Genomic DNA, 72,089 nt, shown 5'->3' on the forward strand with positions numbered 1-72,089 from the left:
AAAATCCTAAACAAAGATGCATAACTACAATGGAGGAAAGGCGACCTGTGTTAACTCCGCACCAAGGGGAAAAAGGGTCATGAGTTTTCCTCATCAATCTACAAACTTTGAAGGTTGCAATGATGTGATACTATCCTAAGGGAAAGCAAAAGAGGTTCAGTCAAAGGAAACTCATGAAGTTCCGATACGACGAAAACCCACCGCTTACAATTATTTCCGACAAGTTTGACATATCCAAGGAGAATTCGAGATTACCCTCACTTCTACAAGTTCAGTAACTAAGGAGTAAAACAAGGTCGATGGATCTACAAAGGAGGTTGTCCCTAGGATCAACAGGTGTTTACCATGCTCAGAATTTCAACCCCTACGATCGCTAAGTGTTTCTCAAGATAAAAAATTGTACCTTCGAATTAGCAATTCTAATGGGATGATCATGCAGGTTTTGGAGTCAATTCATTTTGCTCACCACTACGACTTTCCAGTCGCACACTTCTATTTTCAAATTTAGGAGTATTAACAAACGTGAGGGAGAATGAAGAATACAAATAACTAAGTCCAGCTAAATATATGCTTTCAAGGTAAGACCGAGCCGAGGATGTACAGGCATTGTTTCAATTCCCAAACAGTGGAGATATAAGGATGTTAATCCCTCGTCACCCCCTCGATCCAGGAGTTGGAGTTTTGTTTCTACTTTTCAAATAAACCTTGATTTTAACCAGGGGCAGGGTAGATTTCGATTAATTCAATGGTGTATTTTGGTTGTCAAGAGAATCAGTCAATCCGAGCAAGGATTCAAGCAAAGGTTCAAAGCATATCTTCCTCGCATTCATCTAAGAATGAGGAAGCAACAGAGATAACATTCACAGTATCTTCTTCCTCATTACATCACTCAAGATCGAGGAAGTATCAAAGGCGAAGCTTACAAATCAAAGACGACATGGCAGTTACAATATTCAAAATCCAAGGATAAAAAAGAGCATGAAAAAAAAAAGGAGAAAAGCGCCCGCTAAGTCAAAATGGAAAATTCCATGAAAGAAAACAAAAATGACTTATGCAAAAATTAGGGCATCCCGATGGACCAAACTCAATGGAGTTGGTTCATGCAAAAATAAGGGATAAAAACAAAGGCGAAATACAACGGATAATCTTGTGACTACTGAATCATCAAAGCTTCTCATAAACGCTTGGATCTTTACAACATTTTTCATCAATGCTTAGATCTCTGCTAAGGCTTCTGCTCAACGTCAAAACTGAAGCGATTCTCTTGCAAACAAAGCACATCCATTGGGTTAGGCGAATTCTAGGTTTGGAGAACATCAAGGAGAAAGGGGTGGGATAAATAGAATTTTGAGCCTTATATCCATTGTTTCTTAAAACATGAACCAGGCCAAGTTACAACATTCAAAAGTCCTAATTGAGGCAAGGTTAACCACGAAAGCATATTAAGCAGGATTCTGTTATACTGACTCCTGAAGTTTGTTAAAACTATTTCTAACTGCTACGCTTTTTCAAGCATTCATTGCTAATCATCCAGTCCTAATTCATAACGGACTTCAATTTCAAAACTTGCATACGCATTCCATTGGAATTACTTCTCAAAGGGTACAACGTCATCTACGACCAAACACTAAGCACTCAAGGAGATCTCGAATTTGGTTTAACCAAAGGCGGTCATTTCTAATAAAGATTCTGGAATGGGGGGAACCATATCTAGGGGGTTCTCCTAAACAGGGGCAAAATTTCAAGGGTCACAGGGGCATGCAATCAAACATACTATTCACTAGGGGCATTCATCCTAAGGTTCAATCGACTTGGGGCACACCTCGAAGCAATCACAATCAGGGGCATGTCAAACATAGGAAGAATTCAAATTCAAAAGGATAGAACACTATGGATAGCCCTCCACATCCTGGAGATCAAGGGCATACCCTTCAATCTAAACGTCGAAGCATACGACAAGGTTATTTCTCGGGGCACTTCTTTCATGGCTTGGAGATCATAGGCATCTTTTCCACTAAACATTGGGGCATGGGATATCAAATCCATAAGGCGCAAAACAAAAGGAAAAGGCATCTTCATGCTTTACAACCTCGAATCAATCTTTCTCCTAACTACAAAGTTCAAGAAATAGGTATTGGGAAATCGCGCTAGCATCCAACAACCTTACAACATTAGCAAGCTATACACGCTTTGGTTGTTAACAACCTATCATTGAAGCATCATGCAAATACATATAAGTCATGCATTGCATACATTGGTTGATACATTACACCACACCTTTTCAGGTAGCCTTCTGTAAGACAGTTGCATTCTAAATAGTCTTTTCTAAGACATTTATTAGTCTTTCCAAAAACCTTTGCAGGTAGTCTTCTTTAAGACGATCATCGTCATTTCTAAGAACCTTTTCAGGTAGTCTTCTTCAAGACATTCCTTTTCTAAGTACCTTTTGAGGTAGTCTTCTTCAAGACATTCCTTTTCTAAGTACCTTTTGAGGTAGTCTTCTTCAAGACATTCTTTTTCTAAGAACCTTTTCAGGTAGTCTTCTTCAAGACATTCCTTTTCTAAGTACCTTTTGAGGTAGTCTTCTTCAAGACATTCTTTTTCTAAGAACCTTTTCAGGTAGTCTTCTTCAAGACATTCCTTTTCTAAGTACCTTTTGAGGTAGTCTTCTTCAAGACATTCTTTTTCTAAGAACCTTTTCAGGTAGTCTTCTTCAAGACATTCCTTTTCTAAGTACCTTTTGAGGTAGTCTTCTTCAAGACATTCTTTTTCTAAGTACCTTTTCAGGCAGTCTTCTTCAAGACATTCCTTTTTCTAAGTTCCTTTTCAGGTGGTCTTCTTCAAGACATTCTTATTCTAAGTACCTTTTCAGGTAGTCTTTTTCAAAACAATTTGGCATCCTTTTCAGGAACCTCTTCAGGTGGTCTTCTTTAAGACATTCTATGAACCTTTCTGGGTGGTCTTTTCTAAGACACTAATCATTCCTTGCTAAGAACCTTTTTAGGTAGTCCTTGTTAAAGACATCTTTCAGCCTTTTCAGGTAGCCGTCTTTAAAGATATCCCTCATTCCTTGCTAAGAACCTTTTTAGGTAGTCCTTTTTAGACATCTTCCAGCCTTTCCAGGTGGTCTTCTTTAAGACAAATTTCTATCCTAAGAACCTTTTCAGGTAGTCTTCTTTAAGACAAATATTCATATCTATTCCAGAAACCTTTTCAGGTAGTCTTATAGAAGACATTATTTCGTTCCACTCGCTACATCAATCAACATATACATAAGCATAAGCATTATCCATATACATTACAAAGCCAGCATAAGCATAGTCGTGGTGTAGGTGCAAATATGGTTTAAACAGGTGCAATAAGGAGATAAAATCTTGGGATTGACGTCAGCATTAACATACATACGCATTGACATATCCACATCATCTAGTGCATTCACATACTACAAAAGTCTTCCGACCCTCGAGTCGTGAGTTTCCAACCCTCGTGTTGTGATTGAGGTGTTTTCCGACCCTCGAGTCGTGAATGTCCGACCCTCGAGTCGTGAGTTTCTAAACAGCCCGGTTTCCAACCCTCGAGTCGTGAACATTTTGACATGCTATTTTCTCCGACCCTCGAGTCGAGAGTCTCCAAACAGATGAATCTTTTTATGCAGGTGAGCTTGTCAGAGCTATGACAAGTAATCCTATTGGTGCAGGTGAGCTTGCTAGAACTATAGCAAATGATTCCTCTTATGTAGGTATGCTTGTCAGAACCATGGCAGGTAATTCCTTCGGTGCAGGTAAGTTTGCTATAACTATAGCAAATAATTCCTAATGGTGCAGGTAAACTTGTCCGAACCAGGGCAAGTGAATCCAAATGGTGCAGGTGAGCTTGTCAGAACTATGACAGGTAATCCTAATGGTGCAGGTGAAATTTGTCCGAACCAGGGAAAATGATCCAAATGGTGCGGGTGAGTTTGCTACAAGCACGGCAAATGATCCTAAATGGGGCAGGTGAGTTTGCTACAAGCACGGCAAATGATCCAAATGGTGCGGGTGAGTTTGCTACAAGCACGGCAAATGATCCTAAATGGGGCGGGTGAGTTGCTATAAGCATAGCAAATTATCCTAAATGGTGCAGGTGAAGTTGCTATAAGCATAGCAAATGATCCAAATGGTGCAGGAGCCTTTCCAGGCAGTCTTCTTTAAGACATATTCCATCCTTTTCAGGAGCCTTTCCGGGCAGTCTTCTTTAAGACGTCTTCCATCCTTTCTAGGAGCTTTTCCAAGCAAACGGGGTTTTGCAAGGGATTTTACAACAAAGATTTTCAAAAGGTTTCTCAATTGGGCTTATCACGTTAGTCCTTCGGCAGTGATATCCGCCAAAACATCATCAATAACAATCAAAGGTGCTATCTTTCTTTTCAGAGCAATTAACATAACTAACAATCATGCATCATTCAACTAACATGCCTCATTCATACATAATGCATATACATACACCGCTCTCATTTATTTTGAGAAGTTCACTGCATCATACATCGCATGCATCATAACATTGCATAAAATTCAGGTTGCCTTTTTAGGCCGTGCTACAATCAAAATCACCTGGTTCCTTCCAAAAGGTGTTTGCTCCACACTCTAAAAAATGGTATTCACATCGGGTGGCATCTTCAAGCCCATCTCCCACAGCACTTCCGCCTAACAAATGCAAATTTCAGGGCACTTCAGTGTTCAATCATCTTCTACCTTTAGATCACGATAGGCAGACGTGCCTATCTGACTCTTCAGGTTTAAGAAGATTGAACAGGGGCAGCTGTTGTACCCCAAAATTTGCCCGATCAAATCTACGTCTGTTAAATCATCAAGGGTTAGAATTGAGAGCCATGGGGTTTGACATTCCTATTGTCAAACCCGCCCTCTTATAAAATATCCTAAGTTAAAATGTGGGTAAGGTTAGAAGGTATTTAGTCCCAATCATCTGGCCCATCTATTCCATTTTTTTTGAGGTTTTTTAGTCCATTCTCACAAATTATTCACGTGGTTTATTATTTATATTAATAATTGGTTTAATCATTTTATTATTATAACTAGCTATTATTTTTTATTAGTAGTGGTTTTAATAATACTATAATTATTTTTCAACTATTATTGTTATTATAAATATAATATACAATTAATTAATTAATTAGTAATTTATTTGGGCTAAAATGATCAGTTAGATGATAGGCCCATTAGGGTATAGAAAACCTAATTTGTAAATATAAGAGAGAATTCATTGACAAAGTAGGGGGGAGGATTGGCCGAAAAAAAAAAGGGGAGAAATAGAGCGTAAAACAAAGAAACGTGAAACTGGGAGGGGGTAGAGAACAAGGATCTGTTTGGATTCATACAAACCCAGGCATCACAATTGGTTCTTTGGAGTTTCCTGGACGAGACTCAATCTTCATCATCAATCAGAACGGACTGAAACATCTCCTTGTGTTCATGTTTATGTCGAATTTTCTTTGAGTCTGAATACGTTCATAAATGAATCCAAAGTCGTATTTGAGTATATAATTGTGTTTATAACATTGTTTGCAAGCTATCTGGGCCATTCAATTGAACTTTTACTGCAGATTTCAAGAATCACCATTGTTAGGTCTTGAAGCTCCATGTTTGGGGTCTTTTGATACAAGCAAAATTGGCCAACGAAAATACTACCTATGAACTCGGTGTGAGGAGAGGAGTTTTATCCATGGCCGCGAAATCGATTTTCATTATGTGTATGAAATTTCATGTTTGTTCTTTTTGTAGTGACGGTCTGTGCATTTGAGGAAAAAAAAAACGCAGAATAAGAAGAAGAACACGACGCTCTGAGTTGGTCTTTTTTTGTTTTTAAAAATTCACGTCGATTTAAGGTTTATCTAATTTAAGCTTCGATTCAATATCAATAAGTGAAGCTTGGCGTGTTGGCAAAGACAAATGGCTGGTGACCAAAGACATGCTGGGTCGATTCCCAGCTCCAACATTCATTTTTTTATGAATTCACAATTTCTTGATCCCATGCGCCTCATGGATACAAGGTCACCATACGCCCTCCATGCTCAGCCACAGGATCATACCGGATCCAGATCTAACGCGCATAAAGATGCAGGCCCATGGTGGACATTCTCAGGCGCATAACACAAGATAAAAAGCCAGGTTTCTTATATTAATTTTCTATTATTTAATTATTTTGATTAATATTAATTATAATAGTTAGTTTAATTAATTTATTTATAAAATTAGGATTAGAATAATAAAACTAGGATTAGGCTTTAGGATTATAATATTTTCCCGATTATTTTGATTACTCGATCATTCGATTTAATTAATTTAATCAATATTAATTGGTAAACCAAAAAACATTAGACACTGACCAAGGCATTAGGGTTCGCCCAATCCCATTGGCCATTTGGCTGAAGTTTTTAGGATTTAATTTGTTACTCGTTCCGACTAAACCTATTGGTCGCAATGATTAACAATTGATTAATTTAATTAATCAAATCCTAATAAAAACATCAATTCTAACTTCCCCTTTAACGGATAACTGGCAGATGAATATCTATTTCATCCCGCCTTCGAATTAGTTGACTCTCTATGTCGTACCGATCAAATATCTGAATAAAGCAATAAAATAATAAAACATTCTTTATTTAAATTCTCTCCTCGACCCGACTAAATCTATTAGTCGCATTAGACGAGAGATAAAAATATACATAAATTAAAATACATTCAATTTGCTGCCCGCGACGATCAATCTGTCGATCTGAGTAACCAGCAATGCCCATTAATCTGTTAGCTATACTGATCAGATCTATTGATCACCGCATCTAACAGTGCCATATTAAAGCAGGGTTGTACGCCCAAAACCACATCTAAAACACTAAACCACGACACTACGGATTTTCATCCCTTCAACACAGCGGTGTTCATAACTGCGATAAGGTAATTCAAACTACCTTCGAACTTCGCATTTCAAAACAACTTCAAACAACCTCATACTAATTCTAAGGCGTACAACCCTGTGCCCGAACTACGTTGACTCTGATTCTCCCTAAGGAGATACGTAGGCACTTGGATAACCAAGGCGAGCCCCCCTCCCTAAAATCTCAATTTTTCCCCTATTCACTTTCTTAGCTATTAAACCTCAATATTTTAGCCATAAAACTGTTACCCTAGATTCAAAGCCAATAGGAAAGGGTTGAGGGTGCCTAATACCTTCCCTCAGCCTGATTATAATAACTTACCCCGATCTCTTAACTGCGTAGGGTTTCCTATTCGCCCTTCAGAATAGGTGGCGACTCTAAAAGCTTAATTTTTAGGGCAGGTTGCTACACGTTCCACCAAAGCTAATCAATCCAATCCCTTCTCAAGACACCAAAGAGTAAGTACTAACCATTAGAGGCGATTTAAAACGCTCAGAACAAACATACATGCTCATCATTGTTTTCCATCTTTGAAAGTTTGCATTTTTACTACTATTGTGTTATAATCTAAATCGATGTTTCTAATGTGTTCCTGAGGTGTTTTAGTACAGGTCCAACGTGCCTTACGAAAGCTCTAAGCCCTAAAGCATGATACGCCATTATTAGGGATTCATATTCATGAAGCTTCAGACTTGGAGTTCCAGGCCGTATTAGACTAAAATAATCATTCCATGAAACTCACAATGTTTGGTTTAGTGGACTAGGGTCCCCTTTGTTCCCAGCCATGGCCATTTTTAAAGGTTTTAGATTCACGAAATTCAGCTACGAGTTGTTTTGCAGGAATCTTAGCAATTTCGAAGCTACATTCGTAGCTATTTTTGCAGCTTCTTTCATACAGGGCACAAGGAAGAAGATGGCATGCGTGTCACAGTGCCATTCGCCAGTCAAAATTTCTATTTTCTCTTTCCATCGGTGATTGGTTGGTCCACGCGTATGGAACCAGTTTGAATTATTTTCTTGACTTTTCAGCATTAACTATTAGTTTCATATATTATATTTGTGAGGTAATTGATTAACAACTAACGTGAAGCAGCAGGCGTGGTGAGAAAGCGTTGTATGCACCATTGAGATCCTGGGTTCGATTCCTCCCAGGGTGATTATTGTTAACAAATTATTCACTTGCAGATTCAGTGTGCACGCTTTCATAGATCAGCCACGCACCTTCGTTTATTGGCCTTCGGATTGGTTTCAGGGACAGATCTAACGGACCCAAGCGCGTCTGTATGATAGAATCCTCATGGATTCACCGCGGGAGATCCATGCCCAGTTTCACTCTTATTTTCTTCACTTTTTTTTATTATTTATTGAAATTAACCCATCTAATACTTAATTAACCCAAAAATTTATACTAAACTCTAATTAACAAATAATTATTAGAATTAGGTTTTGATTAAATATTTTTTTATCACTCATCATTTAATTTAATTAGGTTGTATATAACTTTTTAGTTTAATTATTTAGGCTTATTATTAATCTTGTAAATAATTTAGGTTAATTAATTAGGCTTATTATTAATCTTGTAAATAATTTAGTTTAACTAATTAGGCTTATTATTAATCTTGTAAATAATTTAGTTTAACTTGACCATCAAATGTTTATCCCTCGCGCTCTTCTCTTTCTCATCTCGAAACCAATGTATGACGCATGTTTGCTCGTTTATTCACTTATTTAAAATTTTAGAAAATGTGTATAGGTCGCAAGTTTTATTGTAATAGCTTAGATTTAATTTATGTGTTTAATTCTTCGCAATTTAAATTATATATATATATATATATATATATATATATATATATATATATATATATTGTGTTAGATGTATGCTTAAACTAGGGCGTGTATGGTAAGACCGAATCAAACGTTAGCTCATTAAAAAATACAAGATTAAAATACTCGAATCTAAATCAATTGCACACACTCACCCATAGGGTACGCCCCTCTTGGTTGCCTTCGAATATATGGTCGTGTCCCTCGAATATAGAGGTACCCATTAGCAAAATTCCTGACGATTAAAAAATCATCACAAAGATCATAAGTCCCTCGATGACCCTCGATGTTGCCTACGAATATATGATCTGGTCCCTCGATTGGTTGCCTACAAAATGATGATTGTCCCTTCGAATTCGCTAAAGGTACCTCTACTTGTTGCCTTCAACGACCTCCGATGACCCTTCGATTGTCCCGCCCATCCAATCAATAGGACTACCTACCCTGAATGGTAAGGATAGCCCTATCTCTCTCAGGAGAGCAAAAAGTATAGAAAAAGACCAAACTTATGGTAGTGTTCTTAATTTGATTGCTCAATTAAAAAGGTTTTTCGCACCTCTTTTTTCTAAAACTAAGGCTACGCTTTTAAGCTAAAGTCCTTAAACTTCTTTTCAAAACGAACAAACAAACATGAGCTAAGAAAATTAAGAGCCCATAGATAACTACGGATGAAAAGGATGCTAACACCTTCCCTTTTCATAATCTATCCCCCGAGCCTCTTTTTTCTTAAAAGGTCTTTTTCTTTTCTTTTTTCCCTTCCAAGATATTGGATAAAATAAAAGTCGGTAGCGACTCTTGCTCACCGCAACATTGTTTGCTTGCGAAAATAAAAGTCAGTTCTCCCACCGAGTTACAGGACTGGCGACTCTGCTGGGGAGTCTATAAGAGGGGTTCACCTTAGGGCTTAGTTCATTATAAATGTTTTCAAATTGTTTGTTTGTGTGCTTTATTTTTAAGGGTTTGTTTTGGGGTTATTTGTGGGAAAGATTCTAACCCGAATCTCGAGATGCCTTAGGTATGTGGCAATAGACCAAGGAGACTGTACGGCTCGTCCCGATATGGTTGATCTGGTGGCCACTGTTAGTGCGATACTTTGGTTTGTTCTGATGGCCCTTAAACTTAATCAAGGAGACATTAGGCTACCATGTAGTGTCATCAAGCACTAATATGCCCTTAGAACCCTAGTGGAACTTGACTTTAGCCTATTAGGAAGTAGCGAGATGGCCGAATTTGGATTCCTGACCGAAGTTGGTTGATACTCGAAGCTACCCTCATTGAGATCAATCTTCCAAGATGTTTTCGGTTAGCCATCCGAGCGCTAACTGAGATAATGCTTTCGAGAACGATCGGTGATATGAGACTCCCTAGAACCCGATTACTATTCTAGGACAGATTGAACCAACTAAACCTCAAGGGGGAGGGTACTCACCTATGGACTACATGCAAGCCTTTGAACCTAGGGTTTTTGGTGTGACTTGTTTGTGTTTGTTACTTACATGACATCATGACATCATAACATCATAACATAATGCCATAAGCATTTTACTAACCATTTCGAGGACCGAGGAATTTATCTTTGTTCTTTGTTGTAGGTCATGGCTCCCGTTACCAGGAATTTCATCAAAATCAACTTTTTAGGAGTACCTTCCGAGCTTAAGGAGTTAGTCTCCGAAATTCCCGGAGGTTCTCAATTCACCGAGAGATATGGTTATTTACCCAGACTGGTCACCTAAGGTTTTGAAGAAGATATGATGAGAGTTCTGTTCCAGTTCTTTGATCCTACGCATCACTGCTTCACTTTTCCCGACTATCAGTTGGTGCCCACCCTAGAAGAATTCTCTGAACTACTTGGTATACCCATTAGGAACCAGATGCCTTTCACAGGTTTGAAAGAAGTTCCGAAGTCTGAATTCATTGCAAGCGCCCTTTCTGTTGCAGAATCACAAGTGAAAACTCTTCCAGCAACTGCACAGGTATGCATCATTTCATCGGTAACTGAATGCTTCCTTATGCAGAGTTTTCTCTCATAATGCCAGGCAAAATAAGTTATTAACATAATAGTATATGTAGGTTGCTGCACAACAAGGTGCATATCTAGCTAGTTGCTTTAACCGCAATGATGAATGTAAAGAGCATCCAGAAGGACCTCGACGATTTACAGAATCTGGACATCATCGGTTTCTTCCCTTCCGGTAAACCATGTGTTTCATAATGCTTATATTGTTTTATGTATTTCTGAATTCATGTTGACATCTTGTTATTATGAAAAGGTATAAGCATTTTGGGCAATTTGCTCCACTTGGCGGGGAGCAGGCAGCAGCAGAACTTCCTGGAGACTGGGTTTCCATTGGTCACAACACTCAGTGGCTTTGGTATTCTGTATATGCAAGGTATTGCTGTTTATGATACAAAACAAACTTTGTTTTACTTTTTGTTAACCATATATTATTTATAGATACAAAACATTTGCTGCGTTATTCAACTTGCAACAAGCAAGTGAGCTGGCGCACACGGTATTTGGTCGTGTCTGATTGGACTAGAAGATTCGTATTCGGGAGGGACTCAAGTCGAGTTTAATTTGACCAACAAACAGAATAAACGTGTGAATTATTGTGTCTTGTTGTTTCTCTGTTAATTCTTGCACCTAATACTTCATGTATAGTGATCTCAATTCTTGATTTGAAACAGTTTGAGAAAGAATTACCACCAACGTTATTTGGACATGATATTGAGTTGATATGTTTTTGTTAATTTAAAAATCATTTTTTTTACCATAGTACAACTCAAATGATAAATCCATATGCAAATTCCAATTGAATATTTTCCACTGCATCAGATTTAATGTGAGATTCTAACTACTAAATTATTTGGAAAATAAAGTGATAATCAATTGCTTATAATAAATGAACACAATAATATAATCATAATCCAATGCAAATAAAACAGATAGAAATAACAGTGACTATAACTAGTAGATATTAAAATTACATTCACTTGAAAATTAAATTAAAGTTGGAGAGTTGAATCATGGGTAATACAAGTTAATTGGAGTATGGAACCATCCAAATAGGTGGTGGATCCGTCTTATTTACATTAGGAGTTAAGAGTTTGATGCTTGAATCTTGAAGGTTGAAAACACCCCAATCATGTCCACCATATGAATAATCTAAAGTCATCTTATCCCATCTATCATCACTAAAGTAAATTAAATTTTCTTTGTTATCACATTTCGAAGAATCCACTAACTTTGACTCATTAGCACCCACAAACACAACTTGACCTTCTAAAGAATTCATCTTTTCCCACTTTCTCTTCACCAAGTTAAGTTTGTAAACATTAAAATGTTTTGTTCTATAAGGACAAATTTCAACTTGATCTGATAAACAACTTCCTTCATAAACTACTTCACCATTAGCATTAACGAAGTTGCCAATGAATCTTTCTAACAACAAGAAATCTCTTTTAGACATCACCAAATAAAGTTTAGTTGAAAATTTATCAATTGAAAATTTTACCTCTTGTTCCTTATCTAAAATCATGGTTGGATAATTAATTTCCAAAACCTTTTTTGGAACCTTCAGATGAAGAAAATCCCATCCTTCAATTGATCCATCTTCATCCAAAGCATAAAGAATGTTATTATCAAACACAATATCAGAATATAATCGTTTTGCATCACTGAGCTCAACCCACGAAGCACTATGGTTATTGCAAAAAGCAATTATGCATGGGCTATCATACATGATAGCAAGGGTGTATTGTGAAGGAGATGGAGAAGACATCAACACTGCTTTGGATACAAAGGTTTTGCGAAGAGATTGGGCATAATAAGAGTAAAAGGGGACATTTGCATGTTTGATGAATGATCTGGTAAAAGGTGGAACATGAATAAAAGTGTTGGAAGATGGATTTAAAAGAAAAGGACAACCTTTGTTGTCAAGAAATATCAAGAAATTGTTTGAAGAACCTATACACCAAGCACCTCCATAAAAGTTGAAGATAGTGTTCCAAGTGTAGTATTTGTCGTGGAAAAGAACGAGAATGTTACGATGAACGTTGTTGTCTTCATAATCCGTTTCTTGGTTGAAAGAAGGAAGAATGACATATGGAGCCGATGGGAGGAAAGCCATACTCATTCAAGTTATGGTGTAATGCATTTGTAAGAGATTCTCAAAATTATATATAGCCAAAAATATTAAATCTTGCGTGTATATATTAATTATGTCTCCTTAACATCCCGATTTATTAGAATATTCAAGATCTTAAATCATCTTGATATATATTTGATTTTTTTTTAACGAGATCTTTGTCTAACTATTTGTTATATTAGATAGTAAAGATATATTCACTACAGCAAAAAAATATAGAGTAAGAAAACCAATCTTAGTAAAATTATAAATTTGGAAATCAGTATGAATAATAATATTATTTTTATTAAAATTTACTATAACAAAAAATATAAAGAGTAAGAAAACCAATCTTAGTAAAATTATAAATTTGGAAATCAGTATGAATAATAATATTATTTTTATTCAAATTTATTCAAATTAGTAATTTATATATGCAATGGAGTAAGGATAAAATTTATCATCAAACAATATCCTGATTTGTATATGTTTTTGATATGTATTTATTAGGTTCTTCTTATTCACGGTTTTAGAAAAAAAACTATTTTTACTTGAAAAAACAGAATTACAACTAATTTTATAAAATTATAATTTTTGAGTTCAGTACAAATAATTTTTTTAATTAAAATTTATTATTATATTATTTTATCAACTATCCAGATCTATATATGTTTTTATATAATGCACATATAAGGCACAAAAAATTAGATTTTTTGACAATAATAGGATAATATAGATCGTAAAAAATCAAAATATACAAGGGAGTAAGGATAAAATTTATTATCAAACAATCAAAATAAATTAAGTATCCTGATTTATATATGCTTTTTGATATTCTATTTATTAGGTTTTCCTTATTCACGCTTTTAACAAAATAAAAGATATTCTTACAAAATAAAAACAGAATTACAAGTAACTTTGTAAAATGTAATTTTTGAATTGAGTACAAATAAATATTCTTTTTTATTAGAATTTATTATTATACTATTTTATCAACTATCCAGATCTCTATATGTTTTTATATAATCCACATAAGGCACAAAAAAATTAGATTTTTGACAATAATAGGATAATATAGATCGTAAAAAAAAACACAAAAAACATTTATTGAGATATACAATGGAGTAAGGATAAAATTTATTATCAAACAATCAAAATAAATTAAGTATCCTGATTTATATATGCTTTTTAATATTCTATTTATTAGGTTTTCCTTATTCACGCTTTTAACAAAATAAAAACAGAATTACAAGTTACTTTGTAAAATATAATTTTTGAATTCAGCAAAAATAAATATTCTTTTTTATTAAATTTTATTATTAACTATTTTATCAACTATCCAAATTTATATATGTTTTTAAATATTACACTTAATAATTTTTCCTTACTCAAACTTTCAAAAGAATAAAAGATATTAAATAAAACAGAATAAAAATAATAATTGTTGTAAACCACAAGTCTTTTTCATCTTAAAAAATCTTTTTAAATTCTATTTGAATGCACATCTCTAAGTCCTATCATTTGTTGAATTAAGTTTTTGGTTAATACCTATTTTGCCCCCTGTCATATGTGGTGTAGTTAAAAAACCCCTGCAAAAAAAAAGTTGCAATTATTACCTTAACAAATTTGAAAAGTTTTAATTTGTACCTTTAGCCAGCCACCTCATCCAAAATGTTGATTTGGCAGTTTTTTTTTAAAATTTTTAATGAGTTGTTATTCCACCTCATTTAATGAAGATGGGTATTGACATTATTACCCTTACCTCTTACACCATTAAAAAACAAAATTTTATGTCATTTTTTCGTTTCATTTCAAACCATACTTTTAGGGTTCTTCAATCTATTCGTCTTCAACCTTGTCAACCTGTGTTCGTGAGTTTGCTCCGAAGGAGAATACGACTTCGCCTTGACTCAGTATCAAGCTCCATTCGTGTTTAATCTGACTCTGCTGATAAAAAAGGTATGTTTATTCTCTCAAAGTTTATATTCTTATACAAGTACAAGAATGTGGTCCCAAGTGAATATAGTTCTAAAATAGTGTACGGGTTTTTGTTTGTTTTCTGCAGGCATGGGTGTGTTTAGTTTAGTGTTTCACCATGGGGGAAATTTTGTGCAAGACAGTCATATGTATTACAGAGGCGGTATTGAGACTATTGTTGAAGGTCAGGACGAAGTTAAATGGAGTTTTTTTGAAGCTGTAAGTCTGGTTAAAGATTGGGGCTATGAAGGTTTTAGGCTATGGAGAAAGATTCCGCAAATGGATGAAGGCTTTACAAATGTTGTTGATGATGTAGGAGCTGCAAAAATTGGTAAGCATTGTATGTCTTATAAGGTTGATGGTCATGTTTGGGTAGAGCATGGTGTAAAAGGCATGATGACCAAGGTGCTATTACCTAATGTAGATGACTTCAACACCTCTAGTGAAGATGAATGCAGTGGTGATGAGGTTGATGCAGGACAATGTTTTGATGACAGTGAAGAGGATAGAGTAATTGAAGAAGAAAAAGAACAATTTGAAGAAATGGAGGTAGTTGTTCCAGCTAGTGGGAATAGGGTGGACATCAATGGGAAATCAGTAAGATTCAAGCTCTGTGCATCCAAGGACCCCAAAAAGATGAAACAAATGAGAATGCTAAAGAAGGTCAATGTTTTGGTTCCCAAGAGTGTCTTAGGATCTTGTTCAAAGAGGAACACAAGCAAAGGTGAAGATGTGGATTATGCTAGTGAGGAACTTGAAAGTGATGATGCTGATGAAAGTGACATAGATGACAAACCTTCCAAGCCAAAGTATGAGAAGTTCAGATCAGAGCTGCTTAACAAAGACTTCCAATTCAAATTAGGTATGGAGTTCATATCTCTTACTGAATTTAAAGATGCTATTAGGGAGTGGTCAATCTTAAATGGTAGAGAGATAAGTTTTGTTAAGAATGAGTCATATAGGGTTAGGGTTGAGTGCAAGGGTAAATGTGGCTTTTTAGCATTGTGTAGCAAAGTGGGAGACAACCACACTTACTAGATAAAGACATGGGTGGGGACCCACACATCTGCAAGGGTATTGAATAACAAGTCTGCCAATTCCAAGTGGGTATCTAAGTTAGTGGTAGAAAAGAGGAAGTCACAAGGTAAAGTCAAATTTTCTGAAATTATGTCTGAACTTAGACAGAAATATTTAGTGGGCATAAGCAAAGGGAAAGCTTGGAGAGCAAAAGCTATGGCTGAGGAAATAATTGAAGGTGATGCAAAGGAACAATATAATATGTTATGGAGTTATGCAGATGAGTTGAGAAAACATTGTGCTGGGAACACTGTCAAGCTGAACACTGAGAGAATTAGTCCAACACTACCACCAAGATTTGGTAGATTTTACTTCTGTTTTGATGGATGCAAGAAAGTGTTTACCAAGGGTTGTAGACCATTTATAGGGGTAGATGGGTGTCATCTAAATACACAATATGGAGGTCAGTTGTTAATTGATGTAGCAAGGGACCCAAATGACTAATATTATCCTTTGGCATTTGGTGTGGTGGAGGCTGAGACAAAAGAAAGCTGGAGATGGTTTATGCAATTGCTAATGGAAGACATTGGAGTTGGGAGAAAGTATGTTTTTATTTCAGACCAACAAAAGGTAATGCTAATGTTGCTTATTCATTTTTATGTTAAACTGCTTATAGAGTTTTGTTGATGTTATACGCTTTTAATGTTATGTGTGTTGTTGGTTTTAGGGGCTTGTTAGTGTCTTTGAGGAAATGTTTGAGCAAAATGAACACAGGGTCTGCCTCAGACATTTGTATGCAAATTTCAAGAAGAAATTTGGTGGTGGAGCTGCCATTAGGGACCTTTTAATGGGGGCTGCAAATGCAACATACTTCCAGGCTTGGGAGAAGAAGATGAATGAGCTTAAACAACTTGATAAGAAGGCATGGGATTGGCTGATGGGAGTGCCAACCAAACTATGGTGTAAGCATTCATTTTTATTTTATCCTAAGTGTGACGTTTTGATGAATAACTTGAGTGAATCATTCAATAGTACCATATTACAAGCTAGGGATAAACCAATACTCACTATGGTAGAATGGATTAGGAACTATATGATGAATAGGATAGCTAATAATATTGTGAAGCTTGATAAGTGGAAGCACAATGTCATGCCCAATCCTAGGAAAAGGCTTGATAAGGAAACTCATTTAAGTGGAAAATGGATGCCTACATGGGGCAGTGGTGATTTGTGGCAAGTCCATCACCCATATAATGGATTGCAATTTGTTGTTGATCTTGGGAAAAAAACTTGCACTTGTTGCTTTTGGGATCTTGTAGGCATACCTTGTAGGCATGGTGTTTCTGCATTGCAATATCAGAATTTAGATCCTGAGAAGTATGTTGAGCCTTGTTACATGAGAGAAGCTTACAGGGCATGTTATGAAAACAATGTGAGTCCAATAAATGGCATGGACATGTGGCCTACTGTGGATGCTGAAGACTTGTTGCCACCACAATACAAGAAGGGACCTGGAAGGCCTAAGAAATTGAGGTTTAGAGAGTTGGATGAGAGTGGTTCAAGGACGAGGAGGGTAGGTGTAGCATATAGATGTACAAAGTGTGACAAATTTGACAATAATTCTAGGAAGTGTCAAGCTAAGGAGCAAGATCCTAATGCACTGAAGAGAAAGGTATTGTGTTCATATCTTTGTTTACAATGTTGTTGATATATTTATGTCTTTCTTATATTTGTTACTTAATAATGCAGAGATATACTCCCAGGACCAAAGTCTCTAAAATATCTGAAGCAACTACTGCAAATGTTGATGGAGGTGGGAGTGTGGCTGATGGACATCAAGAGGATACTGCAAATGTTGATGGAGGTGGGAGTGTGGCTGATGTACATGTGGAAACTGTAACACCCTTCTAAACCCCGCAGAAATTAATAGAATAAATCAGAGTAAAACATGAAACAAGGGTGCCACAATTAATTAAAACAAATAAACCACATTATAGTCTTAAGTCATGTTTTATTAGGAACGAATTTACCAAAACACAATCATATTCATCACAGCGGAATAAGAATACATCACCAACATGACTAATGGAAATATAATCCAACACCAAATAAAATAGAGTAATCTCATAAAACTCTAAACTATCGTCCCCCAGTGTTACAAGACCAGAGCATGACCGACACGACCCAAAACAACGGATAAAATCTACGAGTCATCCTCACCGAGCACTAATGCCGCTACTCCTCAATCTGAAAATTGTCAACAAGTAAGGGTGAGTCTCATTCTCAATTAATCAATGTTATGCATTCATAAGTAACAAAACATCATAATATATCATTTACCCAATTTGTCATATATTCAGATTTCATTCATCATTCATCAATTCATACAACAATAAATCATACAACATAACACTGGAATCCATCCAATCATGTTATGACAAAATGCATTTTGACTCAACTAACACTATGCCTGTGGTACCAATCATCATCTGGGGAATAAATACACCGACCAATCCAACATCAACAAGATACGGCCCTGCCAGCACAGATTCCACACAATGGGAATCATTCCCTTCACTGTATCCAACATCATCAAGATACAGATTCACAATGCTTATGAATGAATGCAAACATATATGCAACATACTTATACCATCATCAACAAATGAGTAAAATCATATTATACTCACATCATCATCATCATCATCATCAAAGTATGTTCATATACATTAACATCATTCAAAATAACTCAATCATCATTCAATCAAAATCAATCATGAATTAATCACAAGATTATTTCATCATAAACATCATTCAATCATCACCGTCATATTATCATAAAATCATAATAATAATCACAACAAATCCATCACTGCATCAACACATTGTCACATTAACGAATATATGTGCACAATGTTACATTCAATCATACATGTCAACATATAACATACAATAATCACCTTAATTAATAATAATAACATATCATCCACCGTCACATTAAAACATGGCCATACTCACACAATTCCACATATGCACAATGTATATAGCCAAAGAAATTAAATAAATTTTTAAAATCATTTAGGCCACCGCCCATCTCACCATTTCATCATATAAAATATTTAATTTTCTTTACTACGCCCAGAACGGCACTAAGAAAGGATACACGGATCAAAAGATACGCTATTTCAAAGTTTGGGAAATATTCTGAACAGCAGGGTCCGCTGAGCGACCGTCTAGCGCAAATTCCAGTAGCGTTCTCGCGATTCTGCAGAAATTCAGTTCTGTGACAGACCTGCGATTCCGCTACAAATCCACCCAAAATCGATTCTAAACATCATATACAGCCATACAAATATCGATTTCATCATCACACATCATTATACATCAAAACAACACATCAATAACCAACAATATATACAAATTCATCAATTATCCCAAATCATAACTTACCTAACAATATCAAATCCCAGTATACCCAATCGAATAGAATCATACGTTAATCCATCCTATTACCCATAATCACATAATAGAAATTAACCGGAAGAGTCCCCCTCACCTTAGCCAAGAATCTGGACTTTTCTCCTTCTTCTCCATCAAATCCGTAAGTCTCTTTTCACCACTTTCAGCAAGAATCTCCAATCTTCAAACCCGCTTATCTCCCTCATCGAGAACTTCCATGACACGAATTAATATATCAAATCGAAGGAAATTTCGTGTAGAATCCGAATCTTTAAGAATTACCTGATTTGGAGTTACGAGCAGAAAGTTATGACCCATTTTGTGAGGGCTGCACCATGAATACAAAAATCTCTTTTCTCCATAAATTCTCCTTCTCTCCCTCCTAGGTTTTCCTTCTCTATTTCTCAATTTTCTCTTATTTCCCTGTTTTATTAAAACATGACATAATTTAGTAATGAGCTCAACACTTAACACCCCCTCATTACTAAATACCCCACTTGGCCCAAAGACCAATACTCCATAATTCTTCCAATTAGTTCAACAAAAATACCAAATAATTCTAAATAATAATTTAATTTCCGATTAAATTAAAATTAGAAAATATGGGGTGTTACAACTCTCCCCCACTAAAAGAGTTTTCATCCTCGAAAACATACTTCAAGTGAAAAGTCTCGGATATGAGTCCTTCATCTGACTCTCCAGTTCCCAGGTAACATTTCCCTAGTCGATGCTCAAGATTCATCTGACATAACCAACAGAAAGCATGTCTCATACATTCAATCTCAGCTCTGACATCGCATTCGACCACCTAATGGCGTACCACTTGCTATATCTCCAAAAGGTTAACGACAATGAAACGTCCAGGTCCGACCCATACAATACGCCCAATAACTGAATAATATAATTACTCAATCTATGGTATGATCACACCTTATCAACACTGCAGTAATGCATACCATCTACCGAACTTACCAACCTTAGACACACTTTTCCATCTGAGCGATAAAATAATACTTACACTTTTCACCAACCGCTTCCTTCAAGAAACTCAATAACAACATTCCTCTATCATTGAATTTCAACTATTTGACTCCTCTCAAGTCACACCAGCAATTATCCAACACGTTACATTCCGCTTTTGATGCACTATCCTTATTACTCATTACAATCATCATCCCCAATTAGATTTTTTAGTTTTGCCCAATTCCAACTCTCTTTAGTCATTTGTTTAAAATCCTCCTTTACCATACATGGTACTAATTTACCACTTAGCAATACTTATACTCATTCAACAACAAATTCCTGAGTTACTACATCTATTAAGACACTCCAACCATCGGAACGAGTACACATGAGTAGTTATAATCACACTCATCAACCTCAATATACCATTGCTTACAGAATAGCTCAATTGAGTCCCACTCTTCTCCGAGAATTAAATCAACTTCGTCCTTCATAGAGTATAATTCCTCATTATATCTGGAAATCTAAAATAATAACTTTCAACAACACAAAATTATTATAGCATCATATAGTATCAACTCATCATCTTAACTCCGCCGAATACATACTCGTTAACTACGTACAATCACAATAACATATTCATCATCTCGGCAATTATTCAAAAGGGTTCCAATTCTCTGTTACAACATCCTTACATCCACTGGATCATAAATCCAACATATAGATCAATACATGTTCTCTACGTAGGCTCCCGACATATTTATTCCTCACTGCCCACGAGTAGTACTCACAACACAACTCCACATCACACTTTTGTTGTGCGACTCTGATTACCTTACTTAAGTCACCGTCCAATATGTTGCACTCTTTCATATTCACTTCTTCCTAAATTCACACAACATAGTGAGTGATTATTCTCACGGCTTAGTATTCATGACATCTTATACCATTAAGGTAACAAACAATCTCATCCCTTCTATATGATTCTGTCTACTATCAACAAGAGATTAAGGGTGATCAAGTCCTCAATTTGTCAATAGATAGCCGACAACCATATTTAAGCATAAACTGTCGTTACTACATAATAGTGTCCTTTCTGAGTTTGCACTCAACTCATTAACATCGTCATAGTCCAATAATTCACTACGGTATCCTTCTTCTGGAATATTCTTTCAAAGCTCAAAAACATCAAGAACACAAACCCGCTCACTAAACCTCATCATACCATTCTCGTCGATTCTGAATTCACCGTCTTTACCTTGGTAATTCAAAGTCAACTTATCGATCAACTCAACATCAGTTTTCTGACCTTCTCTAATCCCGTCAAGAATACCACTAGTCATCTTTAGCATACCCAATCTAACACTATTAGGAGTACCTTCACATATCAACCTCAAATCTCTAAATTGTTCAATTAAATCCAACTTTTTCACAATTAGCTCTAACATATTTAAAGACTTCTTACTTAACGCATAAGCTACTACTTTCTGATTTTGCATCAATACACCATCCAAACTCATCAGTGACGCATCACAATATACCACAAACGGTTCTAAAGTTTATTTCACCTTTACTATTAATCTACCCTCACTTAAAATCCATCGACACTCAAATCATATTTATTACCGAACATCTCATCAACTTATTCATCAACAACATATTCTACTCAACTTCGTTTCAAACAATCACGGTAGTAGGCATTCCTATTCAACAAGTTTCATGCTTCCTTAACCGACCTTAGAGTCTCTCCTCATAGGATTAATCTACTGTATTTATAACTCTCCCATAAGGTAGAACATAATCTCTCCTCTTCGTAGGTTCAAACGGCACATTAATCCTACGCTCAGAACTCAATATATGAATTTTCCAACGTCATCCGAAATGCAACATCGACATCATGCAACGACACTCTATACAATATCTCCAAAACTCCTCAAATGGTACATTTAATTCCTAAAATTTCTTCTCAACAAACCTTTTAATTATTCCTTCAATCCATTCAACTCTGACACTGACATCCCGTACAGTACCAACAAACAAATCTAGTTCTAAGAACAAGCGTAACCGCAACTTCACCTCTTTCCAACATCATCCTGTCACAATTAAATATGTTACAGCTTCTGCACCCATTTTTATAACAAAGTTCGTCTCGTTAGCTTTCCGACGCTTCAAACAGAACTCGAATCGAACGTCCAGAACTCCAGTTATGAATTTTCGAAGTTTCATAACGATTCAGCAATTTCCCTGCGTTTTGCTTACGGAAATACCGCTCCAAAACTCATCTTCTTCAAATCAATCACATTCAAAACAACCCCTTATCATATCTCTTTGCTTCCAAACTTCTTATAACTTGAGCAACACTTCCCATCACCGAAGTTCGATTTCTGAAACGTCACGACAGCAATCCTCTTTGCAAACTTGCAACTGAACCTCTTCCAAGAAGCAAGGCTTCTCTCCCACTTCACTCAAACCAACTCCTGCAACAAAACAAACAAGTATCGACAGTGATTCACTTACATGTCACATACCAAGGGATAATACGACGATAGTATTCAACTGTCGCACAATTCAACTAACTCGACAATTGGCCGGACGGACCGACCTACTCTGATACCACTATTCTAACACCCTTCTAAACCCCGCGGAAATTAATAGAATAAATCAGAGTAAAACATGAAACAAGGGTGCCACAATTAATTAAAACAAATAAACCACATTATAGTCTTAAGTCATGCTTTATTAATAGGAACGAATTTACCAAAACACAATCATGTTCATCACAGCGGAATAAGAATACATCACCAACACGGCTAATGGAAATATAATACAACACCAAATAAAATAGGGTAATCTCATAAAACTCTAAACTATCGTCTCACAGTGTTACAAGACCAGAGCATGACCGACACGACCCAAAACAACGGATAAACTCTACGAGTCATCCTCACCGAGCACTAATGCCGCTACTCCTCAATCTGAAAATTGTCAACAAGTAAGGGTGAGTCTCATTCTCAATTAATCAATGTTATGCATTCATAAGCAACAAAACATCATAATATATCATTCACCCAATTTGTCATATATTCAGATTTCATTCATCATTCATCAATTCATACAACAATAAATCATACAACATAACACTGGAATCCATCCAATCATGTTATGACAAAATGCATTGTGACTCAACTGACACTATGCATGTGGTACCAATCATCATCTGGGGAATAAATACACCGACCAATCCAACATCAACAAGATACGGACCTGCCAGCACATATTCCACACAATGGGAATCATTCCCTTCATTGTATCCAACATCATCAAGATACAGATTCACAATGCTTATGAATGAATGCAAACATATATGCAACATACTTATACCATCATCAACAAATGAGTAAAATCATATTATACTCACATCATCATCATCATCATCAAAGTATGTTCATATACATTAACATCATTCAAAATAACTCAATCATCATCAATCACATCATTCAATCAAAATCAATCATGAATTAATCACAAGATTATTTCATCATAAACATCATTCAATCATCACCGTCATATTATCATAAAATCATAATAATAATCACAACAAATCCATCACCGCATCAACATATTGTCACATTCACGAATATATGCGCACAATGTTACATTCAATCATAAATGTCAACATATAACATACAATCATCACCTCAATTAATAATAATAACATATCATCCACCGTCACATTAAAACATTGCCATATTCACACAATTCCACATATGCACAATGTATATCACCAAAGAAATTAAATAAATTTTTAAAATCATTCAGGCCACCGCCCATCTCACCATTTCATCATATAAAATATTTAATTTTCTTTACTACGCCCATAACGACACTAAGAAAGGATATACGGATCAAAAGATACGTTATTTCAAAGTTTGGGAAAAATTCTGCACGGCAGGGTCTGTTGAGCGACCGTCTAGCGCAAATTCCAGTAGCGAACTACATTGGACCTCCGCTTAGCGACTCAAAGAAAAATAATCGTCGCTAAGCGAGACTAGCTCCGCTTAGCGACATCGCGATTCTGCAGAATTTCAGTTCTGCGACAGACCTGCGATTCCGCTACAAATCCACCCAAAATCGATTCTAAACATCATATACAGCCATACAAATATCGATTTCATCATCACACATCATTATACATCAAAACAACACATCATTAACCAACAATCTATACAAATTCATCAATTATCTCAAATCATAACATACCTAACAATATCAAATCCCAATATACCCAATCGAATCGAATCATATGTTAATCCATCCTATTACCCATAATCACATAATAGAAATTAACCGGAAGAGTCCCCTCTCACCTTAGCCAAGAATCTAGATTTTCTCCTTCTTCTCCATCAAACCCGTAAGTCTCTTTTCATCACTTTCAGCAAGAATCTCCAATCTTCAAACCCGCTTATCTCCCTCATCGAGAACTTCCCTGACATGAGTTAATATATCAAATCGAAGGAAATTTCGTGTAGAATCTGAATTTTTAAGAATTACCTGATTTGGAGTTACAAGCAAAAAGTTATGACCCATTTTGTGAGGGCTGCACCATGAATACGAAAATCTCTTTTCTCCATGAATTCTCCTTCTCTCCCTCCTAGGTTTTCCTTCTCTATTTCTCAATTTTCTCTTATTTCCCTGTTTTATTAAAACATGGCATAATTTAGTAATGGGCTCAATACTTAACACCCCCTCATTACTAAATACCCCACTTGGCCCAAAGACCAATACTCCATAATTCTTCCAATTAGTTCAACAAAAATACCAAATAATTCTAAGTAATAATTTAATTTCCGATTAAATTAAAATTAGAAAATATGGGGTGTTACAGAAACAGACCCAGAGTTGGATGCATTGCTAAATGATATGATGGCTCTTTATGAAGAACAACAATCACAAGTTTACAACCCCACACAACCAGCTGCTATGCAACCTCCTACATCACATGAAACTCAACCTGCTGCAAGGAAGGAAACACCCCATGCTGTTACTAATGTCAAAAAATCTTCAACTAAGAAAAAGGTCATGACTGGGAAGCCATCAAGAAAGAGGGTCAGTGAAAGATTGAAATAAGTGAAAAATGCAAAAAGACATGGTGGGCCTGGATCAACACCTGAAGCACCTTTGACCATTTATGATGAAGATGGTGGTAGTACATCAAAGAAGATCTCAAAGAAGAAGTGGAAGGGCATTGCTAGGCGCATGACTCAGTAGTTATCAGCATTTTGAAACATTTATGTGTTACTGTCATTTTGTTAAGCACATAATGTGCATTTTTGTAACTTTGACTTATTCTATGTGATGCACATAATGTGCCCATAGTTTGCTTAAACACATAATGTGTATTTTTGTAACTTTGCTTATCAGAACATATTAACTTTCACTTCACTTTGGTATCAATTGAATATGTTAATTATGTATCATTCAAGTTATTTTCTGTCACTTCACTTCATTTAGTTCTTCTTTCAAGTTATTTTCTGTCATCATTCCAACATGGCCTAATTTATCAAAACAAAACTCATAAGAGTAATATCAGGACAAAGCTCATAAGAGTAATATTAGAACATAAATTACAACTTCATATAACATAAGCAATTACAAAAGCTTCTCATTTGACTTTTTTGTCACATGAACATAAGAAGGAAAATAAAACATAAGTTACAGCTATTTTGTGAACTTATTTTTTACATGAACTGAGTAAGAAATGAACCCACATACAAATAAACCCAACTATTACATAATTCATCTTCTTTTTCAACTCATCGATCTTTTTCTCCATGGCTTCCATCTTGAATGAAAAATCTCTCTCAATTTTCCTTATCATTTCTACTGAACCTACATCAGATCGCTAAAATCTCTTTCACCAGAAATTTCATCATCCCAAAGAAATGCATTGCAATCATCTCCTTTACCCTAAAACTTACACTTCCAGTATTTTCTCCCTGGATTTGCAACTGATTTTGAAACAAACAATTTCATGGAGACATTGTGGCCATATTTGGGAGTTACTCTACCATTTGAAAATAAGCTTGAGTTGGAAGAAATTGGTTAACTCATGTTACTAGAATTGAGACACCAAACGAGATGTGAAGAGTAGAAAATAAACAGCTTCAGAGAAAGGGGAAGAAGATGATGAAACGAAAAAATGGGTTAGGGCATATAAAAATTTCTTTTTTAATGGTGTAAGAGGTAAGGGTAATAATGTCAATACCCATCTTCATTAAATGAGGTGGAATAACAACTCATTAAAAATTTTAAAAAAAAAATTGCCAAATCAGCATTTTGGATGAGGTGGCTGGCTAAAGGTACAAATTAAAACTTTTCAAATTTGTTAAGGTAGTAATTGCAACTTTTTTTGGCAGGGGGTTTTTCAACTACACTTCATATGGCAGGGGACAAAATAGGTATTAACCCTTAAATTTTTCTAAGAAACATGCAAACTACTACCTCACACATGACCACAATAATTTAGGTGAGTAATAATGGTAACTGAAGTGTAGTTTGTCTTAACCACACAATTATGTAAATAATAATAATTTACTAAAAATAAATAAAATATATAACATATGAGGTTGAATAAACAATACTCCTATAACGTGAGCAAGTTTTAGTTTGAGCGAGTTTTAGTTTATTCCTACAAATTATTTTTATATATATATATATATTTTTTTTTTAATTTCCCTTGTAATGTTTACTCTCTATTTGTTTGGCCCCTTACGTGACCTAACATGTTTAAGTAGATTTTTATTTATTTTTTAAAATTACGTGAATTTGTTTATTTTTTTATTTTATTTTTTTTTAAATTTGGAAAGATAAATTAAAATTCACTCAAATTGCTGAAATAAACTAATTTAAATCACGTGTACCTAATTTATGACCCACTCTATATGATCTTTTCATGGCCCAAATCTTGCTTTCATGTTTTTCGGTGCAACATGATCAGACTGCGCCACTATTTCGTGGTGGAATTAAAAATGAAAGAGATTGCGGAAGTTGCACATGTGATTCAAAGGAGATTGCAGAGGGTGCGGTTGAGCGAAGCTTCACATGTGATATATGCATCATGATGCATATATCTTTGGCTGACATATGAACTATACTATATTCATGGTACATATGGGATTTTTAACATGAACAACATCAACACTTCCTAAGAACATCTATAATATAAGAAAGAAAGATGTTCCAGTTAATACAAAAAATGTCCTTTGTTCTGATTGGTCAATCACAACTATTTGGGGGTAAAGATGTTCTAGTTAATACAAAAATGCCCTTTGCTCTAATCGGTCAATCACAACTCTTTGAGGGGTAAAACAAGTCCATTAATTTATTCCCCCAACTCGATAACTTTTTTGTACGTCTAATTAATGCTTAATTGTTTTCCCATACAAACTGATTCTTTTTCTCTACAGATACACACCCAAACACATAAGTTGAGTTTGGTTTTCGAACTATCATCACCATTGCTTCGTATATGATGATTTCAAAAAGCACACATCAAATAAATACCCTAGCTCTGCTGTTGAAACCCATCTCATAAATCTTCATTCCTAAAAACTGATTTTATCTCCCTCCTATTTTCTGTAAGTTAATCTCTTCTCTAAAGTTAGTATTTTCTTCAATCCTTGATATGCATATTTTCAACGCTTCTTGTCGAAAACACGTTGTCGCACGCTCGCGAAAATGAACAGAGTCGCCACCAATATATTTATCCCATAAGGGAAAGGAATATCAGAAAACCTAAAAAAGGAAGGAACAAGGTCTTGCGACCAGAGAATCAAGGTACGGGAGTCGGTTACGCGAGGGGAAGGTGTTAGCACCCCTCACGCCCATCGTACTCGATGGTATCCACCTATGTTTGTTGCTATCTAAAGGTGTATAAATCTAAAGCTTAATTACTAAGGGAATGCATGCAAATGAAAGAAGAAGAAACACGGGGAAAAAAAGGTTTATAAATAGTTGTGCTCGCTTAGGCCCCGCGACCTAATGCCTACGTATCCTTTTCAGGAATCAGAGCGCCGTAGTTCGCCTCTTTAGTTTTTTGTTTGTTTTTGTGTTTTTTAGTGGAACAGTTACATTCACACTCCGCTGCTCGACCTCTGGAGTCTTAAGCTGGGAATGGAGCGGAAATAACGTGTCCGATTAGGAGAAAGAATGCCCTGAAGGCAAGAGAAAGAATGCCTCGGAGGCAAGAGAGGGAAGAGAGAAAGTTGGTTTGTGTTTTTTATGGTGTAAGTCCATGATGAACAAAACCCAATACAAGGTTCCGCACCACTTCATTACTTTGATTAGGTCTGAACCTTTATTAAGTGTTTTAGATGTTTTTGGTTGAGTGTTTTTTAAGGGATTTTAATCTGCGAGTTGAATCACATAGAATGTATGATGTCAAAGAAACAGATTAGGGAATGAATCCCACTCATTTCTCTACATGGATAGAGAAACAGATTAGGGAATGAATCCCACTCATTTCTCTAATAATCGAGAAACAGATTAGGGAATGGATCCCACTCATTTCTCTTTGTAGTGATCGAGAAACAGATTAGGGAATGGATCCCACTCATTTCTCTCTCACTAAGTGTTCGAGAAACAGATTAGGGAATAAATCCCACTCGTTTCTCTCCCACTTTTAATGTGATTCGTCTCTTCCTTTGTTAAGTGTTTTAAAGTTGAAAAGGAAAATAAACAAAACTAGCCTAAGATGAAAACTAGCCTAATATGATGGGAACCTCTAATTCCTAAAGTTGTCATGGTTTCTACCTAATGGTTAGGAGCAAAAAGCGGCATGAAAGTATAAGCATAAGCGGAGATCGAAATTACAAGTAAAATTTACAAGTAAACAATGATACAAAATTAGTGCAAAAATGACTAAAAGAATGACTTGAAATATGGTACAAAACATGGAAGCAAATGATGCAAAATATAGTACAAAAGTCGAATTAAAATACTATTATTTTTATATGGTTTTTATATGACAAAAACAAGAATTCTAATCAAGCAAAAGAATTACAATAATATCCTAAACTAATATTTTTTTGTGATCATTTTTATGTGTCAAAAAATTGGATTAAAGTCTAAAAAGATAGTGGAAAAATTATTTACAAGAAATAGGAAAAGATCTAATTAAAACCTAAATCTATTAATCAAACAAAAGGGAAACAGGGGGTGTAAACCAAATTGAATTGTGTGAAGAGTAGGGCGCAGGGCCCAGTGAGCCCGGCCCAAACAGAGTGTTTTTGTTGCTTGTTTGCAGAATTCTGAATACCAAAAAGGAACATGGGCCAGTGGGGGTTGATGTAAACAATTCGGCCCAGATGTTTGATTTAATCCATATCAGATTTTGTTATCATTATTACTAACAGAACAAAATAAAATAAAAATAATAAAACAAAAAGAAAGTGGAAAATGAAATGGGGATTAGGGTTTGGTCGTAGTGACCATTCAGATTTTCGTTTGCAGCCTCCCCCTCAATGACTCGCTCGCGAAACAGCGGTGGTACGGCGGAGAAACTCGTCTTCTCCGGCCGAAACCTGAACTCGCCTTCGCTCCTCTCCCCTATCCTCTATCTCAACCTCACTCTATTCGCCTCATAACTGAAAAAACCTAAAATCTCGAATAAACACACTCGAATCATGAATCGAGCTAGCAGGCATGGGGGAATCGTTCAGCAAGTTCGGAGTTATCTTAAAGTGTCAAGAAAACATACAAAGAAATGGATTTCGGTGACTCACCTGGGCGACGAAGTGTCGAAGTGGAGAATTCGCGTTCCTTGCAGATGATTGAATCGCGAACTAAACGCGAGGGCGATTTCAACAAATGTAAATTTCTGTTACTCTTCTCCCTCTTGCACTATCTTTTTCTTCTTCTTCGTGTTGATTCTGAATCTTTCTTTTTTCTTTCGCGATGATGATGATGCGTAGCCTGATGTGTAGCCTGTGGTGAGGTACTGGTGAATGGTGATGGAGCAAAGGCTTAGCACACCTTCATTCAGAGTTCAATGGTGGAACTCTAAGGAAGGCTTATGGTTGTGCTTTGGTGATGGTGAGGGTGGAAGGTGACGTGAAGAGGTTTTTCTGTTGTCAAGATTGAAGAAAGATTGAAGCTGATTGGAGAAGGTTGAAGAGTGTTATGAAGGTGATTATGGAGAATTGGTGATGTTGCAGAGAGTGATGAATGAACAAAAATGGTGGAGGCTGAAGGTTGGTGAATGAAGTGGAAATGGTCCAGACTGATTCTGAAGGAGGAGCTCAAGTTATATAGAGGTGAGTTTCTCTGAATTTTCTGTTAGGATTCAGTTGAACTCTAGTATTCTGTTTTGAATTCAGTTTGGCAGTTGGGGAGTTAGTTACATAGGTTGGTTACAGTTAGTTATAGGTTATCAACTCTGAGAACTTATTGGGTTTTTTTTTTTGTTTATTTGACTGATATGTGAACTGTTTTATGGTATATGCAGGGCTGTTATGGATAAGTTTGGAAGCCGGTTTCGATACACACAGTGCTGCTGCAACATATCACAATATCGTGGAGACTTGTGTTCAGATGGAGGTCGCAATTTTTCACCATTTTCTGGGGCAGCAGTACAGCAGCATATCAAGACTAGGACAGTGATGGTTTAGCTTAGATCTCTTGATGTAATATGCCTTTTAATGGATGACTTTTGTTGTATGATCTTGGACACTTATAAATAATGGAGGATGACCCAGAAAATGGTTGAAGGATAAAAGCCTTGACTTCGAGATACCCTTAGAATAATAATAGGATTTGTAGTATCTTGTAATGGTTCTTGAAATTGTCTTGTAGTGATTTTGTAATGAAGTTTGGAAGATTGTAATGAATGGATTTTGTGGAGTTGGATATTTGAATATAATGTAGTGAATGTGTAACTTAGTATCTTGAACCTTCTTTTTCCTTTTTTGCGTTCCCATTATACGAGAGTGAATGTGTAATGATGGGTGCGCTTGATTCTCATAATTTTTGTATTAAAAACCATACAAAAGCAATCTTGAATCAATCTTTGACAAGTCATAATCTTAGGACCTGACTCCCATCCATTAATCTTGATCACCAATTTGAATACATGAAATCATTTAACTGACTTCAAATCCAAATCAAACTTGCATTCTTATTGCAACTCTAACTTCAAGTTCACATTAACTCACTTTATAAACATCGAGTCATAAACAACTGAGAGAACGAACGGTTGCCTTGGTCATAATGATTAGATCATACCACTTCTTGTACCATGGCTTTAATAAATGAATATGTGATCTCAAATGTTATGAATAAGGAATTTCAACCATCTTTCCCTTGATGAGGCTTGATAGAGAAAAACCCTTATAACTGGGGGATAGAGAAACCCACGATGAATAATCAAATCGAAACCCTAATTTCCAAAATCTTTGATTCCAAGGCCAAGGTATTGATCGATGAATGAGTGTTAATGACCTAACGAATGCATGAATATGGAAGCAATAAGCCAGTTAGAAATAAAATTAGATGGGCAAATTTTGGGGTGCAACAGCTGCCCCTATTTAATCGTCTTAAACCTGAAAGTGAGATTGGCGTTAGCCTTTCGAGCATTCGAGGTAGAAGAAGATTAAATACCAAGTGAACCTGAAAATTTGCCTGGTAAGAGATAGGATCCACTGGGGGAAAAGATGGTGTCAACTCCATTGAGGAAGAATGTATCAATTCTGGATTGATCAAATTAACTCTGGGTTAGAAATGAAATACGCATCAACTCGGGGTTGAAAAAGAAAAGTAGGTCAACTCTGGGTCGAAGAATAAAAGGAAGGTCAACTCTGGGTTGGATAAGGGGTAAAAGTCAACTCTGGGTTGAGAACGGAAAGGGAAATCAGTATTAGCGGGACAAGATAAAGACATAAACTCTGGGTTGAGAAAGAAAGCAAGGAAATCAACTCTGGGTTGAAAACAAGAGATGGACATCAACTCTGGGTTGAGAGGAGGTAATTCAACTCTGGGTTGAAAAGGGAAAGATGAACAATTAAGAATAGCCGTCAACTCTGGGTTGAGTGGGTAAAGACAAAAGATGCTCGTCAACTCTGGGTTGAGTGGGAAAGAAAGATAACCATCAACTCTGGGTTGAGTGGGAAAGGAGAAGGATCAACTCTGGGTTGAAGAATAAAGGTAAGTCAACTCTGGGTTGGATAAGAGGTAAACATCAACTCTGGGTTGAGAGAGGAATTGAATAACAACTCTGGGTTGGAAAAGGATAACCATCAACTCTGGGTTGAGAGGGCAAGGACAAAAGATGACCGTCAACTCTGGGTTGAGTGGGGAAAGATAAAAGATGACCGTCAACTCTAGGTTGAGTGGGAAAGAAGAAAAGATAACCGTCAACTCTGGGTTGAGTGGGAAAGAAAGACAAGGATCAACTCTGGGTTGAATAAAAGATAACCGTCAACTCTGGGTTGAGTGGGCAAGAAAGACAAGGATCAACTCTGGGTTGAATAAAAGATAACCGTCAACTCTGGGTTGAGTGGGAAGAGATAATTAACTCGGGGTTAAAAGATGAAAGGAAAGTCAACTCTAGGTTGAACACAAAAACATCAACTCTGGGTTGGAGAAAGATGAACATGATTGACTTTGAAAGATGACACCACAATGGTAACTCTGAGTGAACCAGTGGAATATCAATTGAATGCTTGTAGAGAACCTCATTTGGTGAATATATATCTGGCTTATGCTTCACATGCAATGTTGGATTTATTTTATGCACTTCTGGAGATGCAATGCTATGATTTCTATATGCAGTGTATTGATTGATCAGGGTTTCTGCTTTGTGTGGGATAGATTAGGTGGAGTTCTGACACTCTGCTTGATTCAAGATAGGGTGGATGCCCCTGCTTTATTGATGATTGGATCATTGTGAGAGATGCCAATGAGAATGCAATGATATTCATGATGCATGTATGTTTATGACTGGAATGATTTGTTTCCAAGGTACCAGGGATGGATGGGGAGTGCCTTTGTAGAAATATCATAGCTTGAAGGATAGCCCTTGTGAAGGTGAAGTGTTTGGCTTGACTCCTCGACACCTGTTTTGACATCTGATACTTGATTGAAGATGAAGAAACGACTTGTTACTAGCTTGCCCCAGCCTATAAGATCTCTTGAGATAGAACTTTGATATGCTTGAATCATGGAGATTTTGCAATGGTCTGCCCCAATGTAGATCATGGAATGAATGCCCCATATTGAAAGGAACTCTTCCACCAAATGGATGTTTGAGATATTTGCTCGGTGGATGACCAACCTTTGCCTTTGTAAGATTACTCAATAGAATTTCAATGTTGAACTTTCCTTGGTATCAAGTACTTATTTTCATGTTAGAGACAATTTTGTTTTGAAAAAGATAATGAGAATGCAATGCACATGTTAATCTCAAAGAAAAGTTTTATTTGTCAAAATGTTGTACTGATACTAACACAAATGACACAGCAACAATAGGAGTCAGTTTTGACATGATTTTACAGTTTGTATGCTTTCGAAACGAACCCTGCTTCAATTAGGACTTTTGAGGGTTGTAATGTGGCTGGGTTCACGGTTTGAGAAACAAAGGATTAAGGCTCAAATTCTACTTAACCCACCCCTTCTTCGTGATGTTCTCCAGTCCTACGTTCAGCTAGTTCGACACGAGTGTTCACCTTCCAGGAAGGATGGTGATGGATGAGGATCCTTTGTAGCTTTGATGGAGGTGGCAGTCACCCTTTGGTGCTTTTTGTTGATGGTCATAACAACTCGTCCCTTGGAGGATTTTTTTGCTTTCCCTAATTTTTGCCTAGACAACAGTTTCTTTGGATTTTGGTTTTCGTTGTCCAGCGGGATATGCCCTAATTTTTGCCTAAGTCATTTGCTTTAAAGCTTTTTTTTTGACTTAGCGGGCTATTGTTTCTTTTTTTTGATCATGATTCATAACTTTCTTTTCATTCTTTTTTCGTCTCATTCGGGAACAAGTTGTATGACTTTTGTGATTGACTTGATGAAAAGGTTGTGACTGCCTTCTTCTTAGTGAATGAGAGACTTCCATTATGGATAGTTCTCTTCTTCTTTTGTTGCGAGACATGAGATGTAATTGATCCTCTGATGGAATACCTGAAAGTTGAGCGCTCGGTCGCACTAACTGAAGACTACCCTGCCCCTGGTTAAGATGAAGGGTTTCATTGTATTTTTTTGAAAAGAAACTACTACTCCTTAGGCTCAAAGGGGTTGACGAAGGTTTCACTCCCTTATAACTCCGGTGTTTGGGAATTCGAAACAATGCCTGTACATCGTCAGCAGGATCTTTGTTCTAAAAGCATACAGTTAGTAGTTCATGTGTTTTTGATTTTTCATCATTCTCCTTTTTTAGTTGCTTAAGACAAATGAGTGAAGTATCAATGAACATAATGACAAAGATGAAATGATTTGAGACAAACATGTATATTGCATTATTTTTATTTATTCAAACAGAAATAGTTTCTTACAATGAGAAGTACTTGATAACAACAAAAATAATACAATTGAAAATACTAAAGAAATCTATACAATGGCAAGCTTGGCCTTATTCTAATGCAAATGAAATGTTCTCTGACAAACATAAAGTCTTTAGGCTCCTTTGGTGGAAGGTGCCCCATGGGTTTGTTTGATAATAGCTTGATCTTGTCTGTAATTCCCCATGATTCTTTGTCTGTGAGCTCTTGTCAGATATCGGTGTGGAGGAATCGTCTTGATTAATCTGATGGAGAGGAAGAATGTAAGAGTCTTGGTAACCATGGATGCATATGCATGAATGCAAAAATGTTAATGATGATGCAATTGTATCATAAATCAGGATCAAGGATCAAGGCTTCTTAGATAACATCTTCTCATGGTCGATAAGATATGGTCGAATCCTCCAGATTCAGAGGTTCGACGTTGCTTTCTTGATAAATAGGCGGTGCATAAGTCAAATATGGTCGAACCCTCCAGATTCAGAGGTTCGACGTTGATTCTGAATACCCTTTGCATAAGTCACATAAGGTCAAACCTCCAGATTCAGAGGTTCGATGTTGATTATGATAGATAGTCTGAATGGGCATAGGGTGGGATGGAGGCATGTTTTCCTGCAAAACAAAATTTCCCAACCCCTCTCACAGGTAGGATCTAGTATATGGTAGGTCAAAAAGGTCACCAGCGTTAACAGTTCGCTTGAAACACCATCATTGCTGCAAATACATGCCAACAATGGTATCCCATTTGAACCTCGACTGGTCGTGGGTCTCATGATCACAATCAACAGAACCTGACATTCTGTTGGCGTCATGACTATCCACTCTATCCTAGGTAGCCTAAGTAACACTCTGGCCTGGGTATTGGGCCTTTTACCTCAAATCAGTAACATCCCATCCCAACAGAACATCATAATAATAATCATAGTATATGAAAATAAAATGCGATGCATAAAGAAATAAAGCAATAAAGAAATAAAGTAATAAAGCAATAAAGCAATAAATAAACACCCAAAGAAAAGAAAACAAACACAAGCTAGGATCGACTCGCTAAGAATGGACCAGCACAGGTCTATCACTTCCCCAGCAGAGTCGCCAGCTGTCGCACGCTCGCGAAAATGAACAGAGTCGCCACCAATATATTTATCCCATAAGGGAAAGGAATATCAGAAAACCTAAAAAAGGAAGGAACAAGGTCTTGCGACCAGAGAATCAAGGTACGGGAGTCGGTTACGCGAGGGGAAGGTGTTAGCACCCCTCACGCCCATCGTACTCGATGGTATCCACCTATGTTTGTTGCTATCTAAAGGTGTATAAATCTAAAGCTTAATTACTAAGGGAATGCATGCAAATGAAAGAAGAAGAAACACGGGGAAAAAAAGGTTTATAAATAGTTGTGCTCGCTTAGGCCCCGCGACCTAATGCCTACGTATCCTTTTCAGGAATCAGAGCGCCGTAGTTCGGCTCTTTAGTTTTTTGTTTGTTTTTGTGTTTTTTAGTGGAACAGTTACATTCACACTCCGCTGCTCGACCTCTGGAGTCTTAAGCTGGGAATGGAGCGGAAATAACGTGTCCGATTAGGAGAAAGAATGCCCTGAAGGCAAGAGAAAGAATGCCTCGGAGGCAAGAGAGGGAAGAGAGAAAGTTGGTTTGTGTTTTTTATGGTGTAAGTCCATGATGAACAAAACCCAATACAAGGTTCCGCACCACTTCATTACTTTGATTAGGTCTGAACCTTTATTAAGTGTTTTAGATGTTTTTGGTTGAGTGTTTTTTAAGGGATTTTAATCTGCGAGTTGAATCACATAGAATGTATGATGTCAAAGAAACAGATTAGGGAATGAATCCCACTCATTTCTCTACATGGATAGAGAAACAGATTAGGGAATGAATCCCACTCATTTCTCTAATAATCGAGAAACAGATTAGGGAATGGATCCCACTCATTTCTCTTTGTAGTGATCGAGAAACAGATTAGGGAATGGATCCCACTCATTTCTCTCTCACTAAGTGTTCGAGAAACAGATTAGGGAATAAATCCCACTCGTTTCTCTCCCACTTTTAATGTGATTCGCCTCTTCCTTTGTTAAGTGTTTTAAAGTTGAAAAGGAAAATAAACAAAACTAGCCTAAGATGAAAACTAGCCTAATATGATGGGAACCTCTAATTCCTAAAGTTGTCATGGTTTCTACCTAATGGTTAGGAGCAAAAAGCGGCATGAAAGTATAAGCATAAGCGGAGATCGAAATTACAAGTAAAATTTACAAGTAAACAATGATACAAAATTAGTGCAAAAATGACTAAAAGAATGACTTGAAATATGGTACAAAACATGGAAGCAAATGATGCAAAATATAGTACAAAAGTCGAATTAAAATACTATTATTTTTATATGGTTTTTATATGACAAAAACAAGAATTCTAATCAAGCAAAAGAATTACAATAATATCCTAAACTAATATTTTTTTGTGATCATTTTTATGTGTCAAAAAATTGGATTAAAGTCTAAAAAGATAGTGGAAAAATTATTTACAAGAAATAGGAAAAGATCTAATTAAAACCTAAATCTATTAATCAAACAAAAGGGAAACAGGGGGTGTAAACCAAATTGAATTGTGTGAAGAGTAGGGCGCAGGGCCCAGTGAGCCCGGCCCAAACAGAGTGTTTTTGTTGCTTGTTTGCAGAATTCTGAATACCAAAAAGGAACATGGGCCAGTGGGGGTTGATGTAAACAATTCGGCCCAGATGTTTGATTTAATCCATATCAGATTTTGTTATCATTATTACTAACAGAACAAAATAAAATAAAAATAATAAAACAAAAAGAAAGTGGAAAATGAAATGGGGATTAGGGTTTGGTCGTAGTGACCATTCAGATTTTCGTTTGCAGCCTCCCCCTCAATGACTCGCTCGCGAAACAGCGGTGGTACGGCGGAGAAACTCGTCTTCTCCGGCCGAAACCTGAACTCGCCTTCGCTCCTCTCCCCTATCCTCTATCTCAACCTCACTCTATTCGCCTCATAACTGAAAAAACCTAAAATCTCGAATAAACACACTCGAATCATGAATCGAGCTAGCAGGCATGGGGGAATCGTTCAGCAAGTTCGGAGTTATCTTAAAGTGTCAAGAAAACATACAAAGAAATGGATTTCGGTGACTCACCTGGGCGACGAAGTGTCGAAGTGGAGAATTCGCGTTCCTTGCAGATGATTGAATCGCGAACTAAACGCGAGGGCGATTTCAACAAATGTAAATTTCTGTTACTCTTCTCCCTCTTGCACTATCTTTTTCTTCTTCTTCGTGTTGATTCTGAATCTTTCTTTTTTCTTTCGCGATGATGATGATGCGTAGCCTGATGTGTAGCCTGTGGTGAGGTACTGGTGAATGGTGATGGAGCAAAGGCTTAGCACACCTTCATTCAGAGTTCAATGGTGGAACTCTAAGGAAGGCTTATGGTTGTGCTTTGGTGATGGTGAGGGTGGAAGGTGACGTGAAGAGGTTTTTCTGTTGTCAAGATTGAAGAAAGATTGAAGCTGATTGGAGAAGGTTGAAGAGTGTTATGAAGGTGATTATGGAGAATTGGTGATGTTGCAGAGAGTGATGAATGAACAAAAATGGTGGAGGCTGAAGGTTGGTGAATGAAGTGGAAATGGTCCAGACTGATTCTGAAGGAGGAGCTCAAGTTATATAGAGGTGAGTTTCTCTGAATTTTCTGTTAGGATTCAGTTGAACTCTAGTATTCTGTTTTGAATTCAGTTTGGCAGTTGGGGAGTTAGTTACATAGGTTGGTTACAGTTAGTTATAGGTTATCAACTCTGAGAACTTATTGGGTTTTTTTTTTTGTTTATTTGACTGATATGTGAACTGTTTTATGGTATATGCAGGGCTGTTATGGATAAGTTTGGAAGCCGGTTTCGATACACACAGTGCTGCTGCAACATATCACAATATCGTGGAGACTTGTGTTCAGATGGAGGTCGCAATTTTTCACCATTTTCTGGGGCAGCAGTACAGCAGCATATCAAGACTAGGACAGTGATGGTTTAGCTTAGATCTCTTGATGTAATATGCCTTTTAATGGATGACTTTTGTTGTATGATCTTGGACACTTATAAATAATGGAGGATGACCCAGAAAATGGTTGAAGGATAAAAGCCTTGACTTCGAGATACCCTTAGAATAATAATAGGATTTGTAGTATCTTGTAATGGTTCTTGAAATTGTCTTGTAGTGATTTTGTAATGAAGTTTGGAAGATTGTAATGAATGGATTTTGTGGAGTTGGATATTTGAATATAATGTAGTGAATGTGTAACTTAGTATCTTGAACCTTCTTTTTCCTTTTTTGCGTTCCCATTATACGAGAGTGAATGTGTAATGATGGGTGCGCTTGATTCTCATAATTTTTGTATTAAAAACCATACAAAAGCAATCTTGAATCAATCTTTGACAAGTCATAATCTTAGGACCTGACTCCCATCCATTAATCTTGATCACCAATTTGAATACATGAAATCATTTAACTGACTTCAAATCCAAATCAAACTTGCATTCTTATTGCAACTCTAACTTCAAGTTCACATTAACTCACTTTATAAACATCGAGTCATAAACAACTGAGAGAACGAACGGTTGCCTTGGTCATAATGATTAGATCATACCACTTCTTGTACCATGGCTTTAATAAATGAATATGTGATCTCAAATGTTATGAATAAGGAATTTCAACCATCTTTCCCTTGATGAGGCTTGATAGAGAAAAACCCTTATAACTGGGGGATAGAGAAACCCACGATGAATAATCAAATCGAAACCCTAATTTCCAAAATCTTTGATTCCAAGGCCAAGGTATTGATCGATGAATGAGTGTTAATGACCTAACGAATGCATGAATATGGAAGCAATAAGCCAGTTAGAAATAAAATTAGATGGGCAAATTTTGGGGTGCAACACACGTTCATGAGTTTTTAATTTCATAACCTGTTTTTGATTTCATGCGAAGAAGAAGATGAAGATTAGTTTGTGGGTTATGATTTCAATTTCATGTGAAGAAGAAGAAAAGGCATATGCGAGGTATGTTCTTCTCTACTCTCATATATGCTACAATTTTGAATTTTTTAAATCTTTCATAACCAACCATTCAAATCTCATGTTTTATTTCTAAATTTGATGTTTTAATTATTCACCTTTTGTTATTTCTTATGGTTTATTAGGGTTTCATTTCATTTTGGTATTTGAGATTTAGGACTTTTGAATTAAATTTATGATATTTATGCTTTATTAGGGTTTTATTTCAATCTCATTGGTTAGTTATGAGTTTGTATATTTGGCCTGATTTTAACATCATAGTTTGGAATGTGTATCTAATTTTTCATTCTTCTTGTGGCCTTTTGTTTTAACAATGTTTTAGGACCTTTGGCTAAAGGACTTTGTTCAACAATTTTTTCTAATATGAAGGAAGCATGCAAACAAAGTTGCAGATGCTGCTATCATGTGGTTGTTCCGGACTTCCTTAATGGTGAACCCCTCAATCTTGAGAACCCAAATACGCCCTTGCATATTTGGATAAAAGATCATGGAACAGGTAGTTCTTATTTCACAATTGTTGATTTTTAATGATTTTTCCCTTAATAAATAGAAACTAAATAATTATTTTTTAAATAAACTGAAATTCAGTTTTTGTATTCTTAGTAGATTTTGATATTGGAAGGTGCATGACAAAATTCAGATGAATTGTATCAAATTAAATGAACATATTATCATTTCCATTATCTTTTCTTCTTTTGTTATATACAGTTCATTGAACTTATGTTAGTATTAATTGATTATGCAAAAGTTCTATGTATCAGCATTTTGAGCCAATAAGCCAATGTTTTGGTTACTTCAATTTAGATCTATATATCACCATTTTGTATAGTTTTGATGTTACTGGATGAGGACTTAAGTGCAAATATTTTAGTTTTTGGATATATAGTGTTCTATAAAGAGAGTAATTTTATTCTAATAATAATAATCATTATTTTGATTTATTTAAATTTATTTTTATAGATCTCCTGTTTTGACAACCGCGACTATGGCGTTTCTGGCAGTTTACACTTTCATAGTGGTACACCTTTTGGAATGAAATATGTAGTGTAGCAACCTGCCCTAAAAATTGAAGTTTTTAGAGTCGCCACCTATTCTGAAGGGCGAATAGGAAACCCTACGCAGATATGAGATTCAGGGTAAGTTATTACAATCAGGTTGAGGGAAGGTGTTATGCACCCTCAACCCTTTCCTAAAGGCTAACATTTAAAGATAAAGGTTTATGGCAAAAAAATAAGGTTTATAGCTAATGAAATGAAAAAAGCAAAAATTAAGGTTTAAGACTGAATTGAGATTTTTAGGGGGGAGACTCGCCTTGTTGCCAAATGCCTACGTACCTCCTTATGGAGGATCAGAGTCAACGTAGTTCGGGCACAGGGTTGTACGCCTTAGGATTGAATTTTGTGGTTTGAAATTGTTTAAAGGCTTTTTGAATGGCCTGTTCGTAGCTTGAATTTGATTTGAAAGATGAAAGTGTTTTGAAGTCGGCGTACAACCCTGATTTGATTTTGGCACCGTTAGATGCGGTGACCAATAGGTTTGGTCAGTATAGCTAACGGATTACGGACATTGCTGATTGCTCAGATCGATAGATTGATCATCGCGGGCAGCAAATTAAAATGTATTTTAATTGGTAATTTTATCTCTCGTCTAAAGCGACTGATAGCTTCAGTCGGGTCGAGGAGAGAATTAATTTAGAACAAGTAAGTTATGAATTGATTAGAACAGTTTTATTTCTCGTCTAATACGACTAATAGATTTAGTCGGTTTGAGGAGAAATTAAGCTAAGTTGTTAAAAATAATCAAACAATTTTCAGAAGTTTATTTAATTAACTAATTAACATTAACTAAAATCAGGAGAATTAATTAATGAATTATTAGAACAAAAATGAACAAATTTTAATTATTCACTTACCAATAAACTATTAAACAAATCCAAAGTTTTTTTAATTGAATTTTATTTTTTGTTTATTACCAGGGGGGTGCGTTTTCTCTTTAGGATAGGAAATAAGGTGTGTTAATAGCAAAAGGGCTGAGCCCATTAGGTTTGGTCCGCTAGATCCGGTGCTACGAGGGTGCAGGGGGTATGGTATGGATTACTAGATCACGGTCGCTGGTGCAGATCCAACGATCTGCATGTCTTTTCTCAAAGCGAGGGTGTATGATAATGAATGCACCGGATCAAAGTCCTGGTGCCAACAAGTGGCTATCGAGAAGCCACGTGCAGTTCATCTAACGGCGGGAGGGAAGAGTTTGACTATCAAAGAGCCAATTTTCTTCCATTTTCCAGATTCTTCTCTCTCTCTTCCTCGCTCTCTCTCTCATTGTTCATCAACCTAAACCCAGAACACAAACATACATCCAAATAAGAACCATAGACACATGAATCTTTACCTAAAATCGAACCCAGACACGATGAAGTTCATCTGGGTATGATGAACTTCATCCCCGACCCTAAGCCACACTTCAATTTTCCAGAAAAAATCAAACACGATCGAACATACATACACAGAATCAAAGGCAAATCCTAAGCTAAGCCGAGTTTTGTTACCTTATTTTCTTGAGTTTCTGGATCGTGTAAGCTCCACTCCTCTAATCTCCTTCTCTCCGTGTGTGATTTGCAGGTACCAAGTTGAAGAACAAGCGGCGGCGCTCAAGGGTTTTCTGCAAAAAATTTCCGATCCCTCTTCTAATTTCTTCTTCTCTCTTTTATAGTCTAGGTCTTAGATTTATTTTAGGGAAGATTAGATGTGATTCTTGTTCGCGTTTTGATTCTGAGATTAAATTGTAATAATAACTTATTCAATGAAATCTTTGATTTGATTTTGTATCATTGATTCAGATTTGTATTTGATTCCTTTTCTCTCTGCGTTATTTCATGTTATGGTTAGATTTAGATTACGTTTTTGATTCGCTTTGGGCTTGGGCGGAGATTGAATTAGGGTTAGTTTGCTTGGAGGAAGCGGCCGCCGCTGGCGATGCAAGGAGCTAGGGTTCGGGGTGCTGAGAGGAGGGAGACGGTGAATAGTGGCCGGGTCGGTTTTGACCCGGTCCACTATCCGGTCCACACGTAATCCATCAAAGGCCCATTGGTTTTTTTTCTTCGTGGCCCAACGAACAAAAACGATAACAACAAATTAACTTAACGGATTTGTTTAAATTAATTAATTAATTAATCAGTAATAATAAACCAAATTAACTAACAATTAAAATAATAAGAATTGATAACCCTAATGATTAATTTTAATAGTGATATCATTATAATTTAATTTCTATTGACTTAGAAACAAATTATATAATAATCCTATTAATAATAATTCAATTAGTGATTAATAATAAAACATTATTTAAATAAAAATGCAAAAATGATAAAGATGTGTAAATGACAAAGAGCAAATGGACCCAAAATAAATTGGGCTTTAAATATTTGTCATTCACACCCCTATCCTCTTTCTTTAACCCATTTATACAGGAGTTTTATAGGAGAGCGAGTTTGATAATGGATATATCAAACCCTATGGCTCCTAATTTTTAACTCCCTTAATAAATTGAAAAGTGAGAATTAAACCGGGTAAATTTTGGGGTATGACAGCTGCCCCTATTTAATTATCTTAGATTGAACAGCGTGAGAATACGCAGGTCTCACGCTTTTTCAGATCGAAGAGTTATTAAATAATGGAAGACCCCTAAATTTACCTCGTGCTTGAGTGTGAGCGAGATGATCGTCCTGCTAAAGCCTGAGTCTTATATAGCGAGGACTTTTCGTCCGTTGTGGTTAGCTTACCGTGTTGCCAGTAAGCTTTCGTAGTTTGTGGACCCCAATAGGATTGCTTGCTACAGTTCTAGCAAGTTCACCTGCACCAATAGGGTTATTTGCGAGGGTTATGATTTGGGTTGAAGTTGAAGGAGCCATTATCACTGCCAAGGGACTAACGTGATAAGACGTAACGCGAAGGTTACGATTTAGTTTGAAATGCCATTATCACAGTCGTGATAAGACGTAACGCGAGGGTTACGATTTAGTTTGAAATGCCATTATCACTGCCGTGATAAGACGTAACGCGAGGGTTACGATTTAGTTTGAAATGCCATTATCACTGACGTGATAAGACGTAACGCGAGGGTTACGATTTAGTTTGAAATGCCATTATCACTGCCGTGATAAGACGTAACGCGAGGGTTACGATTTAGTTTGAAATGCCATTATCACTGCCGTGATAAGACGTAACGCGAGGGTTACGATTTAGTTTGAAATTGATCATAGAGTTTGAAATGGGGTTCAAGAGAAACCCAGCTTTATCTGTAAAATGATGCTCTGCGAATGTATATGCTTATGACTTATTGCAGATGCATGCATGCTTATGCAGATGGCACATATGTGAGTGTATATGAATATGGGTATGTATGATGATTTTGACGTATCATCTCTTGTCACCTATTGGATTTGTTTAGCTTTCCGAGCGGCTTTGCGGGTCTTAACTCAGATCGTCTGAAGTTAGTCTACTGGGATAATGCTTTCGGGGCCAGGTGTATATCGACTACCGGAGATGTCGTGGTTTTCGCCCCCTTTATTTTAGTCTGATAGTTTGTAAGTTTCTTGTTTTAAGTTCAAAGTTTTGAGTTTATGAGAAATAAATTATTCTTTGCACTTGGTATTGATATGACGAGATATGCAGTGTGAAAGGAAAAAGCTTTTATTGATTATTGCCTTAAATTGGCGAATGTACAAAAGGTATGAGAGAAAGAAAAATGACAAATAGAAATGATATTAATACTGCTATCGCTCTTTTTTATCAAGGGTCCCAGTAATCCTTCGACCTTAGAAGCAGATGATTGCACGAATCCCTATCCTTCGTAGTTTGTCTTCAGCTTATGACCAATAATTCTGCCTTTGTTAGGCGTAATATTTCTTGACCGCATCGGAGTTGATTGGATGTGGTAGCTCGTCCCCATCCATGGTAGTGAGAACGAGTGCTCCTCCTGAGAACACTGTTTTTATGACATATGGACCTTCGTAGTTGGGGGTCCATTTTCTTCGGGCATCAAGTCGAGGAAGTAAGATTTTCTTGAGAACGAGGTCTCCTTCTTTGTAAGTTCGAGGGCGGACCTTTTTGTCGAATGCCCTTTTCATTCTCTTCTGATAGAGCTGTCCATGACACAAAGCCGTCAGCCGCTTTTCTTCAATGAGATTAAGCTGTTCAAAACGGGTTTTTACCCATTCCGATTCTTCTAACTTTGTGTCGGCTAGGACTCTTAAGGATGGGATCTCCACTTCAATAGGGAGGACTGCTTCCATACCATAGACTAGGGAGAAAGGGGTTGCCCCTGTGGATGTGCGCACTGAAGTTCTGTAGCCGTGCAGGGCGAACGGAAGCATTTCATGCCAGTCCTTGTACGTTTTCACCATTTTCTGTATTATCTTTTTGATATTTTTGTTTGCGGCCTCAACAGCGCCATTCATCTTAGGCCTGTATGGTGAAGAATTATGGTGTTCAATTTTGAATTCTTCGCACAGCTCCTTCATCATGTTATTGTTCAGGTTCGACCCATTGTCAGTAATGATCCGGCTTGGAATCCCATATCGACAGATGAGGTTATGCTTGATGAACCGGGTAACCACTTGTCTTGTTACATTGGTGTAGGAAGCAGCTTCGACCCACTTAGTGAAATAGTCGATGGCCACCAATATGAATCGGTGTCCATTAGAGGCTTTGGGTTCGATCATCCCTATCATATCAATTCCCCACATCGCAAATGGCCATGGTGAGCTTAGTACATTCAGTGGATTTGGTGGTACGTGTACCTTGTCAGCGTATATTTGGCATTTATGACATGTTCTTGCGTGTTGGAAACAATCAGCTTCCATTGTTAACCAGTAGTAACCGGCTCTTAGTATCTTTCTTGCCATTGAATGTCCATTCGCATGAGTCCCAAAGGTTCCTTCATGGACCTCCTTGATGATTTCTTTAGCCTCATTCTTATCCACACACCTTAGTAACACCGAATCGTAGTTTCGCTTGTATAGGACGTTACCGTTTAGGAAGAACTTAGATGCCAACCTTCTTAGTGTCTTTTTGTCAATTGTGGAGGCATTTTCTGGGTACTCTTGTTTTTCCAGGTATTCTCTAATATCATGGTACCAGGGTTTGTCATCAGCTTGTTTCTCGATCGTAAGGCAGTAGGCTGGTTCGTCAAAGTGTCTGACCGTTATCCGAGGTTCGTGATTCGGCCATGTTACTTTAAACATAGAGGAAAGTGTTGCCAGTGCGTCGGCCATTTGATTTTCTTCCCTCGGGATATGATTAAAAGTGATGGTCTCAAACTCAGCCATTAATTCCAGTATGAGGTCTCGGTATGGGATTAGCTTTGCGTCTCGCGTATCCCATTCTTTATTGACTTGGTGGATTACTAATGCTGAATCCCCATATACCTCAAGTAACTTAATCCTTAGATCGATCGCGGCTTCTAAACCCAATATGCATGCTTCATATTCGGCAATATTGTTAGTAGAGTCGAAACATAACCTCGCCGTGAAAGGTATGTGGCGATTGTCCGGAGAGGTCAAGACTGCCCCTATGCCATGTCCTAATGCATTTGAGGCCCCATCGAACGTAAGGGTCCACACCAATCCTGGTTCGGGTCCTTCATCGGGCCCAGGTATTTCATAGTCTCTTACCAGCATAATGTCCTCATCAGGGAAGTCGAATTTCATAGACTGATACTCTTCAATGGGCTGATGAGCTAGATGTTCTGCCAGTACACTCCCTTTTATTGCTTTTTGGGTGACGTATTGGATATCATATTCTGACAGTAGCATTTGCCATCTAGCGATTCTTCCTGTGAGAGCCTGTTTCTCGAACACGTATTTCAAAGGATCCATCCTCGATATTAACCATGTGGAATGGTTCAGCATGTATTGCCTTAGACGTTTGGAGGCCCATGCTAGGGCGCAACATGTCTTTTCCAACGGTGAATATCGGGATTCGCAATCGGTGAATTTCTTGCTGAGATAGTAAATAGCGTGTTCTTTCCTTCCTGTTTCGTCTTGCTGCCCCAGTACGCAACCCATGGACCTGTCGAGGACGGTGAGGTACATAATCAATGGTCTTCCTGAGACCGGGGGTACGAGTATCGGTGGTTCTTGTAAATAACGCTTTATGGTTTCGAAAGCTAACTGACAATCGTCATCCCACTTGATTGGTTGATCCTTTCTTAGTAACTTGAATATGGGCTCACACGTAGCAGTTAAGTGTGAGATGAACCTTGAGATATAGTTCAAGCGCCCTAAGAAGCCACGAACCTCTTTTTCTGTTTTTGGGACGGGCATTTCTTGTATGGCTTTTACTTTGTCAGGATCTACCTCTATGCCTCGTTGGCTTACTATGAATCCTAGCAACTTTCCTGATCTCACGCCAAATGTACACTTGTTCGGGTTTAACCTTAGTTTGAACTTCTTCAAGCGTTCAAACAACTTTTGTAAGTGTGTGAGGTGCTCCTCTTCAGTATAGGATTTAGCGATCATGTCATCTACATATACCTCGACTTCCTTGTGTATCATATCATGGAACAGTGTGACCATAGCTCGTTGATACGTTGCCCCAGCGTTTCGCAGTCCAAAGGGCATTACCTTGTAACAGAAAGTACCCCAGGATGTCATGAAGGTGGTTTTCTCCATGTCTTCAGGAGCCATTTTAATTTGATTATATCCTGAGAATCCGTCCATGAATGAAAACACTGAGGCTTGCGCGGTGTTGTCCACTAGTATGTCTATGTGTGGCAGTGGAAAGTCGTCCTTTGGACTTGCTTTATTCAGATCTCTGTAATCAACACACATGTGCACCTTTCCATCCTTCTTAGGCACTGGCACTATGTTGGCGATCCATGGTGGGTATTCGACTACGGCAAGGAAACCTGCGTCAAATTGCTTGAGTACCTCTTCTCGGATTTTATCATCCATGTCGGGTCGAACTCTTCTGCGTTTTTGTCTGACCGGCGCACATCCTTCTTTGAGCGGTAACCTATGCACCACAATATCCGTATCCAACCCTGGCATGTCACGGTATGACCAAGCAAAGATTTCTGCATATGCGTGGAGGAGTTTGATTAGTGTCGTTTTTATGTTCTCGTTCAGTGTTGCCCCAATCTTGATGTTCTTGGGCTCTGCGTCTGTACCCAAATTTATGATTTCAATGGCCTCTTGAGGAGGGAGCATGCTTTTGGATTCCCTGTCCATTAGCCTTGACAATTCTTCTGGAAGTTCATCGTCTTCCTCATCCCCTTCCTCAGACTGATTAGCGAGAGCCTCGAATTTACATTGAGTTTCAGCAGTATTATTATCGGTGATGTTAGAAGGTGATCTGCACAAGTTTATGTTTTTGTTTTTTTAGTATGCAATTATGATTGTGCTTTTGTTTTATGCAAGAATGTTATTTGTCATTTCGAGAAAGTGAATGCAAGAACGAGATAGAGTTTTCAATACCAAATGCAAACGACAATTTTATTAATAAACTCAACTTTGAAAGTAAATGGGGCCCTTACAAACCAACTCTATGCTCTGGGCGAGGCATGAGCGACGTTGTTTTTTTATTATTAATTGAAAGGGAAATAAAACACACGGCAAAACAAATTACTTTGAAACATAAACTATCTCCGGTATCTCCAGGCTTGTCCAGTTTTGAAGTTGTTCTCCTGGTCTGATCATCCTGATGAAGTTGGACGTACCCTCCATGCTGGATATCATGGATACATGCTCATATCCACCTGTGACAAAAGTTTGTGCAATCGGAGGGAATCGTTGTTCTTCCTTTGCAGCCTTCTTTGTTGGCTGGCATCCTAACCCCAGACGATCTCTTTTCTCTTGCACTTCTGGAACCTTGCCCCAGCCTTCCATCCTCGTGTCTTGTAGGTCTCTCCAGGATGTCACCGCCCTTCGCGTTTTCTCAATTGGTAGCGTGACAGCAGTGGCAATCTCTAGCGCTTGGAATGAAGTCTCTAATGCTTTTTCTCCAGCCTCGATGTATCGGTATGAGACTAGATTGCTGACAAATATGTCCTCCTCCCCATTGACGGTTACTATAGAGTTCCCATCTACAAATTTCATCTTTTGATGCAGAGTGGAGGTAACTGCCCTAGCAGCATGGATCCAAGGACGTCCCAATAAGCAGGTATACGCAGGTTCAATCTCCATTACTTGGAAATTGATGCAGAACGTATGGGGGCCTATTACCATAGGAAGGTCCACCTCTCCGAACACCGGGCTTTGCGATCCATCAAAGGCCTTGACCACCAGACGGCTTGGTCTTATTATCAGTCCTTCCAAATCTATCTTGTCTAAGGTGGCCTTTGGCATCACATTTAATGAAGACCCTGTGTCGATCAGTACTCTAGACATATGAGCTTTTCCACATTGCATGGAGATGTGCAGGGCTTTGTTATGCTCCTTCCCTTGTGAGGGCAACTCGTGTTCACTGAAACTTAAGCATGCCCCAGCAGTAAGATTAGCCACCATTCCATCAAATTGATTTACAGTGATGTCTTTAGTCACATGGGCAGCGCTCAAGATCTTCATCAAGGTGTCTCGGTGTTTTTCTGAATGTATCAGCAGCGAGAGGAGTGATATCCTAGACGGAGTTTGGTGTAACTGGTCCACCACCTTATAATCGCTTTTCTTGATCAATGCCAAGAACTCTTCAACATCTTTGTTAGTGGCCTCTTTGTCTTTGGATGTGCTCTTTTCAGTAGGGACCACAGTAGTTTGATCACTTGCTTGTGCCAGGTTCTCGTTTGGTTTTGCAGTATTGAATATGCGGCCACTACGAGTCATGCCCCCAGGCCCAACGATGTTTGTCACGTCGGTATTAGACTCATATTCCCAAGGACTGCTTTCATTTTGTCTATAGGGTATGGGTCTCTAACCGGGATAATCCTAGTGTGTACCTGTGTAGGTATCATCAATGGTGATTTGGCGCAGGGAATGATTAATGTCTTCTTTGCCCCTTGCCTAGGTATTATCAATGGTTTATTCCTCTCCAGCATGGCCACATATTCCTCTTCCGGATATTCCTTAAACCGAACCACCCCTTGATCGACCAGTCTTTGCAGGGTTGTCTTAAAGGCTTCGTTATGTTCGAGGATAAACCCCTTTGCAAGTAGATACCTCTTAAGGGCACCTATGGGGGAGTTCCGTTGTTGAACAAACTCTTGCTCAGTGACCACCTCTATTGCATTGACTGTGCCATCATGGCGAGGCATAGGGTTTGTCTTTACGTTAGGTTTGTCAAAGGCAATAGCCCCTGACTCTATTAGGTCTTGAACCTTGTGCCTAAATGCCCAACACTTTTCCAATGTATGTCCGGGAGAGTTGTCGTGAAATTCACACCTTTCATTAGCCCTGAAATTAGGGGCAGCTTTTCCGGGAGGTGGAGGTGCCATAGGCCTGAGTTCTACCAGTTGCTCGTTCAGCAAGTACTTTAGTATTTCGCTCTTGGAAGTGGGTAGAGGATCAAATTTCCTCGGAGGACCTTGGAATCTGCTTTGTTGAGGTGGGTAGGACATAGGAGGTCTAGGCTCTTGATGCACTACCGCGTTGGTCTCCCCTTCCTTCTTTTTAGCGAAGGTTGAGGTGGGCCTCTTTGAGTGATAAGAGTTAGATGATGCTCCTTGTATTTTCTCGCTCTTAATTCCGTCTTCTATCCTTTCACCAATGACCACTAAATCTGAAAACCCTGAGGACACACTCCCTACCATTTTATCGTAGTATGGCCCTTGTAATGTAGCCATAAACATTTTTACGAGTTCTTTCTCCAACAGGGGAGGTTGGACTCGGGAAGCCATTTCCCTCCACCTCTGTGCATACTCCTTGAACGATTCTTCTTTCTTTTGTGACAAATTTTGGAGTTGCATCCGATCGGGCGCCATGTCCAAATTGTATTTATATTGCTTTAGGAACGTATTAGCGAGGTCGGTCCAACTTCGGATATGAGACTTCTCTAATTGCATATACCAGTCAACCGATGCTCCACTCAAGCTATCTTGGAAAAAATGCATCATCAGCTTTTGATCATGAGCATAAGCAGCCATTTTTCGCACATACATGCGCAAGTGACTCCTCGGACAAGAGAGTCCTTTGTATTTTTCAAAGTCGGGGACTTTGAATTTGTGTGGAATTGTCAGGTCCGGGACTAAACTCATTTCAAAAGTGTCTACGTCGAAAGCATCATATCCTTCTACAGCTTTCAGTCTCTCTTCTAATGCCCTGATTTGTCCACTCTCCTTAGAATTCTCCCCAGAATCAGCAGAGGTCAGCTTTGGTTGAGGGACTTGATCTGTGTCATTAGTGTCCCCATACTGTAGATCCAAGTAGTCCTCATCCCTAAGCGGATTGTTGATAGGAATGCGAACTGTGCGAGACGTCCCTTCTTTCTGAGCAGTAGGAATAAACCCTTCTCGAGAAGCCTCTCCCTCTTCATGGGTCGTAATGACCCTTTTAGATGCGGGAGCATTGGTTTTATGAGGGTCATGGCCTCGAACATACCCTAACAATGGGTTGCCATCCTGAGGTATCTCCTCATACTGATCCTGAACCTCCTTAGCCTTATCTTGTCTATCCTTGAGGTCTTTCATAAAACTCAGCATTTGGGTCATTCCTCCCTTGAGGTCCTCAACGGTGCCTTTCAGTTGGGTCATTTCTTCGCGAAGGGCGGCTTGGTTCTGCTCTAGTTGTTCCATTGCTTTCTTCTTCTGAGCTCTGGTCTGGATGAGTGATCGGGTTGCAATGGCGTGACTGGAGATGAAGACAGTTTTCCTTTTAATGTTTTGAAAAGAAATGCAATGCTACGCGTGCTATGAATGATATGCAAATGCTATGCTCATGTCTTATCCACATTGTTATTATAACATATTTATATATATTTATATATTAACATATATGTCTATATATATATATATATATATATCTATTATTTCTTTTTTGTTTTTTTTCTTTTTTAGTAGGAACCCCTTTTTTTGAATAATCCTTTTTGGCGAAAAATTGCAAAGAAATCGAATAATACGGAAATAAACACACTTTATTAATTTAAAATACTTTAAAGAAAGTACAAATTAAAATTGTTCAACTTTGTGAAAAGAAATAAACAATCAAAGAAATTAAACTTTCAAATAAAATAAAGCTATAAATGACTAAGAACGCCTATGCATGTCCTCCTTGAATTTGTCCACCATGTCCCTACAAAGCTTCATGAATTCTTTGACTTCTTCAGGAAGGATAATAAGAGATGATTCCGCCTTTGCTAAGCTCTTTGGAATGTCTAGGATTAAATCATTGCACAAATAGACCAACTTGTCATAATTGTCACGACATTTCTCATAGTCTTTAAGCATCTTAGGAACCATACTCACGTGCTCATATGCTGTAGAAACAATTGTGTATTGTCTCTCCCAATAATCCCTTTCATCCCTTGCAGCATCGCACAACTCTTTTTTCCTTAGTAGTAATTGCCTAAGCAAAGCCAAAGCCTGAAGTGCTCTATGACGCTCATCGGTGCGCTGTAAAAGTGCTTCTTCCGCGGTCAATCTTCTTGTGCGTTCTTCTTGTCCAGAATTGCGGGCTTCTTGAAGATCAAATTTTAAATCCCTTATTTCCACCTCTTGATCTTTAGTTCTATCTGTTAATTCAAAGACCACAGCTTCTAGATTTTTCTCGGATTCCGCTTTGTCATGGGAAGCCTTTTCATAACGCCTTCTCCACCTTGCAATTTCTATATCTGCTTGTGCCAACCTCTCATTATGTGCTTCTAGATTAAAATTAGCACTTATAACTCCTTCGGTTGCTCGCTTTCTTTTATTCCTTTGTCTATCATTCTCTTCCTTAGCAGCTTGAAGCTCTTGGTTCTTTTCCTTAAGATCGAAGCGTAGTTGGCTTTTTTCGTTGGAAAGTTGATGTATGTCAAGCTCTAATTTTTCCTTTTCCTTACGGGATGCCTCTAGGGCAGCCTTGATTCCTTCTATCTCTTTGATGGATAGAGAAATAGGATTAGGAGAATCGGGCTTGTACGTGGGATCCACAACAAAAGGTAGCAAAATCTTTCCAACTCTCTCTTGAACCCATCTAGTGTAAGGTTCTTTAGCAACAATATTCTTCGGTCCATAGTTCTTTGTTTGAACATGCTTCCAAGCTTGAATTACTTTCTTTAATGTTCTTGGTTCTCCTTTCCCATTATCATGCAAAATTAATCCTTCCACTTGTTGATCGGAAGGCTCACAATCCATAGAATGACCCAATTGGCGCAATGCAAGCACGGGATTATAATTAATACAACCAAAAGTTCCCATTAAAGGCACATTATTAAATTCTCCACATTTATAAATAATTCTTTCAGAATTTAATTTCCTTGCAAACCAGAAGATAGAATCCGCATTGAGAGCTCTTAGCTTTTGAGACCATTCATGCCTAGTCAAATCTTTGATTAAATAGCTAGCCTTGTAAAGGTGAGAAGTCAACCAAGAGTACAGTAAATGAAGACAACAAGATATCGCTCCCCTTTTCTTTTCATACCGATCATGGATAGTATAGTAAATATTAGCAAGAATAGTAGGAGTTGGATCCTTATTTGAATTTCTGAAGGAAGTGAAGACATGGATAGCAGCATCATCAACATATTCCGCCTTATTAGGCAATAAAACAACACCAAAAATTAAAAGAGCTAAGAAATGTCCACAAATGTCCCATTGTTTCTTTTGAGCATAAGACATGGCCTGAGCTTCTAGATAAGTTCTTTTAATTCCTTGTATTCCTCCATCGGTTTTGTGATTAGCTTCTAAGTCCGCAACGGGCACTTCCAAAGCTTTGGCTAAATCAGACATTTCAGCCCTTTTTCCAGCACCTGTATAAAATACTTTTTTAATTCTTGAAAACCCAAGCATAGCATCCATCTCCTCCAAAGTAGGAGTCAACTGAAAATCCTGAAAGGTGAAACATCTGAGCGGCGGATCATAAAACTGGATCAAAGCGGTGATTGCTTCTTCTTGAACCTTAACCTTGAGCAAGTCCAAAATATCTCCATAACGGCCTTCAAACCTGTTCAAAGCAGTTGATGACATCTTATCCCTTATATTTCTCAATTTCTTGATGTCAGGCACTGAGACAGTGAGGTGGACAATAGGCTTCTTAGCATTCATTTTTCCTGAATTTTCACCAAAAAGAATTATTATTATTTTTTTATTCTTCTTTTTTTTCTCCTCTCTTTTTTTCACCTGTGGATAAGACATGATAAAAATATGCATATGATGTATGATGCATGCGAATAATTATACAAAAAAAACACAATATTATAATAATAATAATAAGCATATATTCAACATATAATCACATAGGCCCTAAGTTCATAGGTTCGATGTAACGGCTCGGGAGCCTACCCTTCCCATGGGAAAGTTCTAGAAGGTCTCATGGGATCATTCGTAGCCGCCGAGACTTTTTGTCTCTTTGGATTTTAGAACAACTCATTGGTCCATGAGGTTCGAATTTTAGGGGTTGGTTCCCAGAGAGATCAGCTAACTACCCAGTCCACCCCTCAACAAGGTCGAGCCTCGTATCAGAACTTTCCGAATATTTAACCCACTCTGAGTGGAATTATAATAAGACTCGTAGGCGATGTAATTCCCCTCTGGTCATTATTATAATCCCCACGCTTAGGCTTAACAGCAGTAAAATATACCCAATAATGCAAATTATATAACAATTAACATTTAATGCAAATATGGCAAATAAATATTTAATAAAAAACAATAAATAAATAATTAAAAAATCATTATTAAAAAGATAAACCTTCCCCCAAACCCTAAACGTGGCAAGTTTGCCAAACCCTAAAATGCGCCACAAACCCTAAACCACAAACCTAAACCTAAACCCTCTCAAGCCTTAGGAGCATAATAATTCACCATATGTGTATTTCCCCAGCAGAGTCGCCAGCTGTAGCAACCTGCCCTAAAAATTGAAGGTTTTAGAGTCGCCACCTATTCTGAAGGGCGAATAGGAAACCCTACGCAAATATGAGATTCAGGGTAAGTTATTACAATCAGGTTGAGGGAAGGTGTTAGGCACCCTCAACCCTTTCCTAAAGGCTAACATTTAAAGATAAAGGTTTATGGCAAAAAAATAAGGTTTATAGCTAATGAAATGAAAAAAGCAAAAATTAAGGTTTAAGACTGAATTGAGATTTTTAGGGGGGAGACTCGCCTTGTTGCCAAATGCCTACGTACCTCCTTATGGAGGATCAGAGTCAACGTAGTTCGGACACAGGGTTGTACGCCTTAGGATTGAATTTTGTGGTTTGAAATTGTTTAAAGGCTTTTTGAATGGCCTGTTCGTAGCTTGAATTTGATTTGAAAGATGAAAGTGTTTTGAAGTCGGCGTACAACCCTGATTTGATTTTGGCACCGTTAGATGCGGTGACCAATAGGTTTGGTCAGTATAGCTAACGGATTACGGACATTGCTGATTGCTCAGATCGATAGATTGATCATCGCGGGCAGCAAATTAAAACGTATTTTAATTGGTAATTTTATCTCTCGTCTAAAGCGACTGATAGCTTCAGTCGGGTCGAGGAGAGAATTAATTTAGAACAAGTAAGTTATGAATTGATTAGAACAGTTTTATTTCTCGTCTAATACGACTAATAGATTTAGTCGGTTTGAGGAGAAATTAAGCTAAGTTGTTAAAAATAATCAAACAATTTTCAGAAGTTTATTTAATTAACTAATTAACATTAACCAAAATCAGGAGAATTAATTAATGAATTATTAGAACAAAAATGAACAAATTTTAATTATTCACTTACCAATAAACTATTAAACAAATCCAAAGTTTTTTTAATTGAATTTTATTTTTTGTTTATTACCAGGGGGTGCGTTTTCTCTTTAGGATAAGAAATAGGGTGTGTTAATAGCAAAAGGGCTGAGCCCATTAGGTTTGGTCCGCTAGATCCGGTGCTACGAGGGTGCAGGGGGTATGGTATGGATTACTAGATCACGGTCGCTGGTGCAGATCCAACGATCTGCATGTCTTTTCTCAAAGCGAGGGTGTATGATAATGAATGCACCGGATCAAAGTCCTGGTGCCAACAAGTGGCTATCGAGAAGCCACGTGCAGTTCATCTAACGGCGGGAGGGAAGAGTTTGACTATCAAAGAGCCAATTTTCTTCCATTTTCCAGATTCTTCTCTCTCTCTTCCTCGCTCTCTCTCTCATTGTTCATCAACCTAAACCCAGAACACAAACATACATCCAAATACTAACCATAGACACATGAATCTTTACCTAAAATCGAACCCAGACACGATGAAGTTCATCTGGGTATGATGAACTTCATCCCCGACCCTAAGCCACACTTCAATTTTCCAGAAAAAATCAAACACGATCGAACATACATACACAGAATCAAAGGCAAATCCTAAGTTAAGCCGAGTTTTGTTACCTTATTTTCTTGAGTTTCTGGATCGTGTAAGCTCCACTCCTCTAATCTCCTTCTCTCCGTGTGTGATTTGCAGGTACCAAGTTGAAGAACAAGCGGCGGCGCTCAAGGGTTTTCTGCAAAAAATTTCCGATCCCTCTTCTAATTTCTTCTTCTCTCTTTTATAGTCTAGGTCTTAGATTTATTTTAGGGAAGATTAGATGTGATTCTTGTTCGCGTTTTGATTCTGAGATTAAATTGTAATAATAACTTATTCAATGAAATCTTTGATTTGATTTTGTATCATTGATTCAGATTTGTATTTGATTCCTTTTCTCTCTGCGTTATTTCGTGTTATGGTTAGATTTAGATTACGTTTTTGATTCGCTTTGGGCTTGGGCGGAGATTGAATTAGGGTTAGTTTGCTTGGAGGAAGCGGCCGCCGCTGGCGATGCAAGGAGCTAGGGTTCGGGGTGCTGAGAGGAGGGAGACGGTGAATAGTGGCCGGGTCGGTTTTGACCCGGTCCACTATCCGGTCCACACGTAATCCATCAAAGGCCCATTGGTTTTTTTTCTTCGTGGCCCAACGAACAAAAACGATAACAACAAATTAACTTAACGGATTTGTTTAAATTAATTAATTAATTAATCAGTAATAATAAACCAAATTAACTAACAATTAAAATAATAAGAATTGATAACCCTAATGATTAATTTTAATAGTGATATCATTATAATTTAATTTCTATTGACTTAGAAACAAATTATATAATAATCCTATTAATAATAATTCAATTAGTGATTAATAATAAAACATTATTTAAATAAAAATGCAAAAATGATAAAGATGTGTAAATGACAAAGAGCAAATGGACCCAAAATAAATTGGGCTTTAAATATTTGTCATTCACACCCCTATCCTCTTTCTTTAACCCATTTATACAGGTGTTTTATAGGAGAGCGAGTTTGATAATGGATATATCAAACCCTATGGCTCCTAATTTTTAACTCCCTTAATAAATTGAAAAGTGAGAATTAAACCGGGTAAATTTTGGGGTATGACATGTAGCAACGAGAGTTAACAATATTTTAATTTCAATTTTTTTAAATGATTTTAATTGTACTTAGTAGTTTAGGTATGTTTGATCGTATTTATTTGATTGATAATAATCATAGTTGTCGAACTTTATTTATCCCAAAAGGAAGGGGAACCATCCAGAAAACCCAAAGAATGGATAAGATGGGCCGCAACCAAAACTCGGGTATGGAAGTTGTTTATGCAAGGGGAAGGTACTAGCACCCCGGAAATCCGTTGTAATCAATGGGATCCACTTTGTTTGTTTGTTTCTAAGGGTGTTATTTCTAAAGGTTTACTTGCTAAGAAGGGGAAGAAAAGGTTTTAAATTAGTGAGCTCACCAGGATTTCCTAAACCTTGTGCTTAGGTATCGTCAATGTGCGATGAAGAAATCAGAACTCAGTAGTTTATCTAGAAAATGGTTATTTGTTGGTTGTTTTTAGTAGGCGATGTTACTTTCACGTTCCAACAGTTAGGGTTTGCCGCTCGTTGTGAGGAGACTTACACATTGTCTGTTTGCGATAGAAAGGAAGCACATGCCTTTTCTGAAAAGGTTTGAAAGAGAAAGCCCTAAGGCAAAAAGGTTTGGCTTTGTGAAGATTGATTATTAGGGGCTGCATAGCTAAATGATCCCATATGCAGGAGGCACATAACTATATAGGGAACCGAAAAGAATGCACCACCAGTTCTTTGTCCATCTTTTATCTATTAGTTGAGTTGTATTAAAGTCTATGAGTGGGAGCGAATATCTTGCACGACTAGGTCAAACATTCCGCACACAAGAGTATTCAGAACAAGGTCGAGAATGCACACTCTCGTTTTTTCCCACTACTTAAAGCTCATGGCATACGATTGAACTATTATTTATTAACTATTTTGAATTTATTTGAGAAAAGATCTAAAAAGAAGAGGGAAATCCTATCTAATATTATCATGCAAACGTTTGATACGTAATTCTAGGGGTCAAGGACTTAAAGAATATACCATTAGAACTAAAACTAAACTAAAATTAACTAGTTCTAGTCTAGATTGATTTTGACGCTAACCCTAAAATATGTATAATTCTAAGATTATCTCTAAGGGGAATATTGACTAAAGATTGATTCTAACACTAAACTAAAAGTTCTATTTTCTAATAGAAATTTGCTCAAGATAGACTCTGTTTGGTAAGACATGTTTTCGAGCTTATAGCTTATGTCTTATGTCTTATAAGCTCATATAATAATTTAGACCCGTTTGGTAACGGTCTTTTCATCACGAGCTTATAGCTTATTTTACTAGCTTATAGCTTATTTTCCAGACGCTATTTTAAATAGCGTTTTAGCTTATGTCTTATAGCTTATTATTTTTTCTTCCTTTTTTATCCTTATTATTTTAATTAAAATTCATTTTTAACCCTTATAATTTATTTTAATTTAAAATAAAATAATTATACATTAAATATCGTTTATGTCATTTTACATTTATAAGTTAATTAAACTTTTAATTTTACCAAACACTTCAATGAGCTTATAAGCTATCAGTCTCAACCATCTGCTATAAGTTATAAGTCATCAGTCATCAGCCATCAGATATCAACTATAAGCTATCAGCTAGCTTATCAGTCAACCTCTATTTTTACCAAACAGACCTCTATTTAAGCAAACTAATCAAGAAAAAATCCCATTAACCAAATTAATGTCTAATTAAGGTTCTAAAAAATCTAATTAAAAATCTAGCTACAATCTAATTAACCTAAAATCTAGTTAAGTTAAAAGTCTAATAATTTCTAAGCTAATCCTACGCATAGCTAAAGACTAACTAAAAATTCTAATTATTCTAATAAGAGCTATAATCAAATCAACCAAAAATCTAATTACCCTACTCTTACTAAATTTCTAGTAATGTTGACAAATTGTCCTAAAAGAACCCTAATTATGCTAAAAGACTAAAAAGCTAATTACATTAAAATCTAATTAAAGTAAAAATTCTCCTAATTATGCTAAAGAAGTCTAATGTGCAAAAATTGAAGCATTAATCCAACATATTAATCTTCCAGAAAATAAGAAAAATAATGTAAAATTAATGGAACAGAAATGGGTGCCATGGATAAGCTGGTGGTGTGGACAAGATCAGATCTAAACACACCACCAAGGACGCATCCGAGCCAGAGGATGCATAGCCCAATGTGATTTTTTGTTTGAGTTTCATAATTGCCAAATAATAATAATAATAATAATAATAATAATAATAATAATAATAATAATAATAATAATAATAATAATAATAATAATAATAAAAGGGTGAATATGGAAAATGGGCCTCGTACGTGTTGGGTAAGGCCTAATGCGCTAGGGTGAAGGGAAGAGAATCTCTTATCCAACCCCTTGTGATTCTTAGGCACCATGTGCATTTTCAAAAATATCCCCCTGTTTTTGGAGGTGTATCTCCGGACGCATCTTTTTTACTCAACGTTGGTTTGTTCCGTAGGTGCATCTAACAGAAGCATTCCTGTTATGTACATTTGGAACCATTTGATGTTAAACTCGCGCCAGACTCTTCTCCTCCCTCATTTTCAAAACTTTTCATTTCCAATCTATCTCAAACTCTCTAAACCTCAAAAATCATTCTTCCACCAAACTTGTTTATTTCTCTCCAGTTCGATAGGGAACATCAACATCAATGATCAACACACTCCAACTCGTTCAAAGCTCAATATAATCGGTAAATTTTCGAGTTTCCGAGGTATTTTCGAGTATTTCCCGTAATAGAGTTAAAATACACTTTTAGGTGTAGAAATCATTAGGTGGTTTTAGAAGCATATTTTAGAGACAATGTAGGTATTGTTTGTTGTGTAAAACGGATGATCAAGAGCTGAAAAGTAGGTTTTACAAGGTTTTGAATAGTAACTATGTCATTGTTGTGTTTGAGGAGTTGTAGAATGTTCCGTAGGTGCATCTACGGAACAAGAAAATGTTAGGGTAGTTCCGTAGATGCAACTCCGGAACAAACCCAGTTGTAATGAATGCCAATAAAGCGGGAAAAATGAAGTTACTAATCATACTATTGAATAATAGCAGTTTATCAACTATTTTTTTAATTTATATGAAAAAAATATAAATTCACACATTTACTCTTTAAATGACTAAAATATCAATATTTAAATTTTTATTATTGATCCAAATATTTTCATATAGGTAATTTTTTTTATCGATTCAAAGGTTTTTAAACAAGGTTATTTTTATAAACGGAACTAAGTTTACTATTGATTCAAATATTTTTATAAATAATGTCAAAACAAAAAATAATATTGATTATTTTTATAGACGGGAAAAAATTATAGTGTTGATTCAAATATTCTTATATATTAAAAAAATTATAGACACCTGTTCATTATCTATTTAAAAATAACACTCTTTTGATTCAACAATTTCGTTTTTTTTTTCATTCATTTTTATTATATTTTGGAAACAAATGTGCATACCAACTATATAAAAAAACTTTGATCGACTAATAACTTATCATAATTTTAAAACACGATATTGAAGCAATTATAATGATCAAAGTATTGAATAACAATGGAAACAAGTGTACTATCGATTCAAATATTTTTGAAAATAATGTCAAAACGTAAATAATATTTACATACAAATATTTTTTTTGGTTTAACAATTTAAGTTTTTTCATTTCATTTTTATTACTTTTTGGAAACTAGTGTGTATAACATACCAATACCCGTGCGAATGCACGAGTATCCATACTAGAATTCATATGAGCACACATGTTATTACAATTTTTGTACAAATAAAGAAAATAAAAATAATAATATTTATATTAATGTATGAATCCAAACACGAGCAAAATGTGTTTATTTATGTTACTAATATTTATTTATACAGTTAAGACAATATTTACGAATACTATGTTAGTAGTTGATATTTATAAAACTAAATGATTGCATAAATATTTTTATAAATAATGTCAAAACAAAATTAATATTTACATACGAGAAAATGTACGGTTAGTCCAAATACTTGTATATATGGAAAAACTATATATATATATATATATATATATATATATGCTCAAAATATAAATAAATGGGTTAAATATACGATACCACTGCAATGTAGACGAGATTCGCTCCCCCCTTGAAATGTTATGATTCTGTGTCTTTTTCCCCTTAGTGTAAATGTTACCCATTGTAATATGAGCGAGTTTTGGTTTATCCCCAGATTCAATGTTCAAATTGTATTTTTAGGGGGGAAACAATAGAATCTTTATATTACTAGTGAATCCAAAAACAAAAATACAGGGCTAAAGCGAAACTCGCCTACATTACAAGGGGGTATCGTATATTGAACCATAAATAAAAATATGTTTTAGCTTTTAAAAATAATAAACTTTCCTGGTTAAATAATTTTGTCTTTTTGTGTTTGCATTCTTATTATATTTTAGAAATAAATGTGTGTAACACGCCAATACCCGTGCAAACGCACGAGTATCCAAACTAGAATCTGTGTGAAACCACGGGTTATTACATTGTTTTTATACAATTAAAGAAAATAAAAGTAAATATATTTAAAATAATGTATGAATCCACGGGTTATTATATTGTTTTTAATTATTTATGTTACTATTATTTTTATTTTGAAATTATTTTTAATTTTATATACAATATTTTTAAAGATAATATATGGATAAGTGAGCTATATATTATTGATGTAATCATTTTACTAATGTATTTTAGGGTTAAATACACAAACCCCCTGTAATGTTAGTGAGTTTTATTTTTAGTCCCTGGTAAAGTTTTTTTTTAAACCCCCTTATGTTATGTAGATTCCCTCATAGAACCCCCAATAGCTAGGTGTCATGGAATATTCAGCCATTATTTCACGCGTGACATTTAGTTTTAATTATTTTCCAAGATTTGGACATATTGATGGTAGCATGACATAAGTTCTAATTTTTCTTCAAGGCTAGGGTTTTTATTCACCCATTCTCTCTTTGTCTTCGTTCTTCTCCCCTTCATTTTCGTTCGTTCTCCCCTTCATCTTCGTCCGCCACCCCCTTCATCTTCGTCCACCAACATCTGGGATGGGTGGAAGCAAATCTTCCTCGAATAATGTTGGAAAGGGTCTGCCAAGATGCGGGTGCAACTCAACGATAAAGATGTGGGTCTCCAACTCAGTTAAAAATCCTGGAAGAAAAATATGGAAATGTAGAACTCCAATGGAGTATTGATGAGTCCGCAAGTGCACGGAAATATCAAAATAATTTAAAAGAATGTCGAACCCACAAAGACCAATAGTCAACCTACCGCTATCTACTATTGCTTTGTAAATCTAAGGCTATCGGAAAGGAATTTTAGTTGCAAAAACACGAAATAAAATTTGGTTAAGAAAATATAAATAAAAGTTAGACCGGACTGTGATTTCTACTATCTCTCTGGGGACTCAATAATGATTCGGGGTTAGTTTGAATATAAATCGTTTTCAGTAGAAAATAACAAGTTTAAAGACTCAATCTCACCCTCTAAGTCTAATTGATTAAAACCACGCTCCTAACCATGAGATTTTTCTCTCGCTCGCCCATATCAATTAAAAATGTATTTTGGAAAGTTATTAAATCCTAATTGATATGTAAATCACGCTCGCTGTATTTAGGATCAAGGCCTAGCTTTCACTATCCTGTTCGTTCCTCACCCTGTCAGTCTATTTGGACTAAACCTTAATCGGTTCTCACTATGTGTTAAACCGTTTTAATTAAGTTTGAAAGCTTAAACCAGAAAATTAATTAATGAGATATTATGTTGTTTCAATTACTGAGCCCCATTTAAACGACGGTCCTCACATTCTGAGCTCTGGAAATTTAATCGGACATGGTTTTTTATTCAATCATGTAATTATAGTTATTAATCATAATCATAAACATGCTAAAGCTGGAGAAAAATTTATGGCATGCATATAATTTATCGAAACATCAACAAGAAAAATTTAAATAATGATTGCAATATTGGAAATTAAGACAAATAAACACGGTAAAGTAAATGCAAGAGAAAACTTACGGGAAAATAAAGCGGTGATGTAAAGTAAACGCGGAAGAATTGTAACGGAGAAACTCCAGAAATAAAATAATGCATGATTGAATTAAATGCTTGATCCAATTACAGTATAATTCCGAGTGATAGAACAATGGTGTACCAGTTGCCCGATGTGAACAACTCAGTACTTTTAAAGATTAAATATATTCCTAACTCATACTAAAAACTTGGACAACCAAAAACTAAATCTAAGGTTCTATTTATCGTCTTCAAAACTGGTAGGAAGTGTCAGCCCAAGAAGGTAGGAGTTTGTGGATAAAAATCAGGAAAAGTGGCCTCGTGGAGAAAAGCCAGGAAGATTGAGCGGAAGGAGGGAATCCAGGAGAGCAGTGGCTTCGTGGAAGTCGCCACTCATGGAGGTGGTGGGTGCCACACTCCTGTAGTGCTGGGTGCCACAAAAGATGTGGCAGGCGCCACATTCTTATATTGGTGGGCGCCATCTTCTTCCCGAGCTTTCCTTTTTTGGGCTTATTTATATTTTCCTTTTGCTATGACTTCACCCCTTCTTATTTCACCATTTCACTTGTATTTGTTTATTTATTTCTCCTTTTCACTCAAATCTCCAATTCTGCTTGAGGTACCTGAAATAGGACAATAATAATGGCATAACAAGACATAATTAAAAGAGAACTAGACTAAAATCCATTTGAGTCAAGTCAAATATATGATATAATTTCGTGTTATTAAATTCCCCCACACTTAAACCATTGCTTGTCCTTAAGCAACCAATCAACACGGTAAAGGAAATGATTTAGCGTGATTTGAAACAAGGGCATGACACGACTCCTAATCATAAGTGGCTGCTATGATCTTTTCTTGTCTTTCCCTCGAAGTTCTGGTATTTATGTGGTGCAGCCCCATTTTTCCCAACTGCAGCTGCGGGAGATCGGACCGTAGCCCGCCCTACCAAGTCCAGTACCAGTGACCTCTGGACCAACCAAAAATGGTTGCTTATTATTAAATCCTTTCAGGCTTAAAAGCCAATGGGCTAAATGACCGGGTGAGGGTCACCAAACTTAGAGGTTTTTTTCCAGTTAAATCATTTATTTATTAAAAAAATGGGATCAGTCACTTATATTCATCGACTCCCTATGTAGTTTGTGTTTAAGATGGTGCTGACTACTAATATAATCTACTTTGAAAACATGAGCCTAAGGTCTTGGCATAATAGATACCCAAATTGATAACATATAATGAGGGGGTTTAGGGTGTCATAACGGTATTGATTTTATCAGAACTTTCCCAAGTCTCTCTAACACAACCTAAAGTGTGACAACCTATTGTTAGAACAAGAAATGTTCAGATCAATATTCTTAGTTTTGATGATAACAATGTATATGAATTTTGTATAAGACAATGTGGTACTCTAATCCTATGCATTTTCCATTTCAGGAAATATGTAAAGAGTATGCACAATTCAGCGCAAGAAGCACTGACTCAGAAGGTTCAAGTATGCAACATCAGAACATGCTCTCGCAAGACATCAGAAGATGGTCAAGCAGAATCAGAACATGGTCTATTGAAGCATCAGAAGAACTTGAGTTCATAAGCAGAAGCACTGAAGTTCTTATGGTATCATGCTAGAATCAATTCAAAGTCAGAAGACAAGAAGAAGCTCTGCACCAAGGTGTATGACTCTGATATTCAAACATTGTATCTACAAAGATCTGATCAGAAGCAAGTACAAGATGGCACGCTACGGTGACTGACAAAAGGAACGTTATAAGCTATTAAAGGAAAAGTCAGTTAAAGCAGGAAAAGTAAGGCTTGAGGTAGTTGACAAAAGAGTGAAACATTAAATGCAATGCTGTACGGATCACGTAACGCATTAAATGCTCCCAACGATCATCTTCTCAAAACGCCTATAAATAGTGAAGTTCTGATCAGAAGCAAGGTTAACCAATTTACGAACAACTCTTTCAATCTTGCTGAAACACTGTTGAATCAAAAGCTATCAAACTTCATCTTCAACCTCACATTACTTTTGTAATATCTTAGTGAGATTTAAGCTTAGAACTTAAGAGAAATATCACAGTTGTGATTATAGCTTATCAAGAAGCATTGTAATACTCTTGTAAGAATTTGTTTACATTAATTTGTAAAAGGTTTCTAGAGTGATAAAGGTGTGATCAGAATACTCTAGAAGACTTAGAAGGTATCTAAGTGGAAAACCATTGTAATCAAGGTTGATTAGTGGATTAAATCCTCAGGTGAGGTAAATCACTCTAAGGGGGTGGAATGGAGTAGTTTCGTTAACAACGAACCAGGATAAAAATCATTGTGCAATTGTTTTTATCTTAAGAGTTTTTAAAGTCACACTTATTCAAACCCCCCTTTCTTAGTGTTTTTCTATTCTTCAATTGTCATCAGAGCACCGGTTCTAAGGTGCAAGCACTTTACCATGTTTAGAAAAGATTCAGGAAGAGAAAAACACTAAGTCAAGATGGTTGAAACTCCACCACCTACATCTACATCTGGCTCTGCCGAGCAATACAATGGAAATGGTAACAATGGCTACACTAGACCACCAGTATTCGATGGTGAAAACTTTTAATATTGGAAAGATAAACTCGAAAGTTACTTTCTTGGATTAGATGGTGACTTATGGGATCTTCTGGTGGATGGTTACAAACATCCAGTGAAAGCTAGTGGAGTAAAGCTGACAAGACAAGAAACGAGTGATGATCAAAAGAAGCAATTCAAAAATCATCACAAGTCAAGGACTGTTTTGCTGAATGCTATCTCTCACGCTGAATATGAGAAGATATCTAACAGGGAAACTGCCCATGACATATATGAATCATTGAAAATGACTCATGAAGGAAATGCCCAAGTTAAGGAGACTAAAGCTCTTGCCTTAATCCAGAAATATGAAGCCTTCAATATGGAGGATGATGAAAACATTGAAACAATGTTCTCAAGATTTCAAACTCTAACTGCTAGATTAAGAGTTCTTGACAAGGGATACACAAAGCCCGATCACGTCAAGAAGATCATTAGAAGCTTGCCAAGAAGATGGGGTCCTATGGTGACTGCATTCAAAATTGCCAAGAACCTGAATAAAGTCTCTCTTGAAGAGTTTATCAGTGCTCTGAGGAGTCATGAAATAGAGCTGGATGCTAATGAACCTCATAAGAAAGGTAAGTCTATTGCGTAAAAATCTAATTATACAAAATGTACTAACGCTTTTCAGGTTGAAGAAGAAGATTCTGAAGAATCAGAACCAGAAGAAGAAGATGAACTGTCCATGATCTCCAGAAGGGTAAACCAACTCTGGAAGAGCAAGCATGGGAAGTTCAAGAACTTCAAAAGTTCTAAGAAGCTTGAGAAAGCAGAAGATATGACAAGAAGAACGTCACATGCTTTGAATGCAATGAGCCAGGACATTATAAGAGTGAGTGTCCAAAGCTTTAGAAGGAGAAGCCCAAGAAGAATTTTCATAAGAAGAAAGGTCTTATGGAAACTTGGGATGATTCAGATTCATCATAATCATAATCAGACTTTGAAGTCGAGCAGGCAAACATTGCGCTGATGGCCACAGTTGATGATGGATCAGAATCTACATCAGAATCAGATTCTGAGGAGGTATTTTCTGAACTATCTAGAGAAGAGTTAGTTTCCAGTTTAACAGAACTTCTGGAACTCAAGGCTCATCTTAGTATCAAATACAAAAAACTGAAAAAGCTATTTGAATCTGAACCTAAGAAGCTGGAAGTAGAAAATTCTGAACTGAAGGAAAAATTTTTAAAATTATCCAAAGATGTTGGATCTCCTTCTGACTCAGAAAAATCTTTTCCTAGTATGAACCATATTCTTAAAGAATATGACTTGAGCTTTAGGAAGTTCTTATCTAGAGGTATTGGAAGAAGTCAACTTGCCTCTATGATATATGTTGTTAGTGGAAACAAGAAAGTTGGCATAGGATATGAGGGTGATACCCCATACAAACTTGAACCTGTAGATGATATGAAAATCACATACAAGCCATTGTATGATCAGTTCAAGTATGGCCACTCCCATGATATTAGGCTCACATCACATGCTAAAAGCTTTCACATTACACACACTAAGAAGCATGTGACACAACCTAGAAAATATCATGTTGCTCAACCTAAGGAATATCATGTTGTACCTCCTGTTAATTCTAATGCTAAACCCAAGTTCAATCAGAACTTGAGGAGAACTAATAAGAAAGGACCCAAGAAGATGTGGGTACCTAAGGAAAAGATTATTCCCGTTGCAGATATCCTTGGCTGCAAAGAAGACAAAGGAAAGCATGTCATGGTACCTGGACTCTGGGTGCTCTCGACACATGATGGGAAGAAGGTCTATGTTCCAAGACCTGGTGCTTAAATCTGTTGGAGAAGTTAAGTTTGAAGGAGGTCAGAAGGGCAAGATAATTGGCTCAGGAACCATAAGTACTGGTAACTCTCCTTCTATAACTAATGTTCTTCTGGTAGATGGATTAGCTCATAACTTATTGTCCATAAGTCAATTAAGTGACAATGGTTATGACATAATCTTTGATCAAAAGTCTTGTAAGGCTGTAAGTCAGAAGGATGGCTCAATACTATTTACAGGCAAGAGAAAGAACAACATTTACAAGATTGATCTTCAGGATCTTAAGAATCAGAAGGTAACTTGTCTCATGTCTGTTAGCGAAGAGCAATGGGTCTGGCACAGAAGACTAGGCCATGCTAGTTTGAGAAAGATTTCTCAGATTAACAAACTAAATCTGGTCAAGGGACTCCCTAATCTGAAATACAAATCAGATGCTCTTTGCGAAGCATGTCAGAAAGGGAAGTTTTCCAAACCTGCATTCAAGTCTAAGAATGTTGTTTCTTCCTCCAGGCCTCTAGAACTTCTGCACATTGATCTGTTTGGCCCAGTCAAAACAACATTTGTCAGAGGGAAGAAATATGGATTAGTCATCGTAGATGATTATAGTCGTTGGACATGGGTAAAGTTCTTGAAACACAAGGATGAGTCTCATTCAGTGTTCTTTGAATTCTGCACTCAGATCCAATCTGAGAAAGAGTGTAAAATCATAAAGGTTAAAAGTGATCATGGTGGCGAATTTGAGAACAGATTCTTTGAGGTTTACTTCAAAGAAAATGGTATTGCCCATGATTTCTCTTGCCCTAGAACTCCACAGCAAAATGGAGTTGTAGAGCAAAAGAATAGGACTCTACAAGAAATGGCCAGAACCATGATCAACGAAACTAATATGGCTAAGTATTTCTAGGCAGAAGCAATAAACACTGCATGTTATATTCAGAATAGAATCTCTATAAGACCTATTCTAAATAAGACTCCTTATGAATTGTGGAAGAACAGAAAGCCCAACATTTCATATTTTCATCCTTTTGGATGTGTGTGTTTTATTCTAAATACTAAAGATCATCTGAGTAAGTTTGATTCTAAGGCACAGTAGTGTTTCCTTCTTGGATATTCTGAACCCTCTAAAGGCTACAAAGTATACAATGCTGAAACATTGATTGTTGAAGAATCAATCAATATCAGATTTGATGATAAGCTTAGTATTGAAAAGCTAAAGCAGTTTGAGAATTTTGCAGATATAGATATCTCAATTTCAGAAGCTGAAGAACCAAGAAGAAAAGTATCAGAAGCTGAAGAACTCAGAAGCAAAGGATCAGAAGATCAAGTTGCTGCTTCTTTAGAGAATCTCAGAATTTCTGAAGAGCCAGCTGTCAGAAGATCTTCTAGACTCATCTCTGCTCACTCAGAAGATGTTATTCTTGGAAAGAAAGAAGATCCTATCAGAACAAGAGCATTCCTTAAGAACAATACAGAATGTCAATTAAGTCTTGTTTCTCTGATCGAGCCAACTTTAGTTGATCAAGCTCTAGAAGATGCAGACTGGATAATTGCCATGCAAGAAGAACTAAATCAGTTTACAAGGAATGATGTGTGGGATCTTGTTCCTAGACCAAAAGGATTTAACATCATTGGTACGAAGTGGGTCTTCAGAAACAAGCTAAGAGAAAAAGGAGAAGTTGTAAGAAACAAAGCCAGACTGGTGGCTCAGGGATATAGTCAGCAAGAAAGTATTGACTATACAGAAACCTTTGCACCAGTGGCCAGGTTAGAATCTATTCGCTTATTGATTTCTTTTGCCACTCAACATAACATCACTCTATATCAGATGGATGTTAAAATTTCCTTCTTAAATGGTTATATAGATGAGGAAGTCTATGTCCACCAACCTCCTGGTTTTGAAGACCCTAAGTCTCCAGATCATGTTTTTAAGCTAAAGAAATCATTATACGGATTGAAGCAAGCTCCTAGAGCTTGGTATGAAAGATTAAGTTCTTTCCTTCTGGATAATGGTTTCACTAGAGGAAAAGTGGATACTACTCTCTTTTGTAAAACCTTTAAAAAGGCTCTTTTAATTTTCCAAATTTATGTTGATGATATTATAATTCGAACATCTAATGCTACACTTAGAAAGGAGTTTGTTAAGTCTATGCAGGCTGAGTTTGAAATGAGCATGATGGGAGAACTCAAGTACTTCCTTGGGATCCAAGTCAATCAAACATCAGAAGGAACATATGTTCATCAAACCAAGTATGTGAAAGAACTTCTGACGAAGTTTAATCTTTCTGGAAGCAAATAAGCAAAAACTCTTATGCATCCTACGTGTGTCTTAGTTAAGGATGAGGTAAGTAAGAAGGTAGATCAGAAGTTGTACAGAGGTATGATTGGATCTCTTCTATATCTCACTGCTTCTAGACCTGATATTTTAATCAGTGTTTGTCTGTGTGCAAGATTCCAATCAGATCCTAGAGAATCTCACTTAACTGCTGTTAAGAGAATTCTAAGGTATCTGAAAGGTACTACTAATGTTGGTTTAGTCTACAGAAGATCTAAAGAATACAACTTAGTAGGATTATGTGATGCTGATTATCCTGGAGATAGAATTGAAAGAAAAAGTACTTTTGGAAGTTGTCAATTTCTTGGAAGTCATCTGATCTCCTGGTACAGCAAGAAGCAAGCTACCATTGCCCTCTCTACAACAGAAGCAGAATATGTTGCTGCTGCTGGATGTAATACACAAATGCTCTGGAAGAAGAGTCAGCTAGAAGATTATCAGATATATGAGAGTAACATTCCTATCTTCTGTGATAATACTTCTGCTATTTGTTTATCTAAGAATCCAATCTTGCATTCCAAAGCTAAACATATTGGGATCAAACATCATTTCATTAGGAACTATGTTCAGAAGGGTGTTCTATCTTTGAACTTTGTTGATACAGACTATCAATAGGCTGATATATTTACAAAACCCCTTGCTGAAGATAGGTTTAAGTTCATTCTGAAGAATATCAGTATGGATTTATGCCCAAAATGAGAAGATAAGAAGTTCTGACGTATGGATTAGTTCTGAAATGAAGTTGTTTTATCTTCTTATAAGAAGTTCTGATGTTGATCAATTAGAAGTTCTGATTCTATTATTACTAACGTTTCATTATCTAAGTTGATTCAGAATCTCTTTTAAAGCAAAACAGCTGTCACCAGCTTTTCCAGATGATTGAACACGTGTTCACTCTATTTGGACAAGTACGCGTGCAGTTGAGGAGACGCCGCCCTAGGTAACTGTGCAAATCATTTCAAATATTAAATTATCTCTCCTAAAGTCATTTCTCATTAAATGTATTTGATTCTATGTTTTTCTATAATCCTGTTCATTCAAACGCATATTGCATTTTATTTCAAATTCATCTCTATATAAACTCATCTCCATAACAATTCATCTCTTTACATTCTCTCTCTTCTTTCATTGTCTCTTTCATTCATCTCTCTCCTTCTCGTTCTTGTATAAACCCTAGTTTCTAAACCGAATCTCAGAGTGAATTCATGCTTTCATCCTCAAGTACTCAAAACAAAATGTCTTCTGCACATCTTGTTCAACACAAATATGGATATCACCCCTTGAAGACTTATTCTATTCCTCATAAAGAACTAGAAGTTCTATGTAAAACAATGGTAGATTTTGAAAATATGTTGGAGCATGATTTCAAAACCAAGGCTACAATGCTAGTGCAAGTTTGGTCAAACTACTTTGAAAGATTGGTTGGACCAGTTTATCCTCTCTTGGTCATGGATTTCTGGACTCATGCAACAGTTACTCCAACTGCTATCATCTCCTTCGTATTAGGGCATGAAGTTGTTGTGGCTGAGAAGATGATAAGGAATTTGTATGGTCTTGATGACTCAGATGGAATCACAGGTGCTCTTCCTGGTAGAGTTGATTGGGAGAAAGTTGATAGAGAATTGTCTTCTTCTAGATCTGCATCACATCAAACTACTTCTTTGAAGCCTTCCTATAGAGTTTGGGCTGAGATTATTCTGGGATCCCTGTATCATAGAAAGAGATCTCTTACTGCTACATATGTAAATCAGGATCATAAGTATGTACTTTTCTGCATTGGAAAAGGTATACAAGTTAATCTCTCTAACCTTCTCTTTCAACATTAGAAGATAAATATTGAAGAATCAAGAGACGAAGAACATAAGAAAAATCCAAATTTCAAGAAGAACAC

The 72,089-nt window shown here is 36.7% G+C and overlaps 3 protein-coding genes and 2 long non-coding RNA genes across 5 annotated transcripts; 4 read left to right on the forward strand and 1 right to left on the reverse strand.

Moving 5' to 3' along the window:
- Nucleotides 1–10,626: 10,626 nt before the first annotated feature.
- Nucleotides 10,627–11,478, forward strand: LOC131624019 (external alternative NAD(P)H-ubiquinone oxidoreductase B1, mitochondrial-like). The gene is made up of 4 exons (XM_058895017.1): nucleotides 10,627–10,728; nucleotides 10,826–10,947; nucleotides 11,026–11,145; nucleotides 11,245–11,478. The coding sequence occupies exons 1-4, from the start codon at nucleotides 10,627–10,629 to the stop codon at nucleotides 11,330–11,332; spliced, it is 432 nt and encodes a 143-aa protein (XP_058751000.1). The 3' UTR covers nucleotides 11,333–11,478.
- A 318-nt stretch (nucleotides 11,479–11,796) lies between these two features.
- Nucleotides 11,797–12,885, reverse strand: LOC131624020 (putative F-box protein At5g55150). The gene has a single exon (XM_058895018.1). The coding sequence runs from the start codon at nucleotides 12,883–12,885 to the stop codon at nucleotides 11,797–11,799; it is 1,089 nt and encodes a 362-aa protein (XP_058751001.1).
- A 1,869-nt stretch (nucleotides 12,886–14,754) lies between these two features.
- On the forward strand, nucleotides 14,755–25,425 carry LOC131624021 (uncharacterized). The gene is made up of 5 exons (XM_058895019.1): nucleotides 14,755–14,841; nucleotides 14,948–16,506; nucleotides 16,604–17,548; nucleotides 17,626–17,772; nucleotides 25,165–25,425. Exons 2-5 carry the CDS (start codon nucleotides 16,441–16,443, stop codon nucleotides 25,423–25,425), a joined length of 1,419 nt encoding a protein of 472 aa, XP_058751002.1. The 5' UTR covers nucleotides 14,755–14,841; nucleotides 14,948–16,440.
- A 4,330-nt stretch (nucleotides 25,426–29,755) lies between these two features.
- Nucleotides 29,756–31,220, forward strand: LOC131624008 (uncharacterized). Its single transcript, XR_009290418.1, has 3 exons — nucleotides 29,756–30,167; nucleotides 30,270–30,611; nucleotides 30,803–31,220. It is a non-coding gene; the product is annotated as an uncharacterized LOC131624008 (long non-coding RNA).
- Nucleotides 31,221–37,676: 6,456 nt separating this feature from the next.
- LOC131624009 (uncharacterized) lies at nucleotides 37,677–39,141 on the forward strand. The gene is made up of 3 exons (XR_009290419.1): nucleotides 37,677–38,088; nucleotides 38,191–38,532; nucleotides 38,724–39,141. It is a non-coding gene; the product is annotated as an uncharacterized LOC131624009 (long non-coding RNA).
- Nucleotides 39,142–72,089: the final 32,948 nt, after the last annotated feature.

Source organism: Vicia villosa, unplaced genomic scaffold (genome assembly GCF_029867415.1).
Source record: "Vicia villosa cultivar HV-30 ecotype Madison, WI unplaced genomic scaffold, Vvil1.0 ctg.000098F_1_1, whole genome shotgun sequence".
Lineage (NCBI taxonomy): Eukaryota > Viridiplantae > Streptophyta > Magnoliopsida > Fabales > Fabaceae > Vicia > Vicia villosa.

Bases quoted from the DNA above. Each gene is read 5' to 3' on its own strand.
- LOC131624019 (XM_058895017.1), top strand. From the start codon at position 10,627: ATGCCTTTCACAGGTTTGAAAGAAGTTCCGAAGTCTGAATTCATTGCA. The intron at 10,948-11,025 runs GTAAACCATGTG...TATTATGAAAAG, and splicing joins CATCGGTTTCTTCCCTTCCG to GTATAAGCATTTTGGGCAAT. The intron at 11,146-11,244 runs GTATTGCTGTTT...TTCAACTTGCAA, and splicing joins TGGTATTCTGTATATGCAAG to CAAGCAAGTGAGCTGGCGCA.
- LOC131624020 (XM_058895018.1), bottom strand. From the start codon at position 12,885: ATGGCTTTCCTCCCATCGGCTCCATATGTCATTCTTCCTTCTTTCAAC.
- LOC131624021 (XM_058895019.1), top strand. From the start codon at position 16,441: ATGCAATTGCTAATGGAAGACATTGGAGTTGGGAGAAAGTATGTTTTT. The intron at 17,549-17,625 runs GTATTGTGTTCA...TTAATAATGCAG, and splicing joins CTAATGCACTGAAGAGAAAG to AGATATACTCCCAGGACCAA. The intron at 17,773-25,164 runs GTAACACCCTTC...AATTAAAATTAG, and splicing joins CTGATGTACATGTGGAAACT to AAAATATGGGGTGTTACAGA.